Source organism: Falco rusticolus, chromosome 14 (genome assembly GCF_015220075.1).
Source record: "Falco rusticolus isolate bFalRus1 chromosome 14, bFalRus1.pri, whole genome shotgun sequence".
NCBI classification, from domain to species: domain Eukaryota; kingdom Metazoa; phylum Chordata; class Aves; order Falconiformes; family Falconidae; genus Falco; species Falco rusticolus.
Genome location: NC_051200.1, coordinates 22,180,142 through 22,252,230, shown reverse-complemented (window position 1 = coordinate 22,252,230; position 72,089 = coordinate 22,180,142). Strand labels below are relative to the sequence as shown.

Sequence of the window (72,089 nt, the reverse complement as noted above, 5' to 3'; positions counted from 1 at the left end):
TGTAGATGGTGGACTTTAAAAAACGAGACATATTTTAACAAAGCTTCGAGCATCCAGTCCACCACCAATAAGCCACTACAGGAGAAACCATTAAGACCAGTAGACTTTGATCAGATGTTGACAGCTGAATGAGGGTGCGGGGTTGCAGCATTATCCCACTGTGAGGTGGGTGCAGGTGAGAGGGATGCTGCGAGCACTCTGCATCTGTCCCAGCGTGAGCCTGGCAGAGCAGCATCCCCAGCCCGGGGCTGCCTGGGCCAGCACCATCTTGCGGAGGCAGCTAAGAGATGCTCTGCAAGCTGTGCTGCTCAGCCAGGCAGCAGAAACCACTGGCAGAGCCTTGCAAGTCCACAAGATAAATAGATTAAAACTCAGAGAAAAAAACGCTTTCTCCCTTTTGTGGCTATCAGGTCTGTCAATCCTGCTGCTCGAGGGCAAATGGGGAGAAGTATCACAGCTGAGCACGTCTCCCTAAAGCATCGAAACAAGCGGGCAGCCAGGCAGTGGTTCCCTGCCTCTGGTTTAAACAACAGCGCCGTCACTGTAACCCCAGGGAGAAAAGGGGAAGCACAACGAGTCACCTACAGCTTTTACAGAAGAAAGTGGGGTTTTTTTCAAGCAAAAGTATTAAAAACTTGCTTCTTGGAACCTGCATTTTATACAAGTCCCATAATTTATATATATATATGCTTGATGAAAAACTTATAAAAGCAAGGGATGTTCAGTTCGATCCTTTGAAGGGCTCTTCAATGCAGCACAGTTTTTGTTTCTCTCTGAATTGTTGGTCTGGTATCGAGAAGGCTACTGGAGAAATACAACATAACTGGCCATTTTCTGTCATTCCCTGCATTTGGTAATCGCTGAGCTCACGTGCCTGACTCGTGGCAGCCCGGGGAGCAGCGCGGGGACGCTGGAGTTGACAGCAGATCCCAGGGCTGGGGGACGTTGTGGCTCATTAGTGGACCCATGTACAGCACACAAGATTAACGAGGGAGGAGAGGCTGCGAGGAGCCTGCTGGGCCGGGCTGGGAGCAGGAGGCCAGGGTCACATTGGCTACCAGCAGCTGGAGGAGGGCACGGAACCAGTGTGGCTCTCGGGCAGCTGCACGGGTGTTCAGCCCTCTCCTCAGCATCCTAACATTGCCCCTCCAGCTCTCCTTCCAAATGACAGGGTGTTCAAATGATTAGGAACTTAATATATAGGAAATATACGAAATCTACTTATTATATGTGCGTTGTTTGCAAAAGACCTAAATAATGAAAAGTTTAATAGCTGGAAAATATGCATTCACTATTTCATGATGCATGACCTTACGTTTAACTATTAAGGCCTGTGCAACAGCATGGCTCGCTACAACTTCTGTGGAGTTTTCAGTGAAAAGCTGCATTTTCAACTAAATAAAGCCTTGCACAACTGAAAAATCAATTATTTCATCTGGAAACTGAGAACAAAAGTTGCTACCTTAAAAAAGCAACTTTGTAGTTGCCAAAAATTCTCTCCGATCAGACTCATTTTCTCAAAATGTCTTTTCCACAGGCAAAAAAATCCCTTTTTGCTTTTATGAAAAGTGACCTCTAGGACTGTGATTAACTACCTTCCTGCACACGCCCTTCTGCCAAAGCCATCAACACACCTGAAACTGCACCAAACAACTTCAGAATATTAGTGCCGGGGGAAATGATCAGTAACAGCTGTTTGCAGGAAAAAATAAAGCCCAGAGTTTGCTCATGATTAACAAACATTACAGCAACAGGGATGACAGCAGCATCCTGTCCAGCATTGCTCACCCGAGGAGAGCACATTGGAGCAGTAGCTGGTAGCTCATCTCAAAGTGTGGATGTGCGTGAGCTGGGTCTTACAGCAAGTAATCGGCCTGGGGCAGATGTAACCACTGTGTAGCAGGTTTATACACCAGGTGTGTGTGAATCCTCACTTAGCGACTTTCTAGGCAGTGCTCTGACAAGCAGGAGCAGCAGAGGGCTGCTGGCACCCGAGACTCCTGCACTGCTCTGCAACCCCCTTGCTCACGATTCTGGTTCTGCTGGAGGTGCCTGTGGGCAGCCAGGAGCTCCCATGGATCAGAACAGCAGGACAACGTGTTTGCACCTGAAGATGAAAAGCCAGTACAAACAAAGGGGTGCAGACAGCGAGCCCGTGCAGGCAGCCATCAGAACAGGGCTCCTGCCCACATCCCACAGACCTGTGCTGCACTTTTCCAAGAGGTGCTGCTGCGAGTGAGCCCACATGCAATGTGGGTCACACAGTTAGGGCACAGCCTGCCCAAAACTCCCTCTATGACATACGCTTTTCAATTTAACAGGAGCTTACCAGGGTATCAGATGACACTGTGGCGTGGAAGTCACCCCCTGGCTTGATGTTTGCAAGAAAAAGTGCTCGATTCCAGCTGCATGACCCAGCACTCCTGGTGTCCTGGTCATATATCTTAGTATATAATTAGGGGAAAACCAGATTGCAGGTACAGATGTGGCACCAGGAGGCTGTCCCCAGAGCGCTGCGCGGTGCATGCAGGCACACAAGGCTGTGAGGATGCGACAGGGGTAGGGAAGGAACGTAACCGCTTGGAGCAGAGTGGGGTGAGCTCCGCTCACTGCTACTAGCACTGGTCCCCTCCAGCCACCACACCACACGGGGGTAACAGCTCCTCACCTCACACAGCGGATGAGTTAATGGCATTGTGGGATTTGTTTCATGTTTAACACTATTTGTGTTTGTGTTTTGATCCCGCTCGGTGCAGGTTCAGTCATGCAACAAAGCTACCTGTTGAGGCTGGTGCCAGTGTGTATCATCAGAGGGGGAGCACAGGCATTGCTGTCCCTGTTACAGGTGTAGTGAGTGATGCTTTCAATGTCCAGTCGGTTCTACGGCTCCACATGGGGCCTGATCCTATCTTTCTCTCGGGGCACAATGCGCTTCTCAGTGCTACAGTGCCTCAGAAGGTGTCAGTCAGCCTTGTGGGCTTGTCTGCTTGTTCCCCAAAGATATAAGTTGATGAATGGGTGTAAATTCCCTCCACATTAATCACGATAAACTGACAGAGGACAGATTTGGATTAGGAAAAAATTCTTCCCTGTGAGAGTTACCAGGCGCTGGCAGAGGCTGCCCAGAGCAGCTGTGGGTGCCCCATCCCTGGGGGTGCTCAGGGCCAGGCTGGATGGGGCTGGGGGCAACCTGGGCTGGTGGGAGGTGTCCCTGCCCCTGGCGGGGGTTGGGGCTCGGGGGGCTGTCAGCTCCCTCCCAGCCCAAACCAGGCTGTGATGCTCTGATTCTGTATGTACAGGGTTCAGCCAAGTCCCTCATCAAGAATCCTTTTCACTAGGAAACAGAGATGATTTCATCTAGACAAAAAAATAAAATCCTCTCTTCCTTCATGTATTTATTTTTAGCTCCACTCTGATAATGGATAACTAGCTAGAACTTACAGGAAATTCTGAACAACTGAACATGCCAGAAAGCAGCTCTCTGGGGACTCCTTTACCTAGCACACGCTCTGTAGGAAGCTCACAGACCCACCACATGTCAAGCTGCACTACTACAGCTTGAAGGACTTCTAAACAAGCCCCAAAGCTCTGAAACAGAGGAACTGATGGGAGAACTTCCTTATTATTTCCCAATAACTTCTGCAGCTTTACTTTCCTTTGCAGCCCAGGGTTACCCCAAGGGCTGGTGACTGAGTGCCAGGAAACCCTAGGAAGAGGTTCTGCATTTCACCCATTTCAGTCAAGGCGATGTGTAAATGATGCTGATGGAAGAGCCCTTACTGACACATCTTCAAGGCTTGCTTTGGGAGGCAGGTCCAGGCACAGCTCTGCCTGAACAAGCTTCACCCCCTTGCAGCGCCCATGCTGCCTGGGACAGGGAGGCTCTGACTCAGCTCAGCTGCACTGAGGGTCTTGCCTGTTAGAGGGGAAAACCTGGCCACCCCAAGACCCAGCAGCTCAGCATGACCCAGGCTCTTATCCCCATCCACATGGCAATGAGAACATATTTTATCCCAGACAGAGAGCATGACATTATGACTTTATAATAAGTTATTTGTTTGCCTTGCCCACATATTTGGCTGAGAGGAATGAGATATAATTATGACTTAACTTGGAGCTTTGGGATAATTTCCAAAGATGGGGATATGTTCCTGTCAAATTTCACCTTGTGGTAGAATGCATATTAAAACAATAAATAGCACGTATGAAATAATACAGTGTTCAAGTCCACAGCAAATATTTCACATCCTCACCACAGCTTACCAGGAAGGAGAGACAGGTAAGTGCTGCCAAGAGCTGTGCTGGACTGACCTGCCGTGGACATGACAGCATCTGAGCTGAGGCTGGTCAGATGCAGGAGTGTGCTGGTGCCACTCAGCAGGGATGCGCCTGCAAGAGACAAGCACTCTAACCCCATCAGCACTCTCGGGAGAATTTGTAATGAAATGTGTTTCATGATCTAAATCCTGCCAGTTGTCTATTCTAAAAAGTGACAGGGCTATGAAGAGGCTGGCTCTTGCCCTCATCCTTTTTTTGGGTACTGTCTCTCCAGGCACTGCTCAGACAGACAATGTGCCAGCAGCACTGCTTAATATGTTGCTTCATCTTTTCTTTTTACCTTTTATGGCAGTAAAGATAATTATCCAACCAAAGTCCCTGTGCCAAGGGCCCATTTGAGTTGTGTACAATGCTTTTGCACATCCCGGTGCTCTCGCAGTTGCAGCCCTCACGTTGCTGGGAGCAGGCTCTGGGCTGCCCTTAATGCTCAGCTCCAACACATGCTCCTTTGCTGGGTGTTGCTGAAGTGCAGCCCAGCCCTCCAACAGCTTGCAGACTGCCTGCCTTGCTGGGCCTGGGCTGGGATTGCTCTCGCTCCGTGGGTAATGCGGCGTGAGGGCATGCAAGGGAGCTGCTGCAGCAGTGCTGGTGCGGCTGTCTCACAGCATCGGTGTTTACCAACAATTTCACCCACGGCATCAGGCCACAGAGGGACACAGCCCAGCGTTTGGCAAAGCCAAGCTCATCTCCATTTGGTGTAGCAGCACATGAACAATTATGACATTTAAAACTGGAGATGGGACAGACTGTACATTTCGATTCCTTTTTTTCCCTCCCTCATATCTCCGATATTTCCTGAAATTAGGTTGGACAAGCACCCAAACCAGAAGCATCTGTTTCTCCTTTCAGTGGCGGCAGTGTAAATAAAATATACTTCTGATGTTTGGATTTCATAAACATATTGTTTTTGGCTTTTGAGTATGCTGTGGAGCTTTGCTGCAGAGCTGGATGGACTGATGAGCATGGCTCTGATCTGTCGCCAGGCACACAGAAGTCTGTTTACAGAGCTGGGTCATCATTGGGAAGTGTGGGACCCTGCCTGTCATTTACAAGAACTGCAATTTACCCTGGCCCTTTGCTGAAACAGCTCCTGTAAGAGCAGCTGCGGAAGGGGCGATGGAGCTGGCAGGAGGCTGGGGGTGCCAGCACCCCACAGCCAGCCACCACCAGCCAGCCATCGCCTTTCCATCCCGCTTCTACCTCCGTGTGGCTCGCCACGCCAGCTAAAATCACGCTTGCTGCCACGGTGGGGAGCCAGCACCCTTCTGGAAGGGTGGTTTGTCTGTCCGGCTGCCAGCTTGCACAGGCCAGACCCCACAGCGGGCTAAATCTGTCCTGGCGCTTAGAAATGATTCCCCGGGGCTCCGGCTGCAAGGGGCACTCGCCTGCTCCCAGCCCTGGCGCTGATTTTGGGTACAGTAACCAAACACCTCGATGATTCTGTATCAGAAAGTGACACAGAACCCGAGGAGGTAGCACACGATTATTTAAATCTGATTTTAGTGAAATTCTTTTTTTTTTTTTTCTTTTAAGTAGTGGAATAGGAATATTTATTTGCTGCAACTTTCTTGGAGTGAGCAATGCTAACTAGCCTGCTTTTCCCAAAGAGGATTTTAAGTGAGACACGCTGTAGCCCTGAGAACACAGAAAGCAGGCATTTTCCTTGTAAACAGAGCAGCACAGTGGTTTGCTGGAATTCACCCCAGAACAGAAAACCCCCTCGGGTTAAGAGGTCACACTATAAGCAGATATTTTACCATAGTTTACATTTTCAGATCTACTAACATGCATAAACACATCAGATTTTCCTTTGTCTACTAAAGAAAACAGGCGGATGTGAATCCAGGCGGACACTGAGCTCGGTGCTGCTCCACTGGAGGGCAGCTCTTGGGACCACCAGGGCTTGCAGACCCTGAGCCCACCTGGCCCCAATTCTGCTCCATGTTTCTTTCTTTGAAACTCCTTATGCTTCTTAGACACTAGACAGAGCCATGACCTGGCAGCTTTTTTCCTGTCTCTTTTTCCTACGATGGGCTGTTTGCCCAGGTAGCTCAGAGGAAGGTGAGGAGGAGGAGGGAGGCAAAGCCCATGCAGCCCTCCAGCCTGGAAGGGCTGGTGATGTTTCAGACTACCTCACCTGAGCGTGGGAGTGCTTTCTGCCTAATAAAAGTCAGTTGTGGGGCTTTGGTGGCTATCTTCACTGCGATCATCTATGTGAGAAAATGCAGATTTGCCTGTTCCATGGCTGATTCAAGATGCAAAAGAAGCTCAGCTGCAGAAATATAGATACTGTAGCACGGAGGGATGTTATTCAAAGGACAAGCTTTGTCCAAGGAAATAAATAACAAAGAATGGGAAAAAACATCAAAAAGAGAGGGATTTTCCGAGAAGAAAAAGGGCTTTTCTCTGAGGTGGCTGTAGTGAGTACCAGAGGAAGGAGGCATCAGTGTATTTAGCTTGTATGGCTTGTGGAGCTGCTGACCTTCAATCCAGGTAAAACTCTGCTCCTTGCTGAGGTCAAAAGTTGTATTTTCTTTTTGAGAAATGCCTCAGAGCTCCTCAGAGCTGCAGCCTCGTTATCCAAAAGCAACAGCTCTGCGTTTATTGGGAAGGAGGAGAGAAGGGAAGAAAACTGCAGGCTGAAACTGGTATGGGATATCTGCTTAAACACAGCCCCTCCGCACGTGCAGACCTCCTTTACCAATCATAGCTGGGTAAAGAAGAGCTGCCAAGACCCACTGTCGTGGGGCAGCAGTGCTGCTCAGCAACATTTTCCTGCCAAGTAACAACAAAAGCCAACGAATCAGCTGTTTCTGACATTACGGCTAGATGCTCAGCCTGAAGAAGCTGCCCACCCAGGAAGCCTGATGTTCTGAAGATGGATCCTGGGCTAAAAAGCTAAACCACATCTTGGGTCCTAATGGCCTAAAGTGAGGAAGGGAGAGGTTGGAGGCTGGGAAAGCAGCTTAGAACCATCAGGTAGAAAGGTGGGAAAAGATCTCAACTTGAACCTACAGAATGGGGGCTCAGCCTACCTTCAGATTCCTGAGAAATTTCAGGCTCATCTTGCTATTTCCCCCCATCTTCCTTTATGTGGAAGGCAGGGGACATTATTCCTTTAATTATTTGTGTGTAAAATATGCAATAACCTATTTTTAAATGATTTTTAAATTCAATTAGCTGTACGTTGCATTGACAAGATACATAAAGACACACAAGACATACATTGGCAAGGAGACACATAAAGCAGCTGAAAGAAGAAAGGCATTTTTGAATACCTACATGGATAAAGAGCAGAGATGAAAAGCAGATGTTGGAGGCAGCTGTGTAAAACAAATATTGAGTAGGCCAGAAGAGAGATCATAAAAAAATAACATCCCTAGTGATATGCTTCTTGAGCACCATCTCTGCATTACTGCTTGTAGCAGCCACGTTTTTAGCTAGCCAGGTCTGCAGACACCACCTTCTGTCTCCCTGCCGGTGGCCACGCCAATAGCCCAGAACTGCAGGGAGCAGCAGAGGCATCGCTGCAGCCTCCTCCAGGGCTGGGGGATGGCTGGCTCCACGCAACCCTCTGATAATAAACCTTGCGAAACTCACCATCTCTGCATTATTTACTGGCTGTACAAATACATGCTCAAAAATGTTGATCCTTGCTGTATAACAATATCTAGGGAGCCAAAACATGCTGCCTTCAAACAAACACGGTCACATATAAACCCATCAGGTAAATGCATTTGGAACAGCTAAAGCTGTGAGGTTAAAAACGTTGAGACTGTATTAAGACTATACTATCTTTTTTCCCTGAGAACCTTAATTTCCAGCTTCAAAAATACTTTTCAGACTACAGAAGGAGCACCTGTAAAGCAAAGGGCAACACTTCCCGCTTGCCTGCAGTACCGAAACAAACACAATTTGTTCTGCAGCAGCTAAACACCCTGGTACGTGGGCTGTTCCCGTACTGCCCATGCACTACGTGGCTTCAGAAACTTGGCTGAACTGAGAGCAATCACACACAAAGGTCTAAGTTACCTACTTTGCCAGAAGGACTCTTCTCTCCTGACTGCATGGGATGTGCTTACTTGAATTATGGTCTACCTGAATTTTCATTAAGAGCAGGGAAATGAACGAAGAAATTAATCACAGCTTCTACTCTCTCCTTTCCTTAAAGGGGGGAAAAAGCAACAAAGGGAGGGGGAAAAAGGATTAACTACTTGCAAAATAAAAGTTCTTTGTTTCCTCTACAAAGTAAAATGCCTTTCATAATCTGTTTCATGAAATCCTTCAAGATCATTGCCGACGCTAATTAAATTAGGGGCAGACACAGACATCCCCACGCAGCCTTTTCATTCCCCCTGTCGGAGGCCACGTGGGTGGTCACGGCGTGTCCCCCGCAGAGGTCAGAACCACCCTGTGTCCTGCTGCCAGGCCACCGGTGCTGGCCCTTCCCTGGTGGCTGCGGTGGCCAGCAGGAGGTTCCAGGCCAGCACAGGGCAGCCCCGGGGCCAGCGCCGATCAGTGCAGGGCACGTTACCTGCTGAACCTGGCCCCGATGGTTACGGGGAAGCCAAGGGGAATGAATACCAGCCCAGCCCACAGATTTGTAACAGGGGTAAATGCCCAATTCTTTCCAGCCACTTGGAGTATCAGTGCCAATCAAGTGCGGAAATCAAAGGTAGGGCTTTGAAGAAAAAAAAAATTACTGCATTTCACTTCGTCAAGTACAGGTTCATCTGTTTTCTGGCTAATATTGCTCGCTTGTTCTGGGAAGAGGAAGACAAACGCCTAATCTGTTCATAATCCAGCTGCAGAAAATTCTACTTACTTCTTCCTCCAAGGAAATTAGAGTTCACAAGCAGGCAAACGACGTATCAGTTTGTACATTTTTGGTCAACCTCCATATACAGTGTAGCTATGGTATCTGCCTGGTACAAGCTGTCACTGCTGCGTATCTGCCAGCCTCATTCAAGCTGCCTCAACTCCTTCCATAAGGAAAGCGATGCTGAGAAGTGTATTATAGAAAGGCCTTAATTAGTTTTTTTCCAGTATAAAATTGAGACAACAGAAAACCAAGCTGTATGGCAAGATTGAGGCTTGCTCGTATATTCCACTGTAGATCAAGGCTTGACCCAAACTACTGAGGATTTCTCTCACTGTCATGAATAGGCTTTCACTGCAAATCAATGCACCATGCTTGGGAACTGAAGAAAGGAAAAATTGATTTTCCTTTCGATTTGGCCATTTTATCTTCCCCAGCCCCATGGATGTTCCTGGAAAGTGTGCTGTAACACTGAAAGCACGAGAGGTAATCAAGCCTTCCCACTGCATGCAATTGTTTGATCCAGGTATTTCTAAGGACTACAGATGGTTTCAGCCCAAATTTAATACAAAACACAGAAATGAGATCTCTTTTCCCCTAATAAATAAAATCTATAACAATGACAGTACAGGATGCCACAGAGATCTGGTGATTAAATACACTGCAAGACTCTTTGTCCTACTCAATACGATATAAAACTTTACTAAAGTTCATGACTTACAAAATCCCTTGTCATTGTAGGGTTCTCTTTGACACAAATGTTGAAGATTCCACATTTCATTGTCTGCAATAATTCTCCAAGGAGAGAAATTCAGGCAATGAAAAGAGATTGGCATTTGACCAACTATTTAAAATATTTAACAATGACCTTGAGAATTGTGGAAGGATTCATTTAAAGCCCTAGTTTAAGGGGCAAAAAAAGACAAAAATACATTGTCTTGCAGAATCTAGTACTAATGTGTGTTTACTGCAAATTTTATCTCAGATATGCTCTGTACACAATGAAAATGATCTTAAATACAAAGGAAAAGGACACAAGTCCAACTCCTTGTCTTAGAATTACTCTGTGACCCTGCATGTATTTGGCAATGAATTTAATTTTCAGAATACCTGATCACTTTATTCCAAAGAGTCAAACAGTTGCTCAGAGCAAGGAGAGTAACAAGACCTTAAGCTGATGCTTAAGTGGAAATTTGTTTTACTTACGAAAAGGATATTTGTGGCTCATTGCATTTATGGCAGGTCCAGTTGGCAAAGTAAATGAGCCATGGATCTGCCTTAGACAAGACTACTCAAGACAAAGCTCCCAAGTGAATATACAAAAGGCATCGGCTTCTGTACCTTCTGGGCAAGGGCAGGTCACCTGGAGAAGCCCAAAAGATGAGATCAAAGCTCTCTGTCACGGACAATGTGCTCTTGGGGACCAGTGGCAGTGCAGGGCCCCGGCAGGGCATCAGGGGATTATATGTATGTATCAAGTCTCATTTATCCTTCGTGGTTTCCCACCCATGAACTCGCGGTAGAGGGGGTGTATTTGGCTAAGAGGAGCAGAAAGCCGCTTCCCTGGTCAGTTAAACTGGCACCACAGGGCCACCTGGGTGGGGATGGGGGTGGGAGAAGGGGGCTCACGTCACCCTGGGGTCCCTGTTCTCGGGCTTTGGGCACAGACGGTTCAGGCTGGCCCTTTCCCAATCACCGTGCCTTCCTGTCTTTAAACCAAAACTGCTTCTATTTGTATTTTCCATGTGCCTGTCTTTGCCACTTATTATTGTTTCTAAACACAAGCACAACTTCAGCACATTTTAAGGCTTATTTTGTACAAAAAAATTAATTTAACAGGTGTGTAATGACCTGCTTGCTGCTGTGATACGTTGTCTGTGTGTTAAAAACTGTTACTTTCCTCTTCTAGCAACCTGAAAAACAATCCCTGGAGCACCAGGTGTGGCTCTGTGTTTCTTCAGCATGGTTTTTGTGGTCCAACAGACAGGAAGAGGAGCTTTTTGGTGTGAAGGTCCTATTTGTCCTTATAGATGAGCGTAGCTGGCTATTTAACGTGTGGCTTTAATGCTGTGAAACTGTGTGACTTCTTTTTCCCATACTCATGGGCCTGCCAGACTTCCTTGTATTTCTTAGCAGAAAACTATTTCTTGGCTATTTCTTGGAGAACCCGCACAACAGCCCTGGGGAAGCGGCACGCAGATGTGCTTTGAGTCAAACTGCACAGAAATGTGGGTCTCTCCAACTTGGAAAGCTCAGAAGGGTAAGAGGGTAGACGTGACGTCCCGTGGTACTTGAGGTCAGATAAGTATGTTGGGGTCATTTGTGCTCTAACCTCTGCTAGCAGTTATCTGTCTTTTTAGGGACTATGGACTATCAGCTGCTAAGTCACATCCCAGAAGCACAGAAATTAGAAAGGAAACCATAACCACCTCAGTTTTGCCAGCACAACACTCTTTGCTTCAGCCTACGCGTTTTGTTTTGGCCACGGCTTTTCACATTTAGTGGAGTTTCCCCAGCTCCCAGTCACTCAGTGATGGTCTTCCCATGTGTTAACAGAGGGATCTGGGAAATGCCAAAAAGCATCCAGACTTCCAGCCAGAAGCCACAAAGAAAGATAAATCAAACAATTTAAGTTATGGTACATCTTCTACTAAATGCCCTTATAGATCTATCACATTTCTGCTCCATTTACAGGAGCTCACTGCTCCAGCAGGACCTATGTTATCCATCCTGCTACTGTAGCACTGCTTAAGCTTGCATCCATGCTTACTTTTTATAGACCTAGAAGTAACCTTTCTCCCAGATACAGCATGAACCTAGTAGGTTTATTCCACAAAACAGTCTTTTGAAGGAAAAAAACCCCTCTAAACCCAGCAACTTTTATTATCTTCTACCTCTTAGGAGGCTGTAGGAAACCACATCATGGATCAACACTTCAAAGTATTATTCAAACAAAGATCATAACAAGCACTCTGAATCTGAAGAGCATGTAGAAAGTTATGCAAACAACCCCAAGGAGACCCAGCAATGCCAGCAGACTTCGCAGGGCCTCTGCTGAACCACAGTGTGCCTTGATAGACAGAAGCATTTTGTGTTAAGTTTGGTCAAAAAGACGTATCAAGGAAAAAGATACGTATAAAGCAATCAAGGTAAGATTTAGGCAAGCAGCAGGCGGCTGGTTCGTGGCCTCTGGAACTGGCTACATTGTAAAGCTCAGATTTGTTCAGTTTTGTGCGACCTGCCCAGGGATGGGAGGAATTTGGCACGTGCACCTGAGCTCCTGTTCATGCTGAGGCTGCCCGTGGCGAGTGCAACATGGCCCCTCTTCTTTGCAACTCAAGACAAGAAACCTGGATGAAATTCACCAGCACCTGGCAGCATTTCTTGCCATCTTTATACTTAGACGTTTTCAATCTTAATTTCCCTTTATTTCCACAAAATGTATACGTGCTCTGCATTTATTTTCTGCAATAACATTTGAATTATTTTTTTGGTTCACTTGATGTGTTAAATAGTTACTATTGCCAATAACATGGTTTCAAAACAATCTTTTGGATGACTTTGTGAACTGGTTGCCAGCTGGACAGAATGTGGAACCTAGATCAAACTTTCTATTAAATGTTTTTCAAAAAACCCAAGATTTCTTTATGCATATGGAAAGTTTTTCTAAGATTTTAATTGATTTTCCCTCTATCCACAATTTTGGCATCTGACATGGACCCACCCGGACTTGCTGATGGATGGCAGGGACATGGGGGGTCAAAAGAGCATGCTGAAGACAAAAGCCACCCTGGCAGCTGCCAGGCATCGCTGCTAACAAAGGAGAAGAGAAGCAAACACTGTATCTGTATAGCAGAGGCAAAGAACTAGCTTATCGTGAATATTAAGGCCACAAATTAAAAAAGCATTTATTACCAGACTAAAATAAGTGATCCTCTCCAACACTGAGCCCAGTGTAGCGTGCCAGGGGTCTGGGGAGAGTGCAGGGAGAAGCCGGGAGCTATCGCCGCAGCTGCGGTGCCGTGACAGCCGTGTGGCTCAGCGCCGGCCGGCCAGGCTGGCAAAGTCCCTCGCGTATGAAATGCCAAACACGTCCACCTCGTACTCAGAAGATAAAGCACATGTTGAGGATTGCACAAACAACAAGAAACAGTCGCACGAGGTTGTGTTAATCACTTACATGTGCCTATTATTAGTTAAAAAGGCTAAAAGGAAGGGAAAGATCAAGTGAGACTAGACTTCATTTCATACTTTCCAGCCACAACAATATAGATATTTTTTAAATCCCGAGCGCATGAGCTGTGCTGTCACGTGCTCAGGCCCCACGCCACTCGCTGTGGGGGTGGTGAGCATCCATGTGCTGGTGAAGGCTGTATGAAACCCTCCCCAGCCACAGAGCACGTTCACGGAGTAAGGAAAGCTGGGGTGAGACCTACAGCCACCCAAGCTATGTGAGCTTTTCTGCACCCAGAAAGTTGTCCCTTCTCCCAGACAACCTGCTGCGCTCCAGTGTGGCTCTGCCCGTGCCAGTAAGGACAGCCACTGCGGCACGGTCTGCAGCATCCTTCCTAACCATGGGAACCAAGGCAGTAGTAATGAAGAGCAAGACTTCACCCAATACCAACAAAACCAACCAAATGGGAACAATTCTGTGAAGCAAAACCGCACTGTTGCTGGTTTCCAGTGCAGCTCTGTACTGCAGTGTGACTGTGCAAGTGCAAGGCGATGCTCACTTCAAGCTGTTCCAGCAACCTATCCCTTAAGAAAAATCTATTAGCCAGAAAGCAAACAGAGAGTGTTTGGTGTTAGCTGCAGCTGCAGTGTCAGCTATGGGAAGCATTTTATGGGTCTGCCTAAATATTTGGGTTTCTACTCTCTTGCATGTTTCCATCAGCCTTCTAGTTATCCTGCAAAAATAGAAATTCCTCTTTTAAGGAGATAATTGACTAAACCCTGAGCAGCTGCAAGGAATCAAACACGACAAAAGACACTGAACCCAGCAGTGCTCATAGCCAGCTGCATAACATTACTGATTCCTACCAAGGTCTTTCCTCAACATTAGGCAAAAAAAAAAGGTAAATGAAGACATAAATCAGGCAGCATCCATTTGCTCTTTTTCAATATAATTTTAATGTGAAGTGTGCCTTGTGCAGTCTAACTCATCTGACCGGAGTCAAGCAATGACTGAGACCTTTTTTCTGGGGGACTGGAGCAGCCTGTGCATTGGGAGGGCTCGCTGGGCGTCGAGCAGCGCACGAGGGGCTGGGACCACAGTGCCTGCACAGCCTCGGTCCCTGCCAGCCCAGCAGGGAGATGTATCGGGATCCCACCCTGTGTACAGCTACACCTCTTGCTGCACAGCTCTTCAAAACCTGTCAGCCAGAGCACAGCCCCTGACAGCTGCCCTGGACATGTCCTACAGCCCCAGAGCGAAATGTTGTCAAAGAGAGGATAAAATCAGACAAAGGGACGCACTGCCTGGGGCCATCTGTTACAGTGGGTTGGATGAGCAGAGAGGGGGAGTCACTGTCTGATGACTGAATAACTTCCAGTGCAAGAGTGATTTGGGTAAGCTCGTTTGCTTTGTCTGTACCTTCTCACTGCTGTTAAGCAACTGGTTCCCACTACTGACACACAGAGAAATGATCACCCAGAGTACCAGATATTGCAGGTAGGAAGCAACATATTGGAAAAATATATTTTTGATCTGGCAAAAAGGTCTTGTATTTAAAGCTGACCATGGTGACAGCTGGGAGGCTGACTGCTTGCCACGAGCGGTCTCTCTGAATCAAGACACCAAAGAATGTCTGTTTCATTTGCTCTGGCTTCAGAGAGAAATAATTCACATTATTTCAGGTAACAGTCTGCTGTGGCAGCACTACACAGGTTGCTTGTACACTGAATTTTTTAGGGGGAGAGAAGTCTGTAAGAGCAAGCTATATGTGTGCCTTAAAAAAGAGAAGCCTCCAAGCTAAAATTGCAAGAATAGTTGACAAGTTACACAACCACAGCTCACTTTTCAGTGTTATATGAAAAGCAGAAGGAGTATACATTTGCAGTGACCCTCAGAGACAGAATCTGGCAAAGCACTAAATGCTCTTGGTGAAATAAAACAGTTGAGGGAAAGACATGCCCTGCGATCCTTTTGCTTATGATATCAAGTATAGTATTCAATGGTCTTCAGAGACTGAAAACTGCTCTGCTGTTTTTGGATTAAAATGAATTGATTCAACTGTAAATTAACAGCAGATGACTTGTGGGAATGTTTATTCCCATATTTACAGTTTTGGACCATTTTTCATTCTTTAAAAGCATGACAGCAGAAGGCAGCCTGGGCAGGGCTCACCTGGAGCTCCAGGTAGGCAGCAAGAGCCACCGCTACTGGCACCGTCTTGGCCAGCGCTTGGCAATACCACTCCAGCCCCTGCAAAAATATATAAATGCAAGCTTAAAAATGAGCAGCTGCTTAACTTCTATAATGGGCTGGGGTATGATTGAGCACGTGCTGAAATGTTTTGCTGACTCAGAGCCCAAGTCCTGCACTGGCACAGAACCTGTGTTTATAAAGCACAGGTGAGCCCCAACCGCAGCTGAAACAGCACTTCATAAACACACGGCAGAGCGGGCAGCTGCCGACAGAGCAGCAAGAGCTCCTCGGCCCGGGATAAAGGTGCAAGGGCCATATCCTGCTCACATGAACACCACTGCAAATCTCTAGGCCAAGCTTTGCCATGGACGCAAACAGGCACAGCTCTGAACACAGGCAAAACACATCCACTTAAGCAAGCTGTGCTTCGATCAGCCGGTTTCAAAGGTCTGCACCAGTGTGAGCTGGAATGGAAGCATGAAATGATTATTAAGAAAAAACCTCATAATTCTCTCATCTGACAAATCAGCCCTGCTCCACCTCATCCCTCTCCTCCTACATCAAGTTTCATGTGAACAGTAGTTAGAAATAAGATCTCTATCAAAGAGGCTCACACCTGAGCACCAAATGGCCACTCTCAGCTCTACAGCGCTGCCCGCTTGCCTCCCTGCCAGCAGTCCGCACTCTGCTGCTCTTCTTTTGCAAACTGCCTGGGTGTTTTGGCACCCTGTTCAGGAAGCCTTAGTGCCAGAGGGTGCTGGCTGCTCAGAAACAAAATACTGCTCTCCCTCTCCAAAATTTGTCAGTTTTGTTTTGTATTGGCAATCTTAAATCACAATGCTAATCTAAAAAAAATTTTAACAGGGAACTTAATTATCAGAACTTCTGATTTAAGCCCCTTGTCCGTGGATTTTCATTGGAGCAAGGCCAGAGAAGGGCTGTCCCCCACCATCCCATCACCTCCTGGCTCAGTCATTACCAAATTAACCCAGGTGTTTGCAGGTCTGCACCAGCCCCAGTGCATCTCAGACTGGGGTGAATCTCAGCTCCTGCTGTGTTAGGCTTAGGGATGCTCCCTCAGTGCTGCAGTTACACCTGGCGTCAGCCCTTCCTTAACCAAACTGCTGCTTGGCCTTGTCTAAGGACTAAGACAAAACAGCAAAACTCCACAGCCAGCTCTGGCAGGGAGGATTACACATTCATTTCACCTGCCTGTTGTAGTAGCTGAAATGTCCACACTCATGAGAAAGGGTAGGCGGCATCTCCCACTCCCTTCTCCTGGCCCCGCAGAATTTTATCTGAGCATCAACACGACTTTGTGGGTCCAATCTGACTTTTTCTCAGGTGACAACAGTTTATTGAATGTAATACCGTTAGCATTGCTTCCACTGCCCCTCAGCCACACTGCGGGATGGCTACATGACCGATAGCTATTTGTTCACAGGCTCTACGCTGCTCATTGCAGAGCTGAGACAACTGGACACATTTGCCAGTCAGCTGGTAAACAAGGCTTGAATTATTATGGGGAACTTATTTTTACAAATGCACCTGTGGGCTGTAGCTAGTTGACAAATGCTCGTACCTTGGATGGTGGCTGAGGACAGGCAGTACCAGTAAGACTATCCTCTCTGGTGTGCAACCAGAGGGGCTGCCACACGGGTTTTGCTCCCTGCCCCCAGCACCACTGCTGTAAAAGCAGCAAGAAGCAAAAGAGAAATAGCTAATGCTCTCCATGGTAACATCCAGCACACTCTGGGAGAGGGAATCTGCCAGCTGTCTGCAGGAGTTAACTGATTTGCACTATATGACCTGGGTTTCCGTGCAGGTTCAAATGGTGCCTGCAGCTCCCCACCAGCTCAGCCCGCTGCGCTCCGTGTGGGGACACCTGAGCCGAACAAAGTCCCTCAGTCCTCAGAACAGTGCAGGGCTGTCAGCAGGCCCGTCCTTCCTGGCTGGCAGGCTTCATTTCTCGGCAGAGTTAATTAGCACAGGATGAGCTGCCTCTTGAGCAGTAGCTCAGGCCTCTGCACAGCGCTACCTTGTCGTATTGTCACACCCTGACAGATCCAGGACCCCCATCACAGCAGTAAAAGTGGGGATATCTGTAGTATTTATTTCTAATTCAAGGCTATGTTTGCAAATGCAAACATGTAAATGCACACAAAACAGGTAGGAAGATGCCCCACAAACACCCCTGGAGATGTTTAAAAGGTTCATTATGTTTTGGAGCACCCACCCTGACAGAAATGTTGACCTCCATGTGCTGAGCACCTGCTTTCTGAAAGTCAGGTCTTCGCAGCATTCACAACCTCCTGTTGACTATCCTAGGTACTGACTCCAGGCATCAACCACTAAAAATCCAAACACACACAACCGAATGGTCCCTGCCGTTTGTAAAAGGGAGCCAAGCAGGCAGAGCAACACAGAATACTAGGTTGGTATCTCATTAGAGGCGAGAGAACACAGGCTTTACTGATTGATAGGCTGTGTGGGCAGGGTCACAGAAAGCAGCAAGAGCAGCGTCCTGAAGACTTAATGTCAGCCATGATGGATCTTTCATTTGAGGGAATAAGCAGATTTGAAGAAGAGAACAGGAGTATCTGCATCAGTCCTCTACGAGAGATGATATTTGGTGCCTCCAGGGCTGAAGAGTTAATCAGCAAAAGCAACAAGAGAAAGCCTGTGGGCACTTCTCAGATGAGTTTTTCTAATACTGAAAGGGAGAAAAATGATGGTTTTTATAGTTTGATGTTTTGGGGGTTCTTTTGAGCAGCTGGAAAAACCGCATGTTAGAGATGAGCTCAGGAGTGTGAATAACCCAGAGGCATGGCTGCATCTAGAAAGTGTTTGATTTAAGCCTGCATCAAATGCCTCGGTTTCGCCCCGCTCAAGGCAGGCTTGGTGGCTGTGGAGCTCCTTGCTGCAGTTCCCCAAAGAGTTAAAGTTAACCAGGACATGTTTATACTGCTTTGCAGTCATTTCAGAGCCATAAAACACAGCTTAGCTTCCTCTATGCCTTTGGATCTCATGTTCTTGCTCAGGCTGCATCTCTGAGTATTTATACCTGCTTGCACTTGGCCTCAGCTTCAGGTACCTTTTCCAGAAGCCCAACTTGTTTAGTTTTAGGAAAAAAAATCTCTCAACTTTACATGAGCTTCAGCTCCCATCAGTAGCTCAGCCTGACATCCAGCAGTTTAATTGGCTCCACTGGAAAATGTAGACATCATCTTATAAAACTAACAGATTGCCTGTCATTAAAGCCTCCTCAAGGAATTCCCTTGAGACACCAAAGTAGTGCTTTTCACTGTCACAGCAGAGCTAAACACATGGAGCTGTGGCTCCTCTTAGGCAGTTGGACTAGATGATCATTTTAGGTCCCTTTCAATGGAAATATTCTATTCTTCTACTATCTATTCCATTCTATTCTATTTTATTCTTTCGCCATGCTTAGCTATGGGAGGGGCCTGATGATGGGTGGGTAAGATGGCCTGAAACACCACAGGTGGCAACTCCCTGGCAGCCCTGCTCTAGAGAATGTCCTCTTCTGAACCACAAACATGGGTTTCTTTATGACAGAAGTGGCTACTTCTTCAATACATAGAAAATGGGGTTTATTCTCCCAGTTATCCACAGAACTGCTGTTAGCCAGAACACTGATACTGTTGTGAGGCTGTAAGAATGTGTTAAATTATCTGTTTTCCACTAATATAGAGAGCCAGGGGGGAAAAAAATCATGAAGAAGTCTAAGTTTACCTGAAAATCAAGCCAAACAAGTTTTTCTCTCCCCACTTCTATGTGCTTCTGTAATGGAATGAGTTTGAATCTGGAGGTATCAAATTCAGAGCTGTTTATATGTTAAACGTGGACTGAAAAAGCAGAGCTTTTAAAAAGATTTCATTGAACGTTGTTTTGCCTTGAGCAGTCTCCCCGCTTGTGCAAATTGCACATAAGCCTTTTTACAAGCAGTCTATTCATAGAGACACTGGCTACTAGGTCTCCCTCTGCTCACAAAGTTGTTGGTCCAGCCCCAGTCCCTCGGCTTCATTAAAGGGTTTGTGTTTGGTGGACATGCTGTGGGCTCCTTTCATCTCTCAGCCTCCGTTTGGGCTATTTTTAAACATCAGGTTCAAGAGCTGCGCCCGGGCAGAGCCGCTGTCAGGATCACTGTGCCCTGCGTGTCTGCGGGGACCCGTCCAGCTGAGAGCCAGAGCAATCTCAATGCACAATATAGCGTCCTTGCTCAAGAGCTCAGAGCATGCTCAGAACTGATGCAGCTCAAGAAATCCTCCCAGGTAGATTAAGAAAAACTCACCCAAATAAACAAAACCAAACAGCGAGTGCTGCACCGACTGATGGAAAGTCTCGGGACAGAGGGACGAAAGCCAGACACCTGCCTGCGGCTTGGTGACGGCACAGGGACCTTTGGTGAGCAGAGATTTTGCTGTATCTATGGGCTCATTCTGTGGCACTTGACAGGGTTTTTATATCATTTGCCCTGGTTTGTGGAGCAGGTTAGTGCAGCATTCCCTTCTGCTCGCTCCCAGGGAAGGCCAGCTCCTCTCTGGGGGAGAAGGAATGAGAAACTTGCCTTCCATTCCCCCTTCCCAGTCTCAAACCTCCCTTCAGAGAACGGGGACACAGGCACCATGCTCTGTGCTTCTACCAGACTGAAGGCAGTTCTGCCTGCAGCCAGGAAAAGCGGCATTACTTCGCCTGTGCCTCTCTGAACTGAAGCACAGCCCACTCCCCCGCAGAAGACCAGAGGTCCCTCTCCCCCAGCTCAGCTCCCTGGAGGCACTTTTGCTGGGTTCTGGCCCTGCTTTCACACATGTAGCTAGGCCAGGCTCTGTGCCAGTTGTTTTTTTTGCCTGTGGCTCTCTGGAGCAAACACAAGACACGTGCAAGCCGTGCCACGAGCGCAGGTTGGGGTTTTCCAGGCAAGGTGCTGGGTCCAGCCAGGCTGCAGGGCAGGCTGAGCTTGGGCTGCTCCCAATATCCCTGGGGCTAGGGAGATCTTGAAAGTGCTCTATGCCTGAATGCATGGCAAATAACTCCAGGAGTAAAACAAATCATCATTTAAATCAGATTATGAGCTAGTACCCACATTTCAAATCTCTTTTTCTCTGCACTATAAAGGCAAGTAATAACAGCTCCCAAATTGCATTTTTAAATTGTCTCAAAAAATATCCCAAGAATTTCCATTGCTGTCATTGTTCGAGGAAGCCTTTAAAATCTGGCAAGGAAAAAACCCTCTGAGCTAGATAAGCTCTTTCTTTGTGAAGAATTAGCCAGTTTTTCAAGTCCTGAAACCTGTTGTTTACCATCTTGTGCACCAAAATGGAGTGGCAGCTTGTGGAGAAAACAATATATTTGCTGGTGCAAAATGCATATAACTGAAACAGTGGCATTTCTCAGCTTTGAAGTGCTGTTTGCAGTCTAAATTGATACCACTGCTCTCTCCACACGTGTCTGAGGTTAAGACACTAGGTAGGAAGCAAATTCTACATGATAGTGTGTAAAATTGTTTTTATTTGTAGAAGCAACTCGTATGAGCCAACAAAATGGTCTCAAAACCTTGTCTGTGTCAATGCTGCCAAGGCAGGTCTGCAAAATGCAAGTATTTTTTACATTAAAACCTTCCTTATCATTTACTGAGGAGTTCCTACCACAACTGAAACTCCTTCTGCACGGGCTTTGTAAATCTGATTGATAGTCATGGCTGAAAAGACTTAAGATTTTCCAGTGTAAGGTGTATGGAGAGCTGTTGATTTGAATCATAAACAGCACAAATGGTTTCCAGTTGTCCTCATCCAGCGTGTCTAACCCATGGACATTGGTGTAGGTAAAGCTATACAATCCACTGGCAGGGCTAAGCAACACACAGCAAGCAAAGAAGCTTTTGATAGTTATCATGAGTGTTGTGAACACCACTGTCCACCTATGAATGATGCAAGATCTAGTGGTGGCGGCTCCAGGATAGGCTCTCTCTGCAAAGCTTTCCCTCAGGATGTAACTAAACGCAGAAATCAAAGTGAATCACCAAAAATATTCAGGAATCTCACAAGATACAACTTTAAAGTCAGGCTTTCCCGTATTTTCTCTAAGCAAACATATGCTGCACATTCCAGAAAAGCTGATATAAAATAACCAGCCACTTCTTTCAGGATTCCCTGGCGTTTTGAACAACCTATATTAAGATTTCCATAAATTCTTTTCTGGGGGCTGACTACAGGGAGCCATATGGATGTGTAAAGCACTGCTTGTACCTCTCCCCCCCCCCGCAGTAGACTTGGTAGAAACAGTGAATCGAGATTCCTTGCCAGATCCTGCCCCAACCTGCTGCCGGCATGCAGGAGGGCTGTGCTGCCCTGGGCGGTGGAAAAGCCTCGCAGTAGGCCTAGCTACCCACTGCACATCCGATGACAGGCTGCCTAGCTAAACACGGCAATGACGTCTTGATTAGAAAAAAGAAAACATCAATAAATGTTAGAGACCAGCAGCTGGTAAATCTATACATAGGAAAACAAATAACCATGAGCTTTGATTGTTCGAGTTCACAGCAGAAGTTACTTACCTTGGCAGATACATATTCAAGACATACGGCTCGTAATTCCTTAGCTAGTGCTAAGCAAAACCATGTGTTCTTCTAAAACAAGGGGAAAGTTTAACTCCAACACTGTGCAAAGACAGAGCTACGGTCATGACTTGTGCTCGTAGCAAAACTAAACTGAAAAGGGCCAGGCAAAAGGGTCCTAGAGAGGAGAAGAGCAAAGACTGAGCAGCAGCCTGGAAGAGAAGCAAAAAGCAGGTTCCAGACCCACGCCAGGGATGGAGAGAACATGCCCACCTGACCACAGATATGCCCGTGGCGACATGAGCTGAAGTCCAGGGTATATAATCATGTTATGGTGCTTCCTGTGACTTCACGTGTTGCAGTATCTCAAAAAACAAAGCAGGGGACATTGCAGCGGCTCCTTTCCCTTCCCCTCCTTCGAAGTGAGCCTTAGCTGCAGGGCTGGCTGTGTACTCGCCCTTCTCCACTGCCAGCTGGGCTGCAGCATCGTGTTTAACAAGCTGAAAGCTCTGGTGCCTATAAAGGGTCCGAGTATGAGAAATACATGACTTTAAAGTCAGTGCGCTCTCACATGACCCTCATGCAACCCAAACCAACTGCAGTGGTAGCAAAGCTGAGCCCACGGGGTAAGTTTTTCCTTCCATCAGGTACCTTTATTAAGATTCTTCCTCCCTCTCTCCAAATAAAGGGCCATTATTAAAAATGGTTGTAAAGCTGCTGCAACCACTGCTTACCACCCAAAAAGGCCTTGATTCTGGTTCATTTCCTACAGATGGCATTTTGTTGGTGTTGCTGAAAGCTTAGACTGGACTGTCATTTGGCAACAGTGTCCTTCTTAAAAGACAATGCAGTCAACGACCAAATAAAAGCACTTGAAAAAGAGATTGGGGAACATAAGCAGTGCATCGAACCCTGGGCTGTGCTCACCACCAGCCAGGACAGCAGCCGCTGCTCTGCCTTGGCAGCAGCTCCCCAAGCATGGGCATGGTGTCAGAGCCAGCAGCTGCCAGAGGTACGTGCAACATGCTCCTGTAATTAAAGATGCATCTGTCACCATTATAAATAAGCAGAAGCCAATTTACATGTGAAGAGCCAAGAAGGAGATGTTAGGAAAAAAAAGCTACAGTTTTCTATCACTCATGCTGCAAACAGATGTCCCACCAATACTGGAGCAGGGCACCCCAGCCAAAGAGGTGAAATCATACTTCTCAAGGGATGTTTAGAAATAAGTCATTTACTCCAAGGTGAAGCAGAGGACCACGTGCTTGGCAGTCGAGGGCAGTATGTACCAAAAGGCTGTGTTGAGAAAGGGAGGCGATGAGGAATTTGGAAGCAGTTCAGCAGGATTTGGAAGATGGTAGGAGAGGCGATTTGGGAAAGCTAAAGAAAACAAAAAGAAGGGAAATAATGTTTATAGAAGAGGTGTAGCAATGACTTGACAGAGAAGGGAAAGTCACTGGCAACCACTTCTGGTCAGAAAAATGTTAGTAGGATCAACGTGGTGCTTAGGGGAGCTCTGCTCCTTTTCAAACTGCTCTGAATGAACTACACTCAGCGAAGGTGATAGTGGTAAACTCTTTAAACAGGGACCTTGTAATGTAACCATGCTATTTAAAGCTACGTCAGCATCAGGATAAATATAGCATCCGCTAGTAATGGTCTGCAAAGTCGCTTCAAATTCACATGAGAATACATATCACAAGCACCAGCAGGGTCCAGCCATGCCACTGCCCGAGTGAGAGCTCCCAAAGCAAAACCTCCCTGTGCCGCTGCAGGAACCATGCTGCAATGGCTGGAGCTGCAGCCTGGTCTGAGCCCAGCACCGAGGCAATGCCTCACACCGCTCCCGGCCCACTGCCCTGCGCACTGTCCCTCAGAGGAGACATAACGCAGAGACCCAGGCCACGTGTGGTCGTTAAAAGTTTTGTAGGATGATGGGGTGACAACCCCAAGGACCTGGACAAATTCCAGGCTATTTAATTGCTTTCTGTCTCCCTGAATTCCTCCGGCACTTCCCTTTGGGTGTGCTGTTTTCTGCTTCCTGTCCTGAATCACAGCACAGTGCAGCTGGAGCTGCATCCCCCAGGCATGGAGCTAAAAGCCTGCTAGAAGATGCTGACTTGATTGAAAACTCATTGTTTTCCAGCCCTGCAAGGAAACTACATCTGCAGCTCCTGCAGAAAAGCTGCCTCTCCCCAGGGCTGGGGTCCGCCTTGCAGCTCTGCTCTTTGCAGCCCTGCTCACCACTGCACAGTGAAAGCCACTTCACTGCGAGCAGGGAAATCACACACACCAAGGGTACAGAGAAGGGAGGGAAGATTAGTCCTTATCTTCCACAAGAAGATTGTCTGCAGTGAAATGGGTACAGCGATGTGCATGCAGAGGTGATCAGTGAGGAGTGTCCTATGCTGAAGGATACCCAGAGGCTGGCAGGGCTGCTGCTGCCAGGCCAGGGTGACACTGCTGGTGGCACAGCCTCCCCTCCCAGCCTTTGCCATGGGCAGCATGCCACAGCAGCAGCAACACACTCCCCAGCCTCGCAGGCAGAGCTGCACGGCCGCAGCTCACATGCCAGGAGCCACATCCCTCAATGGGCAGAGCTGCGCTACAAACCAGAGCTCAGACAGGGTGATTTGCAGGAGAGGTGGTCCCTTGGCCAGGGGAGCGGGGAAAGCCCGTGGCACCCTGCGCTCGCTGCACGTCAACGCATCTCGGTGGCCTCGACATGCTGTCCTACTCTGAGCAGACACTGCAGTCAAACCGGGTACCGCGGCCTTGCATAGCCCACTGAGTGCTCTGCTCCCTGACGTTCACAGCCTTCCCCGGGACAGGCAGCGCAGTCAGACCCAGGGGCGAAGGAGTCTGGAACTGGGCCATGTGGAACCTTTTTGGCTGCATGAGGTTAATAAAAGCCTTTTCCAACAAATACAGAATGGCTCCATCAAAGCCTCAGCAAACCCACCAGCCATTCCTGCATCGCTACCTAGCTGAAATAAATGAAAATCTTCCCAGCTTTCTTTTTGCTGAATATCAGATCTGGGGCTGTGGCAAGGGCAGTGATGGGGACAGGATGGATTAAATAATCCTCAAGCCCACAGCATTGCACCCAAGGGCAGCGGGTGCCGATGCAGCTCAGGCAACAGCAGGTGCTATTATAATCAAAAAAGCATCCCATCTTCCCCCATTTCACAGCCAGTTTGCCTTAGAGGAGTCCATGACGATTAGTAATTAGTGAAATTACAGCACAAGAAACTACTCAGCAACCAACAGGAAAGACTTCTAATCAGACTATGTAGAACTATAGGGGTTTATTTGGTTTTGTCTATTTGTTTCAGTCAATAACACTTGCCATTAAATGTTAAATAAAATCCTTCCTTTAAGTAAAACCTCTCCCACAGGAGAAGGACAGTAAAGGAGGGAAGACATGGACCCAGGAGCAAATCCTGTATTTTGCTCCAGGTCAAAGAAAGAGGTTTGTCCTTCCTTGTTCACTTAGTGATGATAAAATAGAAAGCTCATGAATTATGAGTGAGGGTCTCAAGTTTCATGGAAAGCTGCTTTCTAGAGCCGTGTGGCGGGTGTACAATCAATGGGGCTTGGTGCCTCTGGCTCCTGTGGGAGCTGAGCTGGTGGCAGCAGCATTGGTCACCAGGAAGGCATCAGCCATGGGGAATTTTACAAGATTAAAATCTCCTCGTGAGTGTAAACTGTCAGGATGTCATTTGGATGAGAATGCTATTTGAATTTTGAACCTGAGAAATTCCACATTAAAAATGGCTTTTGGACAAAAGAAAAACAAAACCGCAAATTCAAATCCAAATACTCTTCAGCCTTCCTGAGTTTTACATGTAACCCCGTTGCTGTGGTACCAGATAATGCATAAAACCAGAAGGGAAGGGATCATCTGAATATGGGTAAATCTCAGAGAAGCAGCTGGTTTCACAAGGGCCCGGGAACTAAATCTCAGGGCACTGAACAGCAAGAAAACTTTAGTCAAAATTCTGAGCATCTTCTGGAAGGAGGGATGCAGTCTGGTGTGATCCCTGTCCTGATCCAGACCCAGCAGGGCACCAGCTCTGCTGAGGGAATAAATTAGCTAACATTTAGCCCTGGGAACAAACAGAGAGCACCAGCCTCTCCTGCGCAGCAACCCGCACACAGGGTGCATTCAGCGAAGCAAGGGACTCGGTGCCCTGTGAGCAGACAAAAGAGCATGTGAGATAGCCATGGTGATGGGAAGCAACGGCCAGGGGGTATGCTCAGGCCAGGGAGGGAGGAGAGCATGAAAGCAAAGCCCTCTCCTAGCTGCAACAGGAACATGATCAAACCCAGAGAGAGTCCATGGCACAGATGGGTGAAGGGACAGTGGTAAAGGATGGTTTGAAGACTCAGCTTGGAAGGCCGTCACGAGTCAACAGAGAAAAGGTAAAATAAAAAAAGTTATTTCCCTGTTGATGTTGCTTTTCTCTGTAAAACAATGCTTTTCAAAGTGTTTCTTCCCCTCTGATAACAAGGGAAACATTATACAAGGATTTCCATTCTTATCTAGGGAGCTTCTAGACAGGGTGGCCTTTCCCCTGGCATAGCAAGCTGCCTCTCCAAACTCTTCCTCCTTTAGGAGTAAAAACATTTTTAGGAAAGCAGCTTTTATTCAGTATATCTTCTGTATTTATTTATCTTGGCACTCTTTTTTTCAACCTGATGGCACTGCAGAAACACCCATCTCCTCTTAAAGGACCACTGGGTCTCAGTCATCGTGTGACTTGGGCGCTGGGTCTTTCCCTGTGATGAGCAGCTGAGAGCTGCAAATGTACCTCAGAAAATTGTTAGTGTTGGAACAAATTCTCCACTTGTGCTGAAGTGCCCCTGGCAGACTTATACTAGAAATTGAAATATTCATCACGACAGGCATCCTGAGGCACTGCTGTTGCTGTACCCTCAGACCTCGGAGCATGGCAGGGGCTAGGACGTGACATCTGCGTTCTCTGTACCACAACCTGATGGCAGCAGCTGAGCAGTGTCCCAGTGTCACACCCTGAGCTTCTCTGCAGCCTTCCTTGGGCACTCCAAGGAAGCAAACAGAGACCATCTGTTGTTATCTGCTAACAGCACCCCTCTGTATTCTAAACCATAGTACAGTGATATCATTTTCAAGGTGGCTCGGGCTAAGGTGCATGCCCTGAGCTCCCCACATCTGCGGTAAAGTTCAGTTCAAAACTCTGTAGTTTGGACTCATTCATATTTCTGAACCTCAGAAGCTGCACAGCTTGTCCTGTACCAGTGACACACACTGTTAAGATAAGCCCTGACCAATACGCCACCAATATATGAAATTAGATATTTGCCATGGCCTCCTCGCTAGTGGAAGTTACCACTGAGGGGTGTGTTTGGCCCATTAATAACTTCTCTCCAGGTGACTCCATGAAAATTTGGTTGAATTCACCTTCTAGAGTACACCAGGTGATGTGCAGCATGCGGTACGCCTTCTGTCAGCAGCGTTTCTTCAGTGTTAGCCTGGGCATAAATTTTGGGTTGTGAACTAGAAGCTTTGGGACTAATTTGTAACTGGACTCGATGATCTTAAGGGTCTTTTCCAACCTAAATGATCCTATGATTGAGGCTGGACTTCCCGTGGATGCTGAGTGTCTGCTACAGGCTGTTGTGGTCCTGGAGAAAGGCAGGGTTGGTAGGAAGAAGGTCAGGTCCTGGTGCACAGGAGGGGTTTGTCAGAGCTCCCTGATGGGCTCTTTGGAGGCATTTTGGGGCCGATCTGCAAAGAAATGCTTCACTTCAGCCTTCCAAGGAGATCCACATACTGGGTCCTGTCTCTCTGTACATGAGGCTTTTCAATCAAATGGAGGAGGGGTCTTCTCTCATGTCATGGAAACGTTAATATGCTCAACTCACACTAAATTATTGCAAGTTGCCTTTAGTTTAAAATAAAAGGAAACTGACCAGTGCTTATATTTTCATACCTGACATTTATTTATGTTGCTTTAGCTCAGATGCAAATAGCAGTTCATAGACTTATGAAGTGAAATATAATGGTCCAGGACAACGAAGAGAAATGAATGCTGGAGAGAGTCTGGAACAGGCAATTCCTGCACTAGGTCAAACAGTCAAATGTTAAAGAAATATCATTTTCCTATCTTTTCTGTGTTAGGTGGACTGCAAGCAGGGGAGGACACCAGAATCACAGAGCACAGCAGAGAGAATGTTTCTGTATTCTCAATAAGCTGATTAATACAGAGACTTGACCAGCCTAATTCCTGCACATTTAGCTCATTTGGAGAAATAAAAAACAACAACCAACAACCACACAAACACCCCAAATGCAAAAATAATGTCCTGAGACAGAAGAGGATGAAAGAATATGATGAAAAATAAGCCTCCCAAACTTAAACCTAACAAACCAGCCTCCTCTCCGTGAGGAGGGAGGATCCCAAGGTGCAGACCGTCCCCAAACTGGACAGTCCCTGGCTGGGTGCTGCTGCCTTCCCACATTTGCTCACAAGCTGAGAGAGACTGACTGCTCCTTCTTGGTACACGGTCATAACTGCTTTACTGCAGACTCTGCAGCACATTTCAGCTGGAAATACAGTGTATTTCCAAAATGAAATGCAGGCTCCATTTTATTTTTACATTTGTGTATGAGCAACACATTTAGGCCTTGATACCTGTACCAGATTCTTTCCTCTTTACTGCTCCTTTACACATAGCATCCTACTTCTGTTAGAAGCAAAGGTGATTTTTTGCAGTGTCTGGTAGAAGAAGCCTTAAGAAAGTCTTTTGTGCATAGAAAAAGACTTCAGAAAAAAAATTTATAAACCTAGGACATTAAATATGTACTTTTCTCCCCTCAGAAACCACTTTTCAATCAGAAAAAAACAAATCAGTACCAAAATAGCCTCCATGAGTCACAAAAAAATTATCAAAACTATCAGACAGGGCATTACCAACATAGGTGGTAGCATATTCCCTGGAACATCCATTGTGGAGAACCTTTCAGAGCACGAACAATCAAAACCAGAACAGACAGCCTTGAATGATGCTTTGTAAAAAGCTTAATTGCAATCAGATTGACGCGATGCCAAAGTACTATCAACAATGGGCTGGTAGAGAGCAGGAGTTAAGTGGTGGTGCAACACGAATAATACTGCTTTGATTTCCATAACACTGTCTGACTGTAAGTTTGTGCAACAGAAAAGCACACAGCTTGGCAAGATTAGTTCCGTTAATACGCTTTACTAACATGGTCCCTAGGAGAGAAGCACAGCATGAAGGCTTGGACCTCGGCATGCGGTGCAGCCCTGTGTGCTGGGACACACCTCACTACGGAGCTGGGCATTAGTCATGCTCAAAACAGTCTTCTTTTGGGTTAAGATACTCAAAGTGTCACCCACCTGAGAAGGCAGGGGGGAGCTACAGGCTCTACCAACTCCTGGGTACTTGGATGATAATGAAAACTGGCAACGTTTAATTTTTCATCCATTTAGTATATTTCTTTCATCAATAAATTCTCCGATAACAGCTATGCTGTTGTATGTTGTGATGCTGCAAGAGGTTCCCAAGACCATGAAGCTACAGAGCATAATGAATTTTACTAATTGAGCTCTGTTGCCATTCTCCATTGGTGATAAAGCCATGGAGGCTGGCACAGCACTGAAGGAGAGGGAAGCCCGACGGGGCTGTGAATTGTCTGGCATCACCCTGCGGTCTGTGGTCCACCCAAAATCCTGCAAGTCCCCAAAATTCACAGCGGGTAAGCTGGGAACCAGAACATGCCGGTGGGGAGATCACTCTCCCAAGCAGTTCTAAGGGAAGCAGCTGCCCTCTACAGGGAGCAGGACCTGGGTTAACTGAGAATTCTTATGAAAATGCAGAAAACAGGCTTCTTCCTAGGGACAGGGATAGCCAAGGCAATCGCTTGGTGGTGTTGAGAAATGCAGGGCTGTGACGGGCAGCGCGTCCCCTCTTCCCCTTCTCTACTGCCCGCCTCACAGGGAGAGGACCTGCACAGAAGGCTCGAAACCTCCCTGTTTGCAAGGACTTTGCTGAATCTGTGTATCAAAAAATGCATCTTAAAAATGCTATTAATAATAGCAACGCTATGTTGGCTGGGCATTGTGAATTGTGTATCACTGTACTGAAGGATTTCTTTCCAGTATATGTACACTATGGCTTTGACTACTTTTCTATTATTCAGCCCTTGTGGGCTTTTACCCCTTCCCTTGGGAGTCTCCACTCAAGCCGAATAGTCTGCATTGTTAGAAAATGTTTCCTGATATTCAGCCGCTTCTTCCTTCTATTCATGCACAGCAGAATTGCAAGCTCCTGCCTGGTTGTGCCTTCAATTGTTTTAGGTGCTCCAGGCTCCTTTCAAACTCTGAATCTTTTGCCATCAGAACACAGACTATATTCACCAGCTTTTCACGTCCTTTGGGTTTGTTTTGTTGAAACTTAATATACCTCCACTGCCGTGCTCCAAGATGCTGTCCCTGCTACTGCATGGGGAAGTCAGCCAACCCTGGCCTGCATCGTCTGTTGTTCTCTACTTGCTTCATTAACTGCTCTGCAGCAGCTCTTCCTGGCACCATAGCTTCTCATCCTTCCCAGTTCATTTGGTGAAACTCAGTGTACTCCAGTAAAACACCAGCACTCATTGATGCCATGGTATGGCATGCCTACAGCCCCCCCCCAGCCTCAGCCCAGGGACGCTGTGCTGTATGAAATCCGGGTACGGTACCTCCTGCTGATACCGAGAGCTGCTGCAGCTCCAGTCACACCTCAAACAGGGCTGTCTCTGCTGAAAACCCCAGGCTTCACCACACCTGGAATAGGAGCCATTGGTGGGCTATCACTGGGGTTCAGAAAAAGAAAAAAACAACTCACTTCACCCACTTTTTGTTAAAACCTGCTCTGCTCCCCACCACAGGAAGACAAAGGCAGCCATTTCAGCTTTCCCTTGGCCACGTTCAGACATGATCCTCCACCACGACAGAGGCAATGTCACTTCACTCTGAAATCATCAGCTGGTGCTGGTGGCAGCTTACACAGGCAGCCCAACAGCTTTGCTGGAAGACACCTTCTTCGTTTTCCAGGGGATAAGACTTCAGCATAACTGGTGCCTCTCATCAAAACAATGGTATACATTACCACGTGTTTATTAAAGTGGGGACTCTGAAGCATGCAGAACTGAAAAGCAGTCCCTTTGAAGTGGGTAAAAAGAATCAACGAACACAGATCCCATGCCAAATTAGGACAGAGCAAGTTTCTGAACTTATCCTGGAGGAGCGAATAATCAGGTATTTCTTTCTTCCCTGAAGTAACTCCTGGATACAGTTTCTGAAGGGAGACATAATGGGCTAGATTTGGTCGTGCAAAACGGGAAATAGCCTCTAAGTTATGGGGAAAATGACTGATGAGTGGGGAGTCTGCAAAATTAATCCCTTCTCTGTTGACAGGAAAATATTAAAGACTCTGAAATGACCGAGACACACTTGGAAGGGCCTGATTAAATTACTGCAAAATACGGAAAGCAGAGAGGCATGCTTTGAGGCATGGAGAGGGCACTGTCCAAAAGACTGATATTCTTCTAGCTTGATGATGCTACATAGCAAACAAAAAGCAAAGCTTTAGGAAAAAATGCATGGATTGGAGGAATATTCAGGTTCAGGTCCTTGGTGCCACCAGAGGTTTCTATTTGCCTGACCCAGCAAACAGTACAATTTTTTTCTTTTATTTTCTACACAATGAAATACATTTCAGCAGCTCATAACTGGATGCTTTTTCTTCGAGTTAACTGCATTTTATAAAGAAAGGCCCTCAGGACTCATGGGAATGTAAATAGTTGCTATTGGATGAGTCTAAAAGTCAGAGAAACAAATCACAGGTTAATCGGTTAGTCCAGTCCTTACCTGGATGGACACAGCAAACTGTGTTCACCAGAAAACTGTCAGCACTGAGAGCAGTGAGGCCTTTCTGAGGACTCAGTCACTCCACTGGCACAAGCAACACTTTCCCCCACCCCCGAAAAGCTTTGATTTCTATCATTTATTAGCAAAAAGTCCCGTTGGGTAGGAAAGCAATGGAACTTTAAGTGCTGGCAAATTAACAAACCAGGGCTTTTAAATGAAGCTTTCTTAAAATTGCAAGGATACTGATTCAATTGCGCACCTGTCTTTTGGTGCGTTGTGTCCATTCCCCCCTCCTGCAGCATTTCAAATTATTTAAAAAGGGCCTTCTAAATGCACGTTTGAAAAAAACAAACAGGATGAGGCTTTGCATTTCCATTTGATTTAGAAGTGATTTTTTATGGCTTTGTTAGAAAACTCTTCAAAAAGGATTTTAAATGGAAGCACTGACAAACCATTAAGAATTAGTAAACATTGCAGCTTTAGTAAGTGAGCTCCTGAAGGGTTCTGCTACATCTGCTCAGGAATTTTCCTTTAAAATCTTTTCCAGCACAGACTGCGGTTTCTGTAAAGTGACTACTTTTTTTTTTTTTTTTTTTTCTCCCCCCCTCCCGGCCCAGCAAAATGTCAGTATTATTGATTTTTTCCTTTAGCTTTCCTGCAGAACATCTAAATGAAATACTCCCTTCTAACAGAATTGAACCTATTGGTTCAGTCATCCAAATATTTCCTTTGCGGTCACCCAGACATTAACCTTATTCCAGAGGAGCTGCAGTCCTAAAGCTGGTGCTTTAACAGCATGAGACCTTAGGAAGCTGTGTGCCTCATAGGATGAGCAAATGATACAGGACATGATATGGATGTATTGCAGCCAGCCAGAATTTCTAAATACAACCAAGTTTGTAAGCTCAAAGAGTAGGTATCTTGGCAATGTGGGGTCACCTACTTCTCCCGCTAGGGTCCCTAAACCACTCTGGCACCATGAAGCCACTCCTGCATGGTCCATTTTTGTCTCTGCAGCTTAACAGGAGCTTGTTCACAGACTCTTCTCAATAAGAGGCAGAGCTCCACTGGGCCTCAGAACATCTGATATGCACCGCTGTACCAGGATGAGCTAAAGCCATGCAAAATTTAGCTACCAAATGACAAATTAAGTCTGCTTTTGCAGGAAAGCAAAGGAAGGAAACAAGCCTTGCCAATGAATAGAGGAGGAAAGGGAAAAACTCATGTCCCTATTATATATATTCTAGTGGCCTTTAAAATGCAATGCTGATTTGGTTTCTGCTCTTTGGCTCCTTTTGAGTGCTCTAAGTGCCCTGAAGTAGGAATCCTGGCACAATAAAGCATCAATCGACTGAAACTAGTCAGTATGTTTGACAGCAGAAGAATTAAGCATTAATCATCCAGAAATGCAATATGCTAGTCTTCTGGGCAAACCTGTTCCTTAAATTCAGATATCCCTGCCTGGCTGAAATCAATGGAAATTTCATATACCGGTCCAAAAGCCACCAGGCCACTGACACATTGGACAACCAAAAACATAACAGAAGTATCGCATCAGTAGGGTTTCTATGCACAAGCAGAAAATCCGAGTACTGTAAACAGGGGGTAAAACTTTTGCTTAAACATGTTATGCCTTCTCAGCAGCCGTGGTTTCCAATAAGATAACAGTCCGATTTTCCTTGTTTTCCAAAATAACTAAAGATTATTGATGTACTGCCAATGTTTTAACAAGGAGAGCTTGCTAAAACCCACCCAGTCCCAAGTCTAAGACTGAACACCATGGGATCAGGGTGGGGACAGCAAATGAGTTGCGCAGAGACCAGAGATTAAGAGCTGAGGAGTCTACTCATTGTTTTTCCATTTTAAAGAAAAACACTTGCCTGTAACTGTAACCAAGAAGAGAGGCAGCCACCTCCTTTTTTCATGTTTGGGAAATAAACCTATGTTAAGGGTACTTTGTTGGAAATGTTTGTACTTTATTTATTTAAAAAAACACACAGTGCACATTGATAGCACAGCATTTGGCCTATTTAAACTGGTGTGGAGAAGGACAAAGGCCTATGTGTATTGCTCTGTGCAATGTGCCTTGGAGGGGAGCAGGAACATATCGCTCTGGGGACAATACCAAAACTTTTTTATGTCCCATAGGGGAAAAGGTTGGGATTTTTTTTTTTTTTTTAATGATCTCTAGAGGCTGGAGATTAGCATCACGGGTCAATCTAGAGATTCTACTTTTCCAACTTCTAGTTTTGACTATAGCTAGCAGAAAAAGATGCTCCTTTTAAAAGAAAAAACCCCAAGTCACAGATGACTGAAAAACCTGCTCACTAGAGATGTTTTTGAATTCAATGGCAACCATGGATGGATATGAAGTTGGAACCACTACGATGGTTTAGAAGGATGGAGTCCATAACCAGCAAAAATACCACCCCCAGTCTCCTGTTAGGTTAGAGGTAAGGAGTTCCTGAGAGCCCTCCAAGTTCACAACAGCTGAAGACTTTTGTTAGGAGTGTTTAATTAAACCAATAACTCTAGAGAGAAAGCAAACTTCCCAGGTAGGTACAGCTGCCTATTTACATTCCAACAGCAGCAAAATTGGCACAGTTGCCACATTCTGGCTAAATACTGTAAGAAGAAGAGAATTTTTGGTTTAAGATTTTTGCTGTATTAAATCTCCAAGGAGTAATCATTCTCCCTTCTAATGGGTTTGCCCATCAGCTGGTAGTTTTGGGGGCTGAGGCACATAACGTTAATCTGCAAAGGGTTTCAGTATGCTCACTCTAATCTGCATCAGTATGTCCAGCTTCAAACCACCCAAACCACACTTCTTTCCCTAAAAAGGGCGATTTCAAATGCAGAGTTGGTGTTTAATTGGTCCTCACTGAGAACACTCACAGACCTATAAGAATGGGCCCCGGGGAGTGAAAAGAAGTTGCATTATGCCTGAGGGATCAGGATTTCCATGCAGCCAGCCTGAAAATGCCCACAAGCCACAAAGAGCCAAAACTGATTTCTGTATGCGAGTTTACTGGCGATACTGGTGGATTTTGCATCTTGAGCCTTCTGCCAGCCCCCATATTCACCCCCACGTTTGTACATGGGTGATGGTGATGGCTGATGTCTTTGGCCATCCCTTCACAATTTACCCAGATTGCCATCTTTACCAGTCGAAAAAGGGAAAAGGGACCTTTGGCCATTAGGAGCAGGAAACATCTGCACCTTCACCATTTTCAATCCAAATCCACACTTGTGTTTTTAAACTGTGAGCCCTCAGAGGATGAGGTTTTGCAGACTGGAGTTAGGCTGTTATATGAGATATTCAGGAAGTTACTCGCATCGACTGGATAAAAGCCTGTGGCAGCTGGGCATGCTGCAGAAGCGAGTCCGAGCCCACTGCACCAGCCCAAGGAATAACATTAGTTCCAGCTTCACAGCGAGTTGTTTACTAGCCTTGGCTGCCTGTGGGAACAGCCAAGAAGAGTGGAGGAAAAGGAGAGACAAACACAATGTGAGCAAGACACGTTAGGTAGGAGGCTGGGCTTTAAAAGCAGACTCAGGATTTCAAACCTATGGAACTAGAGAGGGCTGAAAAAGAAATAAAAGGGCACCAGCTGCTCCACAGCATAAACAGGCTGAGGCAAATAAGCCGTCCGCTGTGTTACTCTTGCTGCCAGAAGATCCTCTTCCCTAGCTGAAGGGCTGATATTAAAGGTAAGTGATAAATAGCTTTTAGCTAGTGGCTCTGCTGGAAGGCAGATCCACTGAAAGGCAGCAGCAGCAGCTCTCAGGGCGAGCTACAAAGGCAAGAGCAGCCACACTTCCCTGGAGTATTCGTAATTGTGTCCCTAAACATTTGAATGCCTATAGATTTTCCAGCAGGAGCCCAGGGCTTTCAGAGCAAACTGCTAGGGGACAAGAGTCCAGACTGTTCTAGTCAGCTCCTGTGAGAAATCAAAAAACAACAAAAAACCTACCCCAAACAACAAACTCCAACCTAAAACCCAATCCCTTTCTAAGTCTGTTAAGAAATATATTTTATTCCTATGGCCAGCTTTGCTTTGCAGCTTCCCAGTCCTACCCAATGTTTTCCTGCTTCCCAGCTCCCCCCTCTCCTCCTCACTTTTTTAATTAGAAGGAAAAACAATTACAGCCATGCAAAGGAAAATCTGTGCCTGAAGCAGCAGCTTCCCCCTGCCCGTGACCACCCCGGCGCGGGGGCGCGGGCACGCTCCGCAGGCTGCGGGCCCAGCTAAGGGCTCAGGCAATCCGCGCTGCCACCGCCGGCTGCCCGGGAGCCGGGAGCCGCAGCCGGGAGCCGGAGCTGTGGGCCGGAGCCGGAGCCGGGAGCTAGAGCCGGGCAAGGCTCCGGCCGGGAAGGCAGCGCGGCGGCGGGCGCGGGGCGGGCTCAGGCGCGGGTAACACGCCCCTGCCCAATGGAAAAGCGTTTCCTACCGAGACCCCCAGGGGTTCCCCCTGCCCACAGACCCTGCCCAGACATTGGGCCCATTCTTGTGTCCTGTTTCCCAAGACACGATGGCTGCAGCGTTCAGCAGTTCTGTTTCCTCCCCGAACAAAGGGAGGCCGGCAGCTGCCGGGCGCTGTGGCTTTTGAAGATGAACGGGCGACCTCTCCGCCGGCCGAGCACCCCGGTCCCGAGCGGCTCGATTCCGCCGACAGAAGGAGGAGGAATGGGGGCTGGCAGGGGGGGCTCGGGCTGAGATCCGCCACTGCGGGCATGGGCTCCCCGACCGCTCTGCCCCGGTAAGTTTCTGGTTCCTCGCTTTCTACCTCAGCAGAAAAGCATCCGGATTTAATGTCAGCTCTGAAAAAAAATGGGTTGTAGCGTTTTCTGAAATCTGAAGGCTCGGAGACGTCCGTGGGATAAAACGAGCCGGGGATGGGCTCGAGTTGTACATTTCAATGGAGATTAGCACTGTTTTTTCTATACAGGCAGATCTCATTCTTCTTACTTGAGCTGTGCTGTGGTTGGGATGGGAGAGGCGAATGTTTCTGTTTAAAGTGAGAAAGATGATCTCCGAGTTTTTGCAAAGTAATTACTACATGAGCTACTCCTCCAAACTGTTGCAGTGGAAATCGTTATAATTCACATCGTAATTCTCATTGTGTCACTGCAGATGACAAGTTAAGGACTTTTCCATCCCTGTTGTTTGTTTCAGATTTGTGAAAAATATCCCTTAGGGTTTTGGGTTTTTTTGTTGTTTTTTTTTTTAAGTCAGCATCATAAAGACACTAACGTAGGCTTAAGAAAGAGTTGTATATGAATGTGGCATAAACTTAAGGCTTGCAGCTTACAATAATGCATGCTTTCAGCTTTGTCATTAATTTACATGTAATGTGAGATCTGGTTCCTGCAAACTATATTAAAAGTTAGGAAATAACATATATTTTGTACTGCAAAACCTAGAAGTTTTATTTATCACTTTGCCTTTCATTTATGTCTAAAATCTACTCCTTTTAAGCTCAGTGGCAAAATTCCAGAAGAAAAATTCAAATACAGCTATAAGCAGATAGAAAATCTGGTGTCAAAAGTACAATGAATTATGAACAATATCTAAAGATGCAGCTGTTCGGAAGAAATAGGATTTAACACAATATAAGCCCACTGTGGAAGAATTTGCAAGAAACCTTGGGGGGGGGGGGGGGGTTAACGACAGTCCTTAATCTTTGCTTGAGAGGACACAATTGTGTGTTTTTGTATTACTCCCCTTTATGAACAGAACAGTGAAACCCAGCGGATGGGAAGTGCAAAGTTCACAGGTCAGTGATAAGGATATTCCCTGCTTTGCAGCACTTTTCCATCTTCTTTCCCTTACTAGCATTCTGAAAGCTAAAATAAAACAGGCAGGGAACCAACCTTGGTACTTGAGAAGGTTCAAAGCCTCTGAATTTCAGAAGAAAATCCTGAAAAAATGGGAGGGAGGGAGGGGGAGGCTGAGCATACATTTCACTTTAAACCTTTGAGACTAAAAGCGAGATGTGTTTAAATAGGGTTAGGTCAACTGATAAAAATCAGCGTCTTTCGAATTCTGGAGTTAGGACCTCAGCTGGTACACAGACAGACAAACAGAACTAAGGCCTGAATGCAACTACCCATTCACTTTCATTCAGGGTATTGTAATGAGACCAAAAAAAATGTGAAAACCTGCTCCTCCCAGTTTTCTGAGAGGCAGGCGATCCCAAACGCTGCAGCTCGTGCCAGAGAGAGGATGCACTCCCAGCTGTAAGATGGTTGCCCTCCTCCAGCCTGTGACCTCATGGCTGGAGCACAAGAGCAGGAATTAATGCAGTTTTACCCCAACCTTGGGCCAGATCCTGGGGAAGGGGTGCAACATAGGGGAGCGTGTTACTTCTGGAATGGAAGGCGAGAGAAAATTGCTCTCTGGGGAGAGCAGTAAATGGCAAAACACTTTGGGACTCAGGTATCCTGGTACTGCCTTGGCACTTAACAGCATGGCTGCCTGCAGCCATACGCATTTATGCCAGTGTCTGTAAAGTATTTGTGCAGGCTGCAGCTAACTCTGGTTAAAACATATTTGATTTACCGATGTCTGAGTGTTGCTGGCCAGATGTACACGGCTGATGTGGTGGTCCTAGCTTGATTGTCCCACAGTGCTCCAGGATCACAAATGAGACACCGGTGAGCCATCCTGTCCACAGGCTGAGGTGAGTGAGGATGGCTCCTGGAGCACACATCCAACCTTAACAGGTCTTTCCAGGTCAAGCGTGCGTGCAGAGACTCACTCCGCTCCTTCACAAGTTGCTCCTCCTCCATAAATAAGGATCCGATTTAGTCTCAGGGAAGGGGAGCCACCACCTTTCACAAAAGGCAAATTCTCTCCTTGAAAAGAGGAGTTCTTTATTCACAAGGACAGTGGCCCTGCAAGACTTCCTCTAACGCACCATCTTCCCAGTTCAGTCCTATAAAAGGGGGTAAAGATTCACAACTGCTTTGGAGCCAAACTAGCCTTAGCTGACCCCAGCTACAAGGAAAGTTTTCTGAATTATTTCTAATGGTTTGGTTTTACAGAAAAAGGAAAGTCTCTATCTTGGCAAATGAAATTGAGGGACTTTCATCAGTCCCTAACCCCAAGACAAAAGTGCACGTTAGCAACAGCACAGATTGCTTTCTCTGTACATAGCATGATCTCATAATATTTTGAATATCTATTATGCCTGTAAATAGACAGCCACAGCAGAATCTCTTATTTTCATCTAATAATACTCCCATTTTAATTTCTTGAACCTGAGGATAACACAGTCTTCCTCTCCAGCATGTATTTGCTTTTACACGGTAAATGGAAATTACTGTATTTAGCAGTAAAAGCAGCATCCTTTATACAATGCCAAAACATCATTCCTCTTCTCTCATCTCATTATTAGAAACCTGATTTCTAAGAAACATCACTCACTGGCTGAGATGTGCTATTTTTGCATTGCAAAGTCATCTCTTATTTAACACGCTAGTGCAAATTTACCCTTGGTAGTAGTTCTTACTGAGAAAAAGCATAGCTGTGTGCTGCACTTGCTCATGCATCATTTCATTACACACCACTGAATATTTTTCTAGACCTTAATGTTTTTCCCTAGAGGGGAGGTGAGGAAGAATACATGAAGACCCCAGCCATACTTCCGTATTTCTTGCTGAGAAACGTGCACCAAGGAGAACGGGGAGCGCAGCAGCTCTAGGCAGGGACCGTGCATCTCCAGCACTCACAGGCCAGACCACTGGAGCAAATGAAACTAAGGCTGGCAACACCCACCCAGTCCATACTGCTGTCAGAAGAGTTCTCAAACCTTTCCCCCTCGGAATAAAGCAGTATCAGAGAAGAAAGCATTGTTTTATCAGCTCCTCCAGTTAAATGCAGAGCACAGGTCCTTCAAGGTCCTGAGCAGCAGAGCAGAGTACAGATTGCCTTCTGCCCCACTGAAGGACTGTGCTCAGCACCCGCAAGGAAATTGGCCACACCTCTGTGCACCCAGTTTAGATTGCAAAAGCTGAAATAGGTGTTCATACTGTGGTGCTGGCAGCTGGATGGAGGCTTGTCGGTACTAATGTATGCAAAGGGAAGGAAAAAGCCTATAATTTTTGGATAAACAGAGGTGAAAGTTCAGTGCTCCTGCTTCAGCAAAGGGACTGCAGAGGAACCGGCCCCTGAGCCACAGCCTTTGAGAGCAGTCAAAAAGGCTCGGGTGAAAGGGGGGCTTCATGTGGCTGCAGGCGCCTTGTGAGTAAAGGCAACAAGGAACCAAAAAGCCAAGTGATCACCAAGGAATTACTGGAAATTGTGTCAGAGAAAGCAAAGAAAGGAAGCTTTTTGGGCAGGATGCTGACTGGAACTGTAAGCAAATAAACTGAGTCCTGTTGTTGGATTCCCCAGTGGTTCAGGGAAACAGGACTCTCTTATTTTTTTATTTTTTTTCTTAACCACACTTTGTAAATAAACAGGGTTACATCAAAGATGCAGCTACCTCCAATACCAGCTTCTACTCCTGAGTGAAAACAACCTGGACAAACAGTGTAACTCTGCTTTTCCATCAGTTTTTTCTTTGCATCTAAATCTTCTCTTGCTGGGATCTCTGTTGAATCGAGCAAAGCTATTATAATGCAATCTCCCCTTAGTGAGACAGCTGAGGGTCAAAACAAGCAACATTCCTACAGGGCTCCAGCATCAGACTAAGGTTCTTTTGCAAGCAAAAAAGTCCCTCTCACAAGAGTAAAATACCAACTTTGCTGGGAAGTTTGGGGCAAATTCCATCATTTCTGAGCTGTGGATCAGACCCTCTGAATGCCGTAGTGGATGGGGAAGCCCAAAGCACATCAAGGGTTAAAGGGGTGATGTAAATGGAGAGAGACATTCTCAGTGAAAACAAAAAGAGAGTCATGCCCTGAGGATCAGTGTCTGAATATGGGGTAAGTCAGTTCACTATTCTCTTCAGAAGGAAACATTTTAATTAGCTCAATACAAAACAGATACAGCACAGAGAAGTCACCATGAGCAGGAAATGCTTTGTAAGTCTCAGAGGACAGTTAGGAGACAATGGCAGTGCTGACCAATTAAAAAAAAAAATAAAAAAAGGAGAACACCTTTAAGATTAGGTCTGATAGACAGAGTAGGGAAATGGAAACCTGAGCCTAGGGGAAGAATTAAATTGGGGTCCTGCTGCAATTCGTTCGCTGACTCACTGGCAAGAGAAAGTAGCTGTTGAACTTGAAGGGTCTGGTTCCTGGAGAGCCAAAGCCACCAAGGCAGGAAGGAAAGGAGCTGCCGGTGACTCTCACCTGGTTCCAGCAGGTCCCTGGGATCGCCCTTGGTGGATGAGTGAGGGGAAATGCCTCATGGGCTCCCATGTTTTGTTTTTCTTCTATCAAAGAGAATTTGAAAAGCAGACGGTAAAACCTGACTGACAGAAACTATCAGGAGTAACTCAAGGGTTTCACCTTCCTACCAGGTGCAGGAGACATTATTACACCCACAGCAAACACCAGGGCAGGAAAGCACGGTGGTATTGAAGACCCTTGCACAATAAGTGTCAAAGCCATGAATAAGAGTCCTCCTGCCTTGTCTTTTATGCTACTCATCAGAAAACGCCCCCCTTCTGCCCAGCATAACGGCTAGGCATTCGCTCTGGTAAGACACAGGGAAGAATGGCTCTTTGAAGCTAGGAAACCTTTGCTGGACTTCAAAGTCACACTTCTGTCTACTTCTTTCCTACTGTTCTCAAATACATCACTTTTAGGATTAGTAAATGAAAGAGATTAAAACATTTCTACTTTCCATTGCTTCCTATAGTCTATAGCGCTTTGTTTACAGGCAGCTGCTTCATTTCCCACTGTCTAATCCCACCCTTACTCCTGCTCCTACCACACCAGGGAAGAAACATAGGCGAAGGTTACTGTGAAACTGCAAGAAGCTCTGGGGAGGATGGAGAGTTCACAGCAACTTGCCAAGCGGGTTGGTTTAAAAGCCAAGCCCAAACTTGGTGTCCCAAGCCACCTCCCGTTCCCAGCCACATCCCTGCAGCAGCAGCGGGGTCCAGCAGCACCTGCTGTTCCTGGTACAGTTTTCCATAAGCCCACACTGCTGGCACCAGGAAAAAGGAGCAGCAGCACTGTGCAGCACAGTTAATGCCCTGTCAGCCTCAAGAAGGGAAAAGCCAGCTACCAGATTCTCCCAACCTGGAGGTTTGTTCTTATAACTGCTTTCTGCTGAGAGTTCTTTGCAACCAAAAATAACTAGTGAAAAAAGAAAAGAAGAAAGTATTATTAAGTGGAGGTCCCATTACAAGCACTGTGGTATTGTAGGAGTAGCAAAGCAGCGGGGAACTTGGTGGCAAAACGGTTTTATTGCGTTTTCCTCTTTGCTTTCTCCGAATTCACATTTTGTGGTTTTCAAGCGAACACTTGTAAGCCTTTAGAAACAATAGTTTGGTGGTGTTATGGTTGCTATTTAGCACTGCCACAGAACTGTCAGAAATATTTACTTTTTCAGGTAGAAAAAGTTTGTTTATCTGTTAAGTCCATATTTACACTTTTGCAGTGTATCTCACCTGACCTATACTACTCATACCAGTCTGGAAGAATCCAGGTCCTATAGTCCTATGGAGAATTATCATCTATGCAAACATCTTCCAAAAAATGAAACACATCCACCTACCTCACCCCACCCCCAACCTAACAAAATCTTTTTTGAACGTTCTGCGTAAATAAAGGGACATGAAGAAGGGAAATAAAACCCAAGATACTGAAGAAATGAGAGTTTGTGGTTGCAAAGTCATAACCTTGGGCTCAGTGCTGGGGATGAGTTATACATCATACAATCATTGCACTGCCTGAGTAACAGTGAAGTGAAAACCCCCTAATGAATGCAGTTCTTGTCAAGAGAAGGCATAAAGTGCATGCTGTGCCCAAGGAAAATACTGATTTATTTCCAAGGTCAGGGTGAGACCATATCAAAACACAACAAGTGCTGCCACAACCTAGAGATATTTCTGGAAAAAACCCAGAGAAGCCCCTCCCAAACCCGATATTCCCACTTTTTGGTGCATCAGTTTTTGGCTTCCATACCTACAAAACCTTTGCATCTCAAGATTCAGAGATAACCTGGATACACATAGTGATAATCTAGAAAGAGATCCTTCAGATTTAAAAGGTTTTCACATTTAGTCTGTATCAGACTCCACAAGGAAAGGTGTTACAGTGTTTAGTTATTTAAATGAACCCACACACAGGATGTCCTACATATTCAGACTGATAAAGTTACATTCATCTTAACATCTGATATGACAATAAGAAAATGTGCGCATATGAGAACATCAGTCCCAAACATCACACTTTTTTTCTGACCTCAATTTGGTAGATTTGTGGAGGATGGGATGTGCATGAGCAGAAAGAAAGGGTTTAACAGAATTACAGAATCTGATTTTAAAGTGTGGTTTTTACCTGCAGTAATTTTCTGTGCTAACAAATGGTTGATCTGAATTAAGCTGCAAGCTGGCTGTTTTGAAGATTTCTTGGGGTGCCAGGAGGAGGAAATGAAAGAATTGTAAACAGGATACTTGTGCAGCATAGGAAGCGATACGTAGAAGTTTTCCTTTATTTTCAGTACATAGAAACCAGGGATATTTCTACAATAAAAGGCAAGTGGTAGCAAACCCTGCCAGCTACTCTGCTGAACCCCACTTCATAACTCTGAGAATAACAGGGTTACCTAAGTGACAGCTGCTGTAGGTTTGCTTGTACCATCCCTGCTACGAGATATTCTTATTCACTAGTTTATTATTTTTATATATTATTTAATATTATTTTATTTCAGTATTACCACACTAAACAGGCTGTATGTTGGGTTATGGTACCACTTCTGACCACAGCTAAATACATTCCTCCCTTCATGCACTGCCCCGTTGTAGATACAGGATTAAAAGTCTTGGCCTGAAATACAGAACAGTAAAGTGGTTTTCACCATCTTAAAATGTATTGCCCCCCCCCAAGTTAATAGCAGTAGTGAACGTTACATACATAAAGAGCATCCTATTGCTTTAATCCTTAGTGAAGAGGAAGGAAAGTGGATTTTACATTCAGAAAACTGAACGTGTAACTCATACTACAGAATTTAAAGCACATGGCTGAGTTTCAAAGCAACTTATCAGCTTGTTTAAACACCTCAGTGTTAGATACATAAACAACATGGGCCTATATTTTAAAGACCATAACTTAGCTAGATGATAGCTGGCAGGCAATTCCTGCAGACTTATACACCAGAAAAAACTGGCGTTTGACCTTGTGGCTGTCTGATGCAGAGCAGGGAAAAAAGAATCATGTGATCAAGCATCTTTTCTCCTGTGCAATGAGTATCTGGGTCAGGCTGCTGGCAACAACCACTTATGTCAATAGTAAAGGTAAGCATCTGAAAGCTGCCTTTCAAACCTGCTGCGTCAGGCTGTGTTTTGAGGAACAGCCAAAATCCTGGACTGTGCACACAGACTGGAAAGTGGGGTTTCCATCCACCTCCCAGGGACGTGGATATGTAAGGTTTTAGACACCCAGTCCCTCTGAAACCTCCCCTGTTACGACCCAGACACAAAGCCTGGACCAGGAGAGTCTGGCACACGTGGTTTTTACTCACTGCAGAAGGAAACTATCTACTTATGGAGGTTACATTGCAGCATAAACAAAAATTGCTCCTGATGGAGATAACATGCAGTCTCTTTCTTTACTGAAAGGGATTTACAAGCCAAGAATTAAATGCATTAGGCTGAGGGTTAAGCTAAGAGGCTCATCTATTCCTTTTGGAGCTCATATGTGCTTTTGAATCTGACCGAGTTCTTGCTTAAAGGCATTTCAACTTGTAGGTGAGACCTTTGCTTATTTAGATTACCAAGCATTCAAAGAAAGTGCACCTTTGAGATTTTACTACTATCCTTATCATAAGTTTAAATGTTTGGTATCTTTTTAAGAGCATTTCACAATAAGGTTCATTTAGCCACAAATTTAGTAGGAAAAAACCACTGAGATGAGCGCAAAAAGCACAGAAGGGTGCAGAGAAGGTTTTGCTCCCCTACACAGTGTGTTCCCTACTCTGCCTGGCTGTCCCCAGCACCTTGTAAGGTTTGCACAATGAAGAGCCTGCGTACGTATGCTGTAGGGAAGGCCCTGACACGGATTGGCTCTACCATTGCCACAAAATCATCAGCAATCAGATAAGGGCATATCTACTTCTGGTTTGGACATTTGCTAAGGCAGGGTATTGCAAATGTGTAACTCAAAATGCAACTAAAATGAAGGAAGAATTTACAAAGCTGGGTGAAGAGCGTGTACTAAACCAGCCTACGCAAATCACAGGGAATTGCAGTAGTTCAAGGCATGCAGAGCAAACACAACCAGCACAGCAAACCACGGAGCACCACTTTGCTGCCCCAGTCTTGATGCTGCCCTGGCCTGTGTAGAGCGTGAACCCCCCCTGACAGGAGAGACCTGATAGTTCCAAGTCATCTTTTTGGATGTTAAAAAGTTCCAGTAATTTGAAAGTCATCTTTCTGAGGAGTGAGAGCTGGGGATCCTCCCTTCCTGCTCTTTTGCTTTACATCCAGCTAATCTATAAGGTGCAAAAGCAAGGTGCTGCCTGCTTATTTGTTAAGTTTGTTAAACTTGCTTATTGCTTAAAAAGCACTGGTTTTTGTGGAGCCTGCAGTTGTGCAGGCACTCCCAGGTGAGGGCAGGATCTGCACCTAACAGCTATTACATCTTTCTTAACACTTGACATTTTGCCAGCTGACTCACTGACAGACTGTGTGCAAGAACAATTGTCAGCATGAGCTTTTCCAGTAGGAAAACATATGGAAGGCATTTGATTTTCATCAGTTTGCATCCCAAATTGTCCTGATTCTATGCTTGCTTCCCCAGTTTGTTTATATGTTGCCTTTCAGCCTTTAACACAACTCAGTTACGTTTGCTGTTGAAACTACATTGTCAGAGAATCGCTTTCTGGAAATGATCCTACTCTTCAACAAGGGTTTCATCTGTCTGAATTCCTCCATAGTTGTAACTACTGCAACGTTTCTTAGATTACAATCTTTGTTTCGCATTTGGTTTGCTATAGTTTACAAGGCAAAGGTCTTTCCCTTGGCTACCCAGCTTCGCTCCACATTTCCAAGATGTACTGACTACCGTGCCCGTTCCAACTCACAAACCCTCTTTGCTCCAACGAGGGAGATTTTCCAACTGCTTATGCTCACAGGCCTTAACAACAATTCTTAGAATAACAATAAGAGAGCATCAAGGCAGTTCAGAAAGCACTTATGTCCAACAAACAGCATGCGTGCTTTATATGTATTTCTCTAAAGCTTGCAGAATTGGGACAAAGTCTTACAAGAATGTAGTTTATGAGTTTTTCCAAATTTCAGGTTCTGAATCGTGACAAAGAGTAGAAGTGAAATGAAGCTGCTGGTAAAGCTTAGAAGAGTCCTTTTTGCAAATCATTCTACATTTGCAAAAAAAGGTCCTGTTGAAAGCAATACCATTTTTGCATAAATTTTTAAGGAGGAAAAAACCAACATTTTCCAAGTGGCAAGCATAACTTTGGAAAGTATTTTTGAAAAACGCTTCTGAAATACAACATTTAAGTTTTTCACTTTGAAAACATGTGTAAGGATGCTCCTATTTTCAAGTAGAAAAAAGGCAAAGCAGTACTTTATTAATGCAGATTTGGTTTTTTTTTTTTTAATACTTTTGAACCAAAACCCATAGAATTTTAATTTCTGCACAGTTAAACGTGAACGCTAAAGCTTTCAGCTTCTTTCTCCTCTTGTTTCAAGTTTGGGTGAACATTTCAGACTGTTTGATTCTATACCTGAGCAAAATTGTGGGTCCATGATTTCATTTGTTTCCAAACACACTGGGCCAATTCCATCTCAAATTTTAAAGAAAAACCTTTCTAAGTGGAAAGTTGGAATTAGCAATCACTCTCCTTCCAACAGGAGGATGGGGGAGTGATGGGGGAAGGAAAGGCAAGGCTGAGTACAGTAACTGCTGTGTTCAAATATGAAAAATCCCAATAATAGTGGAATTTATAAAAACTACCTTGGAAACTAATTACTGGCCTTGTTTGTACTCCATTCATTTGGAAAGGAAAGAGTACGTGTTCTCTTGCACAGCCACTTTAGGTGATAGCAGGTCGCAAGACCAATGTAATTTATTTCTCTCTCTCCTTCAGGATGAAAGTACTTGTGACAGAGACGCGGTGTAGCATGGTGTCAAGCAACCTTCCTGGAATGTGTTTCTTCAGGAAGAGAAGAGATCACTGTCTTGTTTTATGGATGTCACTGAAGTAGACTTTGAAGTTCTTTGGAAGTACATCACAGACTTGGCATGGGAAACCACAGCAACAATCATACCTGTTTGACAGATGATTCCTTTAAGTACAACTTGTATGGAGCAGTGTACAGCGTGGTCTTCATCCTTGGTTTGATTACTAACTGTGCTTCCCTCTTTGTTTTCTGCTTTCGGATGAAAATGCGAAGTGAAACAGCCATTTTCATGACAAACCTAGCTGTTTCAGATTTGCTTTTTGTGTTCACTTTGCCTTTTAAAATTTTTTATAATTTTAACAGGCATTGGCCTTTTGGAGATAGCCTGTGCAAGATTTCTGGTACAGCATTTCTCACTAACATCTATGGGAGCATGCTGTTCCTCACCTGCATTAGTGTTGACCGTTTCCTTGCTATCGTCTATCCATTCCAATCTCGCACCATCAGGACCAGGAGAAATTCTGCCATAGTCTGTGCTGGTGTTTGGATACTGGTCCTCAGCGGTGGAATTTCAGCTTCCTTGTTCTCCACAACCAACATTTCTAACACCAGCACGACCTGTTTTGAAGGTTTTTCCAAACGTATCTGGAAAACCTATCTGTCTAAGATCACCATATTTATTGAAGTGGTAGGTTTCATAATTCCTTTGCTACTCAACCTTACATGCTCTTCTTTAGTTCTCAGGACTCTCCGGAAACCTGCCACCTTGTCTCAGATTGGGACAAACAAAGAGAAAGTATTGAAAATGATCATTGTGCACGTGGCCATTTTTGTTGTGTGCTTTGTGCCTTACAATTCCATACTCTTCTTGTATGCTCTTGTGCGGTCCCAAGCGATAGCAAATTGCTCCTTGGAGAGGTTTGCGAGGACACTGTACCCAATCACATTGTGCATTGCAACAATGAACTGCTGCTTTGACCCCTTCATCTATTACTTCACATCAGAATCCTTCCAGAAGTCTTTCAACATAAAAACCCAGATAAAAATGGATTCTCTTTTCAAGACTGAGACACCTCTAACAAAGACTGCGCTACCAGCACCACAGGATGAAATAAGTGACCAGGCTATTACGAATGGAGGGGACCCAACATCTGAATCGCATTTCTAGCGAGATGTTTACACATGAAGTTAGCCCCCATTAACTTTTGATTAACACCATATGTGAAATAGTTGTTTCAGAATATGTGGGCTCACACGTGGTGTTAATGAAGAAAAGTTGCCTGGGGGATAACTACACAGGTAAAAAAATCCTTACACTGGGATGGTCCCATCAGATGCAACAGGTGAACATGAAATATAAAAATCCCTATGGATCTCCCTTTGGAGATTATGGATTGGTAACGACATACGTGCCAACTAAGGAGGGAATAGAACAGCTTCTTTAACCAGAAGGTGCCAACATTTGGCATTTTTTCCCCCAGCAGTTGACATGGGACCAGTTGGGAAACAGAAAAATTAATTTTCTTAGCAATATCTACCAATATTTCATGCCTTCTGGAGACACATCATATGTTAACTCAATAACTTCACACAATATGTTTGCTTAAAAAGGCATAATAAAAGCTTCTGGCTTTTCCTTACTTCACTGCTAGAGTATACATCCTGGTTTTACTAGACACAGTCATGCTGAATTTAATGTATGGAGAGGTTTGAAGTGTAAATAATTGTTGTAACAGTAGGCAAAACAGTTCCTTGATGATAACAAAAATAATAAGAGGAGAGAATAATTAATAATGCAGTTTTGAAATAAGAAGTTTCATTGTTGTCAGATTAAGCTGTCTTTTAATTTATTCTAAATGCCACCTCTAGGGAGAAGTAAAGAGCTCATTGCTACTCTGTTACACCTGGGCTTTTATGTCCCAGGAGAATATAAGTGACTATTTCTGGTAAGGGCTAGACTATAAACTCAGCTGAAAGAAAGGGCCTGAAACCCCAGAGCTCTTGCAAGGGCAAATCTCTCCTATGGAAACCGAGTGCAGCTGAAGGGCTGAAGAACCGCAGAGGGCTGACCTCACTAAAGAGCTTGTTTGGCTCCAGACAGTTGGTGTCAGAGCATGTAATTAAGAGAAAATCTTGTAAGTGATTGCTTGCTGGTTTTTGCTATACAGTCAACTAATTAAACTAGAGGGTCTCAAACTAACTCCAAAAGAAGAGTAAGTAAAACAAATTAGCCACACTCTTTTCTTAGTTGGTTACAGCAATGTTTTCTTGTTTTTCAATTAATTTATTACATGTCCTGCATTTCTTTTATAGGTATATATTATAGAAATATATGGAAATTTTACTCTCTGTATGTCATTGCATTTTACTAGTTTACCATTTTACTGGTTCATTTCTCCAGCCATTGTTTCATATCTGAAGCAATACTGACCTTAACAGGCTGATTCATTCTTAAGTGTAAGACAGATAAATGAGAAAAACAATTTAACTTGAAAAAGTATGAAGTTACAGCTTGTTAGATCAGTATGCTACATTTTCCACAGTACAGCACAAAGCTACTTCTAGGACTATGTTGCCAAAAAAAAAGGCAGACAAAATATTGAACAGATGTTTTCCACTCAACTATTTATCTTAAGTCTGTCAGATCAAGCCTCACAAGATGTTGAGAGCTACACATCAAATGCGATTGCTACTTAAAGCAACAGAGGTTTTTGAAGTGTGAAGAGAATTCAGCTGCAAAAAAATGTTAATGCTTTGATGGGAATATTTATTTAGCACTACATTCACTTTGAATAAAAAAGCCAGTTGCTTACCACAGCTAAGACAGACCCCAGAGACCATTCTATTTCAGCCCTAAAATGACTGTCACTTATCTAGTGCCCCTGGCTTTTGGCTCCTACTGCAGAAAACTATACGATCAACTCATACGCAGGGAGTATGAGAGCAGCCAAACTATTATATCTCCTAGAAACGTGTACACAAGACTGGCTTGGGAGGTTTTTGCTGTATATTAAATCCTCAGACAACACCACTTTGGAGCAGAAACAAAATGAAAACAAGGACAGATCATCCAAACTAGTTGGTGGCATGCGGTAGATGTGACAGGACAAGGGCACAGTCAATTACAGTGAATTTGTCAGCAGCTGGGAAAGGTTTGCCTCAAACAGAAGCAATAAGTTGTATTTTAAGAAGCATCAGTATTTGCCATTTAACTATACACAAAGTGCTGTGCCACTTTGCTTCCCATACAGACCTGAATCAAACTGTTTAGAGAGCTTCTTAAAAATCGTATTTCCTTTGACCGATGAGCCAGTTTCAACACCTGCCATAAAATGTAACTATTTCAGAGAAGCTGTTTCCATAACTTCACATCAAAATGCAAAGCGAGGCAAGAGGAATTTTACCCGCTTCGATACAGGCAGGGTTTTCCTGGGTGTATCCTTCACACCACTGCGCTGTGACATGAAGAAGAGGGGGGAGTGAAACCATCTACAACTTTGACGTGTCCTAAGCTGTGCAAAAGAGGCAGCACACCCCTGTTCCACTGCCCTACCATTAACTGTTTGTTAAAAATTGTATGCAATGAAACAAGAGCTCAGTTTTTAGGGATGGGAGAGAGAGGGAATCACTAAAAAGCTGAGGGTGCATTTAAAACCATCTTCCTATTTGCAAGAAAAATAATATGGTACATGAGTAAGTGTTCTCCAAGGCAAACCCCCTTATTACGTCAGTTTTACAAAGAGATTAAAAAGCTTGCTCTCAACAGGCAACATATAACTGTCAGCTTGTAAATCTGATTTTAAAGCTGCTTCTTTCCACTTGCAAGCAAGAAGATTCCCGAGTTACATGGGGTTTGGGATCTTTGTGGGACAGGGCTGTTTTCACACATGGTGGCTGCTCAGTTGCTCCAGTGTAAGCAAGAACAGAATTTGGCCCAGCACCTCAGAGCCGACAGCAGAGGAATATCTCATTTGGAAGAATCCTGGAAGACCTTCTGCCCCACAGACCTTCCTCTAGTTAAATCCAAGAGAAGGAAAAAAGAAAAAAAAAAATCTAACCTAGAAACCACTAGGCTTCTTAAGGAAATGTTAAAGGAGAGAGAGGGGAAAGAACTGCGTGTGACTGGACAACCTCCAGGCTGAACGTACATAGCTTAACTGTAATCCGAGCATAATGGGTGTCTTTTTCTAAGCGAAACTAGTGCCAATGCTTACAAGTTTCTGTTTGCAGTTTTATGGGGCAAGAGCTGTGGTCGATATTCTCACATAAAATGTAATACCATCATCATGTGCCAAAATGCTAACTGAAAAGATTCATTATTTTGTAATTTAATACCTTATAAATTATATGGAGATCATATGTTGACTGACACAGACATCTGGTAGGATAGTTCTTGACTAGTCTTTTTTTCTAGGTCAGGTATACCAAGTAAAGCTCTACGGTTTATGTATAACCAACCAATTATGCATTCAGAGAGAGGAAGAGTAATTTTTCAGATGTTGGTAAAGCCAAGATGGAAGGAGTGATGGTGGTAAAAGAAAAGTGGATTCACAGTTCTGGCTGAGGTGCAGCTGAGTGTTCCTTCTGTGTCTGACAAAGGGCTATTGTTAGCAAATGGCACACACCAGAACTATGAGTTTAAAACCAAAAATCAAATTAATTAGAAGTTGATGCCTTTATCTAGCTGAAGCTGAGAAACCAGACCCAGCAATCCTCTCAGATGCTAAACATACAGCATTAATCAAGGAATTTGTTGCTCCCAGCCAGTTCACTCTTCCTATTCCCCAGTCCTCCATATGCAATGCATTCACTATAAGCTAGCCGCCAGCTTTGCAGCTCATTGCCTTGCTGCAAAGCTGAAGCTCTGAAAGGCAATCTGAAAAACACTCTGCCCAAACTCACCTTTTTATGTGCACACATCTGCAAGATTCCATGCCAGTGTGAGTTTTCATGGTAGATGTCATGATAGGGGGAAGAAAGCAGGGCCCAGTATTACAGCCACCATGAAAGCCCCTCCTCTTACAGCAGGCTTTTCGTAGTAACACAACAGGCTCTACATCAGATGAAAGATGCCAGGTGTTTGTGGGACAACGTAAATCTACACCAGCTTTGTAAAATCAGTGCTAACTACCCAGGCTCAAGTTTATGAAATGCAAGGGCAAAGAGGCAGCACAAGTCACATATAAAAGTTGTGTGCTGGCTCCTTGAGTAAGAAGGATGAAAAGTTCCTGTGCTGTACGTGCAAGCACAGAGCTGCTCAGACAGCGAGGCTCTGTTCCTCCAAAGCTTGCTTGCTGCAGACCTGCTGCATGGATTCAGTCTCTAGGTCTCTCTACAAAAATCCCTGTGACATTGTTAGGAAGTTCTCCCTGAGGTGCTGTGTGGATGATGGAGCGAGACTCTCTGCTCTCCCTCCCTGCCCTTTACCCAGCAAAACCAAGCTGTATAACCCAGAGAGCTTCCCTCCGACAAACAGCTGGTGAAGGAAAAGGGGACCTTTCACACTGATAAGCTTATACAGCACCTCTGATGATCTTCTTGAAGGCCGGTGTCCCTAAAGAGCTCCCCAGTAACACTCCATGTCATTCCCAGTAGATGGATTTGCTGTAAAATGGGCAGGAAATTACCATCTAGGAAATGTCTCAGAACAGGGACAACCACAGACAACAGCGGTTCCTGTGAAAGTGTGTCTACGCAGTCCTCTAGAGAAAGCAAAAAATAAAAGGTGTGAGGGAACTGAGGGGAACAGCTGAGGCTGTTTCCACAGCCCACCCACAGCACGGAGATACTCAAAATATCACCAACTCAGGCTGCAAAGGCCAAGCCGAACAGGCAGAGCAGTACATGCTGGGCACACCACTGCCATGCTCCCGCATGCCGCACGCTCCATGCGGCGGCCAGCTGCACAAAGGTGACAGTCCTGCAGAAAGGGTCGGGAAAGGCACCCCCTCCTCTGCTGCCTGCGGAACAAGCATTCCCCGAGTGCAGCGTTGCCATGTCCAAAAGGACAGACCGCAAATAAGAACAGAAACAAAACAGTCCTCATTTCAGTAGCAGATTATGTTGCTCAGCATTAATTTAAGAAAAAGGCAGAGCTGTTGTTCAGAAGATTACAAGTCCAAGCCCTGTTTTCCCCCCTAATGCTGGAAAAGCTGTAATTTTAACTTCTAAATGCTGACCTCAAGCTTACCCCTGAGAGTCCTGTGTAGGTATGAGCTGTGCATTCACTCTCTGACTCACTCCTAAGGACCATAACTCAAACCAACCCCAAGATGCTGTACTATAGAGATGACTTGTTTGGAAAATTAAGTTTCTGGGAGATTCAAGATGATCCACTCAAAAAGCCTAGAAAGCAAGGAAGATCTACTCAAAACACATTTTTTACGCCCCACAGCAGCGGTCAAAGATCCCTTTCCCTAGGTACCGATTTCAGCTGCTGGAATCTTCTCCTTTTCCTGTTTGTTCTGTCAATATCTGGGTATATTAATAAGAACTTATTCTGCCCCTCTCTGTAGAAGTGAAACATAGTGAGTTTGCACCAACAGATGTGTGAAGGACTGCGGAGCAGAGCTGTAGACAGAGCAGATGCAGACATCTGCAAAGGTCTATGTCTGCTGGAGGTCCTCACAATGAAAAGGGCTGGTGGAGTTTTGGACCCTGCTGAGTTGGGAGAAAGGGAGGGCAGAAGATACACAGTCTTAAGCTTGCTATTTAAGACAGTGATTTTAACCTCTACAAAATGGGCACATTTCACAGCAAAGCATAGTGCCATTCCTGTTTTTTTTTTTCCTCTGGAAAATGTCACTTAAAAATAGTGTTTAACACAGCCGGCTGTTCGTGGGTTTGATTCTGAAGTTTAACTTCCATACAAAAACAACAGGACACACACACCTAAAACACTGGGGCAAGCAAAGAGTCGGGTGGTTTCTCTTCAGGATCACTGTGCATATGTTTTCCCAGAATACTTCACTGTCCAGTACCTAAGAAACTCCTGTGCTAGCTTTTCTCTGCCTGGGGGATTTTGACCAATATAAATATTGTAGAGAACTTAACAACATGCATGTTTTGCACTGTTTGTTCTTTTATGTATCTGTGTGTATGTGTGTGCATGTGTGTGTATAATGAAAAAGGAAAGTTTTTTCTGGAAAACAGTATGTGTGAGTGTGCTTATTTACTCTGACTTCTATAAATATATATATCAACTGCAATAATATTTAAATTTAAGTTCTGTAGATCTCAAACTGAGTACATCCAGCACACATGGAGAATTTCCTGGAAACCATAAGCATGGGAAACCAGTCATTCCTTTTTCTCGTTTCATACAAATCCTCCCAGCTGCTTCTGAGGCAGTGCATCATTAACCTCAACTGTCTCTGCAGTCATGGAATGCCTTTCTTGGAACTTACTCACTAGATCACTTCTGAGATTCAGCATCCTAAGACCACAACAGACAGATAAGACCAAAGCAGTTGCCACTGAACATATTCAATAAATTTGTTTCTCCCAGTTCCCATCTCTCTCTCCAGCACAGGATGACAAAGACAGAACCTGCGCTGCCAAAACACCTTCTGTCTTCGCTTGTGCCTTCCACAACTGCCCTTCCCTTCAGCATGCATGTCTGCAGTCCCTCTTTCACCCTCACATTTTCTGTTTCCCATGCCTTGCTGGAAGGAGTTTGTTTACTGTTGTAATCTGTTACTGTTATCTGTTGTGATCTGTTTACTGTTCCTACTGTAACACACACTCAGCCCAAAGAGGAAGAGAGGGCAGGTATCTTCTCTAAGGGAAAAAGAAAACCTCTTTCTAGACTTGGTGTTTTGGATGTTACACATTAATTTCAAACTCAACCATAGCACAAAATCTGTGTCCTCACGCTAATGGTAGAAAATTAATCTTTTGACCACTGGAAGGACTATGCTGCTTCCAAAGCTGGCATCAAGCTGTGTTATCTCTGGAAGTGAGATGGCAGAAAAGCCATCTCGGCAAAAGTGAGCACTGAGATCTTACACAAGGAGTCTGAGAACCACATGGCACACTTGAAGAATGCAAAGTTAGCAGCAGATACGCAGTGGAGGTGTTATTTCATGTACTAAATCAATACGAGCTGCATTAGGGAGTAGGTTAAAGTGCTTTAAATAGAGGTGTCCCATGGCACAGCATCGGATCAGCACACAGGTATCACAGGGAGGATTGCTTTCCACTGCACAGATGTAGTCTTGGGTTGGGAAATATTTTCACAAATTTTACACAGGTCCCAGGGAAAAAAATTATCCTATGTTCTAACAGTGGCATCCTGTCATTTATCAATATTACCGATTCTAGCTTGCTCTGTCACTCTCCATACCAGTTTTGTGCAGTACCTGTGTAGTAATGCACTCACAACCTGGGCTAAAAACACCACACCACAATAAAGCCCTGTGTAAGCATAGGGCATGATTCAGCAATGTGAAATGCTGACCATGCTGCTCCAGATAAGGCAATATAGACATTTAGCAAAAAAAAATTGTTATAAACAGCATGATCAGCACCGCTCATACAGAGCTTGAGTGTACAGCAGAGATTCACTCACACAGCTGTAGAGCTATCAGAGAGAAACAAAGTTTCCTGCATGTGAACAATATCAAGTATGCAAAATTACTTCTTAAAATCAGTATAAATCCAGGCATTTAGCTACCTGGCTGCAACCATACCCAGGAAGTAATCTGAGGTGACCTTAATTCATTTTCAGGTTTGTGCAGGAAAAGGGGTTCAGATACACTGGAGAACAAATTTCAGCCTCAAGTCCAACAATCACATCCTGCTAAATGTTCTTCTAGCAGTAGTATCTGGAGAAGGCATTTTCTGTTTCTGGTCACTGGTTATGCTGGTTTTGCTACTGGCAGTGGTCACTTGGCATGTGTAACAGCTAGGAGGCCACAGAAAAAGGGGCCAAGGGTTCCTATTAAAATTCCTCCGCTAAAGATTTTACATTGCAAATTATATAATTTGAAGTGCATCTTCCCTTAGCGTTGCTCATGAGAGTAATTTTTCATTTTCCAACCCCTCTCCCATTTGCATGTGTGAAACAACACATACCTGCATGGTAGAACCAACCCAATTCAAGAGAAAGGGGAATATTGGCAAGACCTGTTTGTCATGAAGTTGGTACAGCCATAAATACGGCTGCTGTTTGGCAGTTCAGATGCCTATCTTGTTCCCATATATTATCTCATCATCACAAACCAGTGTAGCAGCTAGGGATCACAGGTGGAAACAAGGATAGGGGAGGTCCACATAAGATGCTGTTATGCAGCAGTCACTCATTCCCAAATATTTGTTCTACAACTCCCCCATTAAATATAACCCATGTTGGTTAATTGATACTCTCTGAAACCAGTGTTCACAATTCAATTGTCCCTCTTTTTCAAGAGGTGGAGGAGAAAAACTGATTTCAGAGGCTGCTGCCTACTCTTCTGCCCACACCCCTCTTGTTCTTCCACTGCCCTTGAGCTGTGCAACAACTGCTTAGGAGGTCACATTGTCTACCAGATCACTGCAGTGATGTGGTTTAAAAATAACTCTTATTTCCACCACCTCCCCCCGAAAATGGGTGTTTATTTTTAACCTGGATCATTTAACCAGGTTCCTGTTAAGAGCTCTATACCATCAATGGTTGTGCTGGCACAACTGAGGGGAGGGTGTCTGTGGGGGTAAACCAACAGGATCTCTTAAAGCCAGCTTTGCAGCTCAGGTCAGCACACCAGAGCTCCTCTCCCAGAATAAAGGGTAGATGTGTAGTGGAGATGGATTTTGATTTCCATGTGAAGTCTTAAATACAACACCTGAACGCTGAAACTCCCTAGCTGATAAGACTAGCACCTCATCCTTAGAAGTCAGCACAAAGGCAGCATACCTGTAGTTCAAACCAAATTATCAATGGTGATTCAAACACTATTTCACTGTTCAATATAGAAATTAACCCATTGGATACGTCGTTTTGCTACATAATCTAGCTGGCTGCATACACACCGCAGCAAATAATCACCTTCCTTTGACAGCTTGACTCATACTCCATTTTTATTTAGTTATCTTAATCTGTTTGGGTTTGCACTCCAGCTCTCACATCAGGGTATTTTCTGCTGATATAGCAACACGACCTTGGAAAAGAGCTAAACAATACTGTTAAACGCATCCTTTGTGGTTATCAGGAAGCCTGCAGCTGAGGGGGGAGTTATCACTTCTGTTAGACAAAGCAGAATGGTTTGAGTGTATGGATCAGTCACAAGGCCAAAGAGGAGAAAAATAAAAATAAAAATCAGAATAACCACTCTCAAGCAGTGAGAACAATTGCCCGAGTTCTCGAGGAGTCCTTGTATGTGACAGACTGCCATGGCCTTGAGCTAGACTTTGATATAAAAACTGCAGAACTGGACATTTTGGCTATTTAGGGCTTTTCAAAAATCACATGTGGATTTGTCTGACACCAAAACCTCAGACACTGTGTGATCTAACATTTCAGTGAAGGGCCCAGTATGTGCTACAGTAAGAAACTCACAATGAGTAAGGTCCTTTAGAAGTAAAATAAAGGGTAAACAAACTTACATAGTTAGCAAACTATGAACTCATAACAGACCCTTCAGTACTCCAGTCACAGAGTTAAACCAATATAAGCCTGCCAGAAGCAGGAGTAAGTGTCATGCTGTAGTAGGCTACTAAATAAGTTTCTAATTGTACCTTCTGCTAAGGCCATCCATCTTTTTCCACATTGATGAGATCTACAGAACAAGAAGTTGTATTAGAGTGAGAGACTTGCTACTCATTTTAAGGGGCATGGTCGAGCATAATTCAAGACTGACAGCAACAATTCATGTTGTCGGCGCCTGAACAGCTGCCACAGCAACGCCTAGTGTACCCTAATGCAGAGGAGAAAGCTCACACGTAGGGGAACCGGCGCTCTGAACCACATGCCTGCCAGGCAAGGTGACAAGTCATTAGATCCAAACACCTCTTGATGACTCTGATAACTGAAAAAAGGTCACATCTGGTTACTTCTACATAACTTCTAAGTGAACTTGGAGGATCTTTGCAAGGTGCTGTAAGCCTGAAGAAACAGCTTAAAAAAAACAAGTCAGACTTGCTGCCTTCCAGCTCCACTACGCACAGACTGACCCAGGCTTTACTGCACACCTGGGTGTAAGACATGGGAGTGCTTGAAGTGATGCATGCCCTGCACTGCTCAGCTGCTGCTCTCCTGCAAGGCACCAGACTCCCTAACCTGCTTCAGAGCACATGGTAAGACAAAACCACCAGAAATGCTGTAAAGGTTTTCTCATCTCTACAGGCGATGGCCTGAAAGCTTGCCCTTGCTGTATCCCAGCCGGTATCCGACTGCACACAATGCTTTAAAGAGCCAAAAGGGCAGAAGGGTAAGCAGTGAGCACAGTAAGGAGTCCAAGATAATCCTGCATGTATGTAACTCAAGGAACTAATTTAGTGACTTCTAGGAGTAGCTCGTACTACAGAGGAGGGAAAGGATATGGGAGGAGGAAGGCTGAGGGAGAGGAAAGAGAGAGAGGTTGTGTGCTGGAATTGGAATATGAACTTCCCCAAATAACATACAGGCTTGAATCTTCCACAGGATTTTACATCCACTTGCCAAGCTGGCTAGATGCCAGCCAGCTTACACCTGAAATCCCTTTCCCTGCCTCAGTACAGCACTGTGCTCCAGGTTTAATAAATCCCAGCTCTCGGCAGGGGTTGCTGGCCAAGGAACAACGCTTAGCTAACACATCCCTGCTGTTTCCATTCGGGGCTTGGCTTGCACCTGGCCAGCCCAGAGCATGAGCAGAGACAGCCCACACCAACTGCAAAAGCACCCAACTTCAATACCTCAGGTGCTTTTCAAAAAGTTTTGCAATGCAATGTTTTTTTGATTACAAACAGGTTGTGTTTTGTTTTGTTTTTTACAAGAACAAGCTGGAAACTAGTTTTGCAAACAAGTTTTGTCATCTTAGGCTGGAGGTTTTATCATCTTCAACATCTCAGACTGGAGGAGGAAAGAAAATCACAACCCACTGCCAAAGCAACTTCTTGCCCATGAGTCACCAGTTTGACTCAGCCTGGTGGGACAGGAGCCATCTGACAACAATAGAAAACTGGCAGTTTACATCCGAGTTAAACAAGCTCACGCACCCTAAAAATAAAGCCTGCTAAGCTGCTGAACTTGTATTTTCCTACCAAATTTCCTGCTAAGCAGTTCCAACCATCATTTGACCACATACTGCCTCACTGATAGACCTTCTTGGTTTATTGTAGACAGAGGTGTAATTAGTAAGGAAGCAGGGAATTCCTGTTGATGTTTTTTTGGAGGGGGAAATAGGAGGAAAGAACAGATTAGACAAAAAGAATTATGAGTGACGTGCACATTTTCCTGGCATCAGAGTTGCTTCAGAGTAAGCAACGCTATGAAACACACCTCCTTCCTCTGCATGTGTCTCTCCTTTCCTTCCCTTCATAAAGTATGCTTTAAATAAAGAAACATCTGCAGAAACTCTGTAGCAGATGAGCCCTAATGAGGCAAAGATAAATATAAGTGTCTGAGGCGTGCACAGAGGTGTAGGATACCGAGGGTCTTTGTGGGAAATGGGTGCCAAGTTACTTGAGCTGCAGATTAGAATTGGCAGGGATTTCAGGGAGCCGAATGCCTGGCCCCGGCACTGGGAAAACACGCTGCAGTACAGAGCCATGGGAAGGACTCACAGGAAAGCACACGGCTGGAGGATCGCGGTACAAAAAGGACATCTCAGTAAAAAAGGAAATGCTACAAACTAATCTACACAGCAGATGGATGGAACAAGTTCCTGATTACATAAAGAAATTTGTGGTGTGTGGAGTTAACAGCTACAGCTGGAATTACCCTTCTGTTCAACAGTGACTTGTCTTATGCGTGGGAGCTCTCAGAAGTAGGTCCTGCCTATCTTTGTATCTTTCTGTCTGTGTTAGGGAGGGAGAATCCAAGGCAAGAGTTCCCATCCTGACAAGGGATTTGTTTGGGAAATAAGAGCTGTTATGGGTACCAGTCTCAGACAAGGGTGCTCTCTGGATGCTTTGCAGGAAAGGACATGGCCTATGCTCCTAATGGATATGTTTAATGCTTTTCACTATAGAAGCAGTCTACATATAAACAGTACAATTGCCCTGACTCATGCAGTGCTTCTTAGCTGTACCATCTCACCATTAAAAATCATCTTTATTTGGCAATGGTGAGCAACACCAGAGTCATCTGTGCTTCAAATGGGAAATTTAAGCAAACACTGTGGGGGGATCTGTGAGCCAACAGTGCTTTTTTCAGCAGCCATTGCTGGCAATATTTTCACACCTCTCTCCTGGATTGCTCTTTCCCTTGCTCTTCTGCTAAATTTTTCACCAGGGGGAGATGGGTAACACAGGTGATTTAAAGCAGTTCCTCATAAAACTTGCTCAGTTTCATAGCCCAAGCTCCAGCAGTAAAATTTCATCTGGTAAGGCTAAACAGACAGTTGCAGCTGGAGCAGGGTGAGACCAATGGCTAGAACAGGATATATTTTTTGCTGGCTTTGTCTCACTTGACTGCTACAGAAAGAAACCTAAGGGCTCTAGGCAAGGAGCAGAGATCAAATTTACTTCCTCTGCAAAGCAGAGTTTAAAGTGAAAGAGCATATTCCACAGCGTGCTCTCATGAAAACATATCAAGTGTATTTTTACTCTCCTTTACCCCCCTTCCTTTCTTTCTTTTTGCAATAGCCTATGCATGGCTGCTCTGGATAGGTACCAGAGACTGGGCCTGGTATCTGTATCATTGATGTTGCACTGGATAGGCTGAGCCACATCACAAACTTTCAGAGATATGTTAAAGGGCACATTCACAGGAAGAATTCAGCCAGTTAATTTTTAATGTGCTTGGCCCCACGTGCAAAGCCAGGGGCTCTGAGAAGCCTACAGGCACCTTGTAGAGCTGATGAAAGCTGCGCAGCTCAGCTTTATAACACTAAGCCAGAACTGTGAGGTGCTTATCAAATAGAGTCGGATTGTGCAGCTCAAGGTCACATCTTACTTTGGACGGAACAGCATAGTCTGACTGCAGCCTCACACCATGGAAAAAGTCCTCCCACCTCAGTAATTTCACAGGACTAAAGAAAATAATTCTTACAAATCCTCCATCTCCCCAGTCATTTTTGTAATGACGAAGCTCAGTGAAAGCATAGCATTTCACACAATTCCAGACCTCAAGAAGCAATTGGCTAAAACCAAGTGATCACAGTGATTGCCAGGTTGCCAGTTAGTTTCCCAGGAAAAAAGCTGGTGGTAGATAGCAAGTTTCAGATTCATGCTCTTTTGTTCACACTGGGAACACGAGAAGCCAGTGAGGAAGGAAGGTCCATCCCCATATGGAAACGAATGTTTTAACTAAGGAAACAGAAGATAAATTGAAATACAAAGGCATGCAGGTAATTCAGAAGCTGAATGACTGTGTTCACTAGCAAGCTCCAGTGGTATTTTGGAGACTATCCTAAAAAAGGCTATTTGTTCCTAGCACCATAGCGACGGAAAATAGGTTCGGTTTAGCTCCTCTTGTACTGCAGCCAGGCTTGCAGTCTTATGTCGTCAGCAGGAAATCAGGCAAGGAATTTTGATTACAAGTGATCACTGCTGAAGATGTGTATTCAGATAAAAAGACTTTTAATCCAGTTCCTTTTGTTTCTTGATTCATAGTCAAACTGTAATCCTGTGCATATGGCCTGGCAAGTTTGAATTTCCATAGCTTCCCCACTGCCCCCACCCCCACCCCCAACTCTTTTTAAGCTAGCTTTAGGATAGTGGGGAAAGGTCATTATTTAAATACCTTATTACTATTACTTCTGCAGGAAATCTGATGCTGAACACACAAGAACAACTGGGCTTATTTTTAAGCTTGATCTATTTAAAAGTAAGAACTCATTCAATGTGAAAATCCTTCATTTTAGGATCTGCAAATTCTTGGTCTGCTCTCCCCGGGTGGCCTATATATCCATACATCACTTAAAACATGTTCCTAATGGAAGAGGCAAGCTTTCGAGTGAAGATATAGGGCAAGAGAGCAAAGGAGGCTTTCTTTTCAGGGGTGTATACTTCGGAGAATCATGCAGAAACATTTTTAATCTTCTCTGTTGTAGTCCCTAATGTTGAAGCAGTTATCTTTTATAGTCACACCGACTGACAGAGGAAGACACAGAACAGATTGCTGACACAGAACCTAACCTCCCTTTAAACAGTCTGGATTTTCTCCATTAGCTGGACTGGCATTTATACTGTTTATTTAGAAATATACAGAAAAGAACAAAACCTGCCCAGCATGCTGCATACCATCTGTTTGCTTCTGAACAAGTACACCCCCATCAGTGGCTTCAGCTCAGAGGTGTGACACAGGTAGGACTGATGCTGACCCCAAATGCAACTTTCAGAGAGCTCTGTGAAGACCTTCCTCCAGCCACCCCCCAAAACCCAAGGGAAAAAAAGAAATTGGCCTTTAGGAGCTCTCTGCTGAGCTGGTTCTGAGCTATTATGGACTTGGAAGAAGCCAGACCTAGCTCAGGGGTCATGCCAAGGTTCCTGTTCTCTGTATACTATATTTCTGTATCAGAATTGGAGCTGTTTGTATAGGGTGTTCTTCCCTAAGTATGGAAATGAGACAGACAGTTTTTCCTTAAAACAACAAAAACCCCAGACACTCACCGAATTGCACAGTCAAACCAACAAAACAAGGCGTAATATCCGGAGTCTGCAAACTCCTGCAGTCTGGACACCTGAAGCAGCAAACCACTGCATGCACTAGCACAGGGGCTTCATGCATGAGTGCTTCCATGGCCTGCATGTTGACAGCATTGTTCTTCCTCTCTAAAAGCTCAACACTTAAGTAAAACCTACCAGTGGGAAGGAGGCAGCTGGTCATTACTTGACTGTGAATATCCAGGTGTGCTGGGTTTCACTTCAGGTGGCCAGTCATCCTACCATGACCAGCATGCCTGGCCATGTGATGCTAAACCACTGCTGACACATTTCATGTTAGAACTGCTGGGACAACAGCTGTGCAATTATTTCAAAATATCAAGAAATTAGTTTATAGGCAATGTCAGTATTTCTCTTTGGTCTTTGAAGCTCTGGTGCACATTTAAATGAGAGCTGAGGTTAGGGTACCTGGCTGGTCCAGGGTCCAGGGCCATTTCTAAGCACACTCCCGTGTGTCTTCCCCTGTTCTCTTGAGTGTCACTGGGATGGCTCATTAGACACCATGAGAAACAAAAACACAAAGCATCCCATCTCAGAGTAAATATCTAGAACATGAAACATCTTTTTCTTTCATCTTTCAAGAACAATAAAAACATGGTGTACCCAAAAGAGGGGTTTGCATACTCAACAGCTAGGCACCGACTCCTTACCTCTGATCCAAAGGCACAATGCTCAGTAAGAAGCAGGATGTAATCATGGGGATGACACTGGCTGGTGGCTGTGGGCAGATGATATTCCTCACACGTTGCAGGACTGATGATACAGGATCAGGTATGAGGGTGATCCCAACACTTTTCTGCCTTTCATCTGGAGGGAGACCCTGAAGAGGAATGCATTCATTAGCAGCCTGCATTTCCACACTTGCCACGTGGCTGATACAGAGTTGTCACCCACCCTTAGGCAGGTCCTGCTTACAGAGTCTTTTGCCACTTTTAAAGGTAAAATCAGCCCTAGTACTGGCTTTGCAGCCATCTACCTGCCCTTGGAAATCCACCTGGATGTTGCCCAGCAGCTGTTGCTCCCCAAATGCAAGTCCTCAACTTACCCCTTAGCTTGATTTTACCCAGTGAAATGTGTTACCCTGCATTAAAGAATCAGCACTGAGGTTGGGATCAGCTAATATGGATTGGTTAAATGGCTTGAATGCTTCTACCTAATTAAAAAGTAGAGGAGAGAGATAGAGCTCAGAGCCCTCCCATGACCCCAGGGAAATTAAGGATGCAAGGAAAAAAAAGAGAGATGAAAAGGGGACATGCAGACAACCGGGAAAGAGACATGAAGGGGCAAGATAGGCTCGGACAAACAAAAAAAAAAAAAAGGTAAAGTAGAAGAAAAGCTGTAAGAACTAGAGGGAAAGCGAGAGCTAGCTAGGGAGCAGACATAATGGGTCAGAAGAGGGAGGTAATGTAGGACAGATAGGAAAGAAAGAAAACAGAATATAAAGCATGAAATGGGAAGATAAGTTAAACCAGCACGAGCTGCTTTGTTATAACCACCCCCTCCGCCCCCAAGGGGTGCTTAGGGACGTGGTTTAGTGGTGGACTTGGCAGTCCTGGGTTAAAAGTTGGATTTGATGATCCTAAAGGTCTTTTTCCAGCCTAAATGATTCTATGTGCTGAAAGTCTCACAGGCACTACAATAGAGACAGAGAGGTTCAGAATCACTGATGTCATCAACTCCTACACCAAAGTTTCCCAGCCGAAAAAGGATCCACACCACCAGCTCATCCTGTTTTCTTCTACAGAAATGACTGTGTGCTAGTATAAGAAGTCAGGACGGAGAAACACATCATTGCTAGTACCAAGAAAGCCAGCAAGGTGCAAGATGCACACGCAACGATATTGGAGCTAAGAGGTGAGGGAATTGCTTCCTTGTTACTACGTGCACACATATAATAATTCCTAAATATTGACCAGGCAGAAGACAGGGAGATCCCTTGACAGCTTTCTGTTGAGCAAAACGTCACTGACCTGTTATTACTACAAGTTTGCATTACAACACCTCTTCCCATCAAACTGACTGAAGCCTTAGACTCCCTGCGGTGGGGTGCTCCACAGAGCTTATGGACTGCTGTGGAAGGCAACTATTAATTTATTATGTGAGTTGCCCAGAAATCACTCAGGGCCAAGGCACCTGCTTTGCTCAGCACCTGAACTCTTGCTGAGCAGCAGCACCTGAGAGTAGTTTCTGTAGAATGCCTGTTTCTGGAGACTTGCTTGAACCTGTTTGCTGTGCAGCAGCACAGCCCCTATGGTAAATGCTGATGACCAAAGATGGGTGGACGACTTGACACCCCCGTTCCCACCCAAACCGCATCCTCCATGGGGCTGTTTTCATAAAGGGAGGACTGCTCCCTAGCACCCAGCTCCTGCCAGTCCTTATCTCCAAGACTTTCTTGCTGCTTTCTGCCCAGCAAAGCTCCAGTAGGTGACAAGTCATAATTTCACTGGTACTATTTGAAGATTAGATTCTGATTTCACCACTGCCCTGTGAAGTGTGTGTGCTGCAGTCTTCAGATGAGATGTGCACCAATCCTAGATTTGGAATAAGTAGGGATTTTTCAGGGATGTGTCTTATGCTTTACTGCAAATCACACGAGCTCATGTTCTCTAAACTGTGTCCACTGCCATATTTAATTTGCAGGTGATACAGTTAGATGAAAAATTAATATCAAGCATTTGGAACCAGGAGGAGGACTGTTTCTTTTAAAAGGAGACCCCTTTTAGCAATACCAGTAAGAAGTTTTTGGTGAGTTTCAATTAAACTTTATTCTCACCAATGAGACCTGGACGTTGGCTAGAGCTACATGGGAGCATTAATGCTTTGTATGGCTATATGGGAGCACTGATGCTTTGTTTGCCTTAATTCCCAGAACACACAAGCAACTTGTCTCCTCTCCCGATCATCCTGCTGCAGGAACGCTGTGTCAATACACTCCACAGGAAAGTCTGGGAATGACTGGTAGTTTTGTACTTACTGTCATTAGGACTAGGGCCTCCTCAATTAACCTTTTCAGGGTTGAAAGCACTTCTCTAAGACTTGCTTTCAACATCCTTGGGTCTTCAGGACTTGGGCTGCCCCTCCCAAAGGCAGTACAGAGCATGCACAAATTCCTGCTCTTTTCTCCCTGAAGGATAGCTCTCAGAACTCTGCTGTCCTGTCATTTATTTAAGGTAGTCTTTGGAAAAGTCTGACCCTTCAAGGTGGTAAAGGATGTTTCTCAGTTCTATGCATCTAATTACTTGGGTTCTGTGCACAAGGAGAGGATTCTCCAATGAGAAAACGATTGCAGCAGCCACATGGTCAGTTCTACTCTGGTGCCTAGAAAAGCAAGAATATACTCTTTTTTTATTCTCTGCCCTTGCACATGAGAAGCTGTCTAAGGCACATCAGTTGTGAGCAACAGATGGGTTCCCTCTGCATCACTTTGTGCTTCTCTGACCCACGCAAGACAACCACAGCCTTCCCCCTCATGAAGGCACTCTAATTAAGAGTGGGGTTTTGACACATTTTAAATCCAATAATGTTTTATTTTCCCACACTTCTGCTATAAAGTATTATTTATCATATAGTTAGGCACACGCATTCAGTGAGAGAGTGCTCACACTTGTAAGCCTTGAGTTCACATGCTTGCTGCCTTCTGCCTGTTATTTCAGTCATCATCTTTTCTAACTCCACATATGGCTTATGCATTTATATCTTCTTTACAGTAAGCAAATGTTCTTTGGCTTTCCTGAGGGCAGTGCAGCCACTCCTTTGGAGTGCAGTCAGTACTGCTCAGTTTTGTGGCTTGCTGAAGTTAACTAAGAGGCTAACGAAGCTATTAAAGATTGCAAGGGCCTGAGGAAATAGCAAGGCGCTCAAAGTTTTCTTGTTCTCCACTGGTTAGATACTGACAATTCATAATTTAAGCCATCTATGTTCCAAACAGCTCCTTTTTCTTTTAAAAAATTAAAATAAGCCTGTTTACAGCAGGTCTGTATTGCTCAGATGTCACTCTGAGCCAAGCAGTGCAATGAATCTGTTCTGCTCCTTGTCAGGCTTTTACCCACTTTCCAGTTAAACTTGAACCTCTGGTCAGCACAGCAGCCTGCTCCAGTACTTCTCACAAACTGCCCACACCACTGGTGGCTCCAGAAAGCTTTAAGGAATGAATACAAGGTGCTCCCAAATTACTCAATGCGATTGCCTGGCTTGCTGCATCAAAAACATTGTCCCACACAAAGGAAGGGAATAGGCATGGATGGTTTTGGTTGCTATAAAAATAGAGAAAAGAGCCATTTCTTGTGGTTTTGCTATGTGAAGTTCTCATTCTATCACAGACCAAACAGTTATATATGTCAAACTTAACAAGAGAAGTCAAATCAGATGGTGCACCAAAGAAAGAGGTGTAGAAATTGTGAAGCATTAGTGAAGAACACAAATACAGTTGTAAGATACAACCTTTTAGGGAAAACAAGTCTGTTAGAACAAAACGGTGCCTGTATTAGGGGCTGTTAATGTAAGTCTGGTCCTAGATCATAACCTCACATGCAGTAATGGCAAAAGATAAGCAACCCAAAACAAAACGTGCAGTACCGCAAAGCTACAAAGTTTGCATGCAAATCTGCTTCATGACAACCAGAAACCTGATAATGGGCCAGTCCAGTCACAGAGCTCCAGTAACACCAGAGGGCAGCCATGGGACACGAAAGGAAGGTGAAATTAGAATCTCGCAGCAATTGGTAAAACGCATCAGACTGAGAATTGCCTTCCATAAATTCACCTACTGACAGACAAAACTGAGGATATCTTTAGAGGAAAAACATTGTTGCCACCCATATGAACCCTGTAAGCAGAGGGAAGATAAGGAAAAAAATAATCATAACGGCCCTTCAAAAACAGCTCTTCTAAAAGCTGCTTATCCAAGCTAGCACGAGACACTCTAAATCATCATGCTGTATATTCATAGCAAGAATTTCTCCCCCTACAGCTGCTTCTGAAGGTCCTCTTCTTTATTCCACCACTGACAGCTTCCTTTGTTGAAATGGTTGTTACTCCAATACCAGAAATGGCTTTTCCCATTGCACTGTCCTGAGCTACAGATTGCTGCATCAGTAAAATACCCGAACCTGTGTTATCTACACAAGGGAAGCACCATCCTGCACAAAAACACTGTGATTCAAAGCATCAGGACACAGCACCAAAAGAAAATTCAGCAGCGTTAGGAATAAGGGCAGAACTTAATTAAATGAGAAGAGTAAGGAGCAGATTGCGTTTTTATAAAGGAAAGGAAGATGAGCTATTTAGGCATGGGGGAATAAACACTTCTTTCATCTCTTACAGGCTCCTGTAAAGGAAAGGATTAGAAGTTTGCATGCAGTTATTTTCAAAATTAAATATTGTAACTAGTGCTTAAAGCATGTAGTGCCATCATGCGTTCAGAAAGAAACACACAAGAGGAGGAACTAGCCTAAGCAGTTCAGCGGGTGGGTGAGAACACCTCTGCTTTGCAAGATCTTCAAGTCTTCATATAACACCAGCTCCTCCTAGGCATTACTATTCAGTTCTGATTTACTGCTCCAAGCAGGTCAGCTCATTTGCCCAAAAAAAAAGCTCTAGAATACCCCTGTAGAAATAAGGTTTCTTCCTGAAAACACTGAATATACTTCTTCAGTGTACTTACTGGCATGCACAAAAACACTGCCCTCAAATAGGTACCGAGACAATGAAACAAAAGGATGGTGAAAGCAGGAAAAAAGCCCCCCAAAACAGAGCTAAACTGAACAATTCAACCAGCTCATCACAGAAATTTGCCCTCTTCTGCCTTCTGCATCCTGGGAAGAAGGCTCAGGCAGGTAACACACCTCGGCCTGTGCCTGTTTTCTAGCTTTCCTCCCACTGCCACCACCTTCCATCTTTGTCATGAGAAATGCTCATGGATTATCAAAATTGCTCTCTAAAACTGCAGTTCAGGCACCCTTTGGCAATAACACCCCTTGGTACTGTGATGGCAGAGCCATAGTTCTGCCAGCAGCAGCACACAGATGCTGAGAATTAGCAGTGCGAGACTCTTGGAATACAGATGCCAAGCAAGCTTTTTGATAACTTTTCTTATTAATACTCTGATCCAGAGTATCATTGGCTTCAAAGGGAACTTGGTCATTATAGCAGATTTTTCAAACAATTATAAAAGGCTTATTGCAACAAGATGGACAAGAGACAACTTCTTTTACCCAAGAAGGCCAAACTACCAAGGTCTTCATATTTGCATAGTTGATCAGGAATATCACTAGCAGAGACAATCTGCAAGACCCTCAGCTTCCCATGAAAAAATGATGTGAAACTGGCTGACCTTCAAACAGACACAGATGAAGTGGTTAAAACGAAAAAAACCCACCACCTGTTAAAAGCGTAAACCTAAGCCAAGTTATTTCTCCTTTGAGGTTTACAAGAACAAAGCTCTTTTTGCTCCCCACTTTCACACATTTTAGAAAGTTATTTAATTCCAAATTGAAAGCACTGGTGCTTTGCTTGGACCCACCCTAACATCACTTTGCCAGATGGCAGGTTTTCTTTTTCTAATGAAGCACGGGCACAGTCCTGAGCACCTCCGAGCACTGACCCATCTCACTTCCATGCTGCTGTTCATGTCATGCACATGTTTAAGTGCTTTTCAGTTTACTGGAAACTTAAAGGATGAGATCAGCTGGCACATCTCTTTCCAGGGAAGCAGGAGATAGATGTCAGCTACCAAAAACCTTTTCCAGTAATGAAACGTGATCTTCAAGATGGAGGTCCAGGAGATAAATTGTGTCAATGATTTTTGGAGAGAGGTTAATTATTTATTAATATCAACTAATTGTTAAGGATTCTTTTGAGAAGATGTCTCCATTTCTTAAACAACCTAACAGTAAAAAGCCAAAACATGTGAAAATCCTGATAAAGAGATGGCCATTTTTTGCTGCTTTCCATACATATTAGGATGTTGAGTCATGAATTTCCAGTAAGTTTGCTAAGCGATGTGATAGCTATAGCAATATAGATGGCAGATACAATTTCTATGCTATCTCCTGGGATTAAAAAGGATGCAGTGGTTAGTTTGGAAAAGCAGAGGAAGGACCATGCTGATCTGGAGTGAGCATCTGGCTGTCCTGAGGCTGTAACTCAGCCAAAGGAAGGTGGGCCAGAAGCATCACAGAGGATCACCCTGCACGTTTTGCAGCACAGGCAAAGATTTTCTATTTGCGAGATTATCCAGAGACGAGGTGTAGAGGGAGGGCAGAAGAGAATGAACAACAGCATTCTCTAGGAAACCTAAAAAAAAAGTCAGCGAGGAAGATGTAGTCTGAAAAAAGAACTAGACATGTCAGGAAAAACAGGTGACTATGGAGTTCTGGCCAAGAGGAGACAGAGCTTTGTATTTGGGATTAACCCAGATAAGAATTGCTAAGTACAACACCACAATTTCTAAGAAAGAAATCACACGTACATGGGAGAAAGGCAACAGCATTCTTGCCAGGTACACACGTAACCAGAAAAAGGGGATGGGATGAAAGGCAGAGCCTGGAGGTGTCAGGCTGGACCATGCAACATGAGGAAGGAGCAAAAGTCAAAGAGGAGTCACTGAGGTCATGGAAGGCATGAGGAGGAGACTGCAAAAAGAAGATAAAGAAACATGATGTGATGTTACATAAATTGGCTGAGTGAAGGTCCCCATCAACAATCACGAAGTGGAGAAGAGAAAGGCACAGAGGTGTGGGGTGCACAGAGGTGTGGGAAGCAGAAGCGAGGGAGGTGAAAATAGACATTGTGGAAGGCAGAAGCAGTGCCTGGAGAGCTGACATCCAAGGAGGCTGTGAGGGATGAAGACTTTCTAGAAACATAAAGATTTCAGAGACAGAAAAGGTGGGGGAAAGGTAAAAAAAACAAAGCAGGAAATCAATTAAGTAAGAGCCAGGTTGGCAGAAATAGTAGTGGAAACAAGTGTGGGAGATGCAAAGATAAAGAAGGTTATCTGCCTGCATAAGAAAAAGATCTCCAGAACTGAAGAGGACAAGGAGACAAAAGCACTGGGGAGAAAAAGCAGAACAGAGAGGAGATTTTATGAGGGTTAAGAGGGTGAAGACGTGGGGGAAAGAGCCAGGTGATCGGAGGAAAGCAGAAAAGCAGGACATCTTTACTGTCAGGGAAGTTGCACAGGAGAATGGAGGGCAGAAGTGGCGCGCAGGGCTGTTGCGCTTGTGCAGATGGATGTAAATCAGAAGCGTTTCTGGGTTCAGTTAACAGCAACAGGCATCTTCCCTCAGAAACGGGCGCCAAGGCACGGTGTGGGGTGCCAGCTGGGACAGGGCTGCCAGCCGCCCTCACCACAAACACCCAGCTGCTTCCCCTGCACATCAGGGCGGTGCCAAGATGGCTGCCAGGCCCTTCCTCCCCAGCAGAGCTCCCCTCAGGGGAGGGGGGCTGCTGTCAGCTTATGGCATCATGAAGCCGAAACGCTCCGTGCTAGCGCTTATGGCACCTGTGGAGAAGCACGGCCAGCTGGGGCCAGAGGAGCCATGCTGCCTGCTGCCTGCCTGCCCACCCTGCCGGCACCTCGTGGAGGGCGAGCAACATGGCTCTGTGCCTCCCTGTTATCACTTCTTTTGGTCCATCCTACACTGGAGAAAAATGCACACCAAAAAAGAAAAAAATCACGACAGTGGAAATACCCTGAGGAGGAGATCTGACTAAGAACAAGTGCTTGCCGCAGCACCTGCCCTGGGAGGCCTGCGGGTCCCTCAAGGGCCGGCATGGTCACCATGCCCGGGCCAAGAGGTGCCTGAGGACAAACCCTCGGGGATGGCGCCTTGCTCCTGGCGTGCGCCCAGAGAGCCAGTGACTCATCTCTCACTGCCACCGCGGCTGGCAGCACTGCAGGCCCTCTTGCCTCCATGTCCTGCAAGGCATCCCCAGGGCTGGGGCCAAGGCAGCAGGCGAGGTTTTGTATCAGTGCCCATCTAGTTATAACTTTCATTAAAGAGGGAAAAAAACCCAAACCAGCAG

General features: G+C 45.0%; 1 protein-coding gene across 2 annotated transcripts; it reads left to right on the top strand.

Annotated features, from left to right (window-relative positions):
* Positions 1-35,556: 35,556 nt before the first annotated feature.
* LPAR4 (lysophosphatidic acid receptor 4) lies at positions 35,557-51,331 on the top strand. Of its 2 annotated transcripts, none has more exons than XM_037408203.1 (2): positions 35,557-35,726; positions 47,246-51,331. In XM_037408203.1, the coding sequence occupies exon 2, from the start codon at positions 47,401-47,403 to the stop codon at positions 48,445-48,447; it is 1,047 nt and encodes a 348-aa protein (XP_037264100.1). In that variant the 5' UTR covers positions 35,557-35,726; positions 47,246-47,400; the 3' UTR covers positions 48,448-51,331. The 2 variants fall into 2 exon arrangements, with proteins under 2 accessions (XP_037264100.1, XP_037264099.1); XM_037408202.1 differs by lacking the exon at positions 35,557-35,726 and adding an exon at positions 36,313-36,776.
* The last annotated feature ends 20,758 nt before the right edge of the window (positions 51,332-72,089 follow it).

Bases quoted from the DNA above. Each gene is read 5' to 3' on its own strand.
- LPAR4 (XM_037408203.1), top strand. From the start codon at position 47,401: ATGGGAAACCACAGCAACAATCATACCTGTTTGACAGATGATTCCTTT.